General features: G+C 41.7%; 1 non-coding gene and 1 pseudogene across 1 annotated transcript; both read left to right on the top strand.

Moving 5' to 3' along the window:
* The first annotated feature begins 24,479 nt into the window (after positions 1-24,479).
* Positions 24,480-28,364, top strand: LOC145349482 (small ribosomal subunit protein eS17-like; annotated as a pseudogene).
* Positions 28,365-50,035: 21,671 nt separating this feature from the next.
* On the top strand, positions 50,036-50,231 carry LOC145349612 (U2 spliceosomal RNA). The gene has a single exon (XR_013888122.1). It is a non-coding gene; the product is annotated as a U2 spliceosomal RNA (small nuclear RNA).
* The last annotated feature ends 21,858 nt before the right edge of the window (positions 50,232-72,089 follow it).

The raw sequence follows: 72,089 nt of genomic DNA, 5'->3' as shown, positions 1-72,089 counted from the left end.
TTGGGTTGCAGCATGATCTGAAATTTAAGCAAAGATGTCTGAGAGCAATAAGAGTGTGCCAAGGGGGAAGGAGGAAAAAGGCAGTCAACATAAGATCCCACTCACTAAGAGTCTACAGAGATTTTTTAACCATCATAATCTCAGCAAGGAAATATTTATAAGGGGCTTACGTTTTACCAAGGAGGTGATTGCCGACCTATGCAGCCTGCTGCAATCTAATGCACAGATGCACTGCACTATGAGCATGACTGTCCAACTCATCATTATCTAAACCCCTTCACCAACAGATTCTTCTGGATGAAACGGGAGATATCAACAATTTTTCATAGATAACCATCTATTGCTGCATGAGGGAGGTCACAGAGGCCCTGTATAGAGGGAGACTTCATAATGTCCTGACCAAAGGAAGGAGGAGACAGCATGTGGCTTTGCAAGGCTGATAGAATTCTCAACATACAATCAGCTGCACAAATATGGCTCTGACAATATCAAATGGGAAAGGGTTTGCACTGGCAAAGGCTACTGCTCCATTAACATCCAGTTAGGGTGTGTGACCAGGATCTCACCCTATCCTGGCAGCACTCACCCTTTATTCACCCTGTGTCACTCAGCTGTATCCACCAATTCTGAGCTGCCACAAAGAACCAAAGGCTGCTGCTGCATGACAAGTGCTGCCCACTCTATACCTGGTTTATGGCTAACTTTTGTCACCCAACTGGGCAAAAGCAGTACATCTAAAATGAAAAAACAAAATGTAGGCAGAACAACGAATTGTGCCCACCCTGAAACGAATGTTCTGTTGTCTGGACCACAACTAGTACTCACTAGAGCATTGTCCAATTTGTGATCATCCACTGCGTCTTTCACAATATAACCATCATAAGAATACAACCTTTCAAAATCGTGGCATTTGGAGATCTTCTCAGAAATAAATGGGAGAGGAAAAGGAAGATGAAAAGGAGGAAGAACAGGATGAAAGGAGGAATCCAGAATCCTTTAGCTCAAGAAGAGTAGACACTTAAGACTTCAGATCCTCTGAGATGTAATTCCCACATCCCAGTTGTTCCACAGTTCCTGACAATCAACTTGCTATGTACCATCCTATGTTTTGACCTGATGCAATGGGATTTCATGAGACTTGTAGTCAACATTTAAGGCAATGTCAAGGAATCTTCAAGGCTACTCACTTCCAACTGTGCGCTACGTCTGGTGAGTCTACTGGTGAGACAAGACATGCAGCGGAGTTGAGTACATTGGCGTAGAGTATATTAGGGTGACTATGACGGTCAGGTTGCCCCTTGACTCGTCTCTCAACTGTGCCAACATGTTAATGAGGAGAATTCACCAGGCCAGGTGGCCCTTTGTCACGTCTGGTGTCTCCATCAATGCCGAGTGGTCTGCCCAATTTTATGGTTACTTTAATTTTTTAGAGTAGTTCAATATAACTAAGAGACATTTCAGAGCGCAGTTTATGACTGTGGATTTGGAAGTCATATGAAGGCCAGACCAGGCAGGGAGGGCAGATTTATTTACTAAAGGACATGAATGAGCCAGATAGGTTTTTAACAACAATTGGGTTGTTTCACAATCTTCATTACAGAAAGTAGCTTTTTGTTTCAGGTTTATTTAATTAATTGAATTTAAATTGCCCCAGCTGCAGCGGAGGAGCTTGAACTCTCGTGTCTGGAGCCTCTTGATTACTGGGCCACTTGATTACTGGCACTGTGACAATCACTATTGTTACCATTCCCACTGGATATACCTTCCAATAGCGGATGGAAAACACTTGAAATGATACATTCAAGAATTACATGGCAAAAGCATCAATCTGAGCCTTCAGTCTGAGCTTCCATTGTAGCAGTCATGGGCATGAACTCAGAATATCTCATCATCCAGAATGCTCTTGGCAATGTTAGATACTGCCTCAGTCACAGCCAGCCCCATGTTGTGGTGCAACATCCTTGCCCAGTGGCCTCAGCCAGAGCAGGTGTGCTGGTTCCCTGCTGGTTCTATTTCGCTCCCAGCTGTTATGTGCTACCGTGCCTTGCAAGAGAGGGAAGAATGTCAGTGGCATATTGCAATGCAGTTAGCTGATGCACCTATCATAGTTGAATAGCTGGAGGCATTTGGAAGCAGCAAGGGATGGATCTGAGGCTGGCAGCATTGATAAGCGTGTGAGGGTGAGGTGGAGGAGTATCAGGTTGTCGGGCATGTGTTCTGATTTCTGGAGATTGCTGATGGGTGAGTTTTCAGGGTGTGGCCATTGAGCCGTGTGAGAAGTTGTTGGTGCAGCGGGTGGTGGTTATCATGTGATGATGCAGTCACTGACTTTCACCACCCGTGTGAAGTAATTGAACTTTTTATAGTACTGTTGCTCGATCCTCAGGGACAGACTCTGAGAATTGACCTCCCTGGCCATCTGCTCCCATTCTTTTCACAAGATTTGCTTGAGGGCCTCTTGCCCCCCCTGAGGAAACCTGGCATCTCGAACGCTTTCGACCTCCATCACTAAGCTTTTCAATTCTCAGTAATAAAATCTGGGAGCCTTCTCTCCAGGCTGCTGTTCCACTTATTTTGCTTTTCTTTCTAGCCAAGTCCTTCACAGTCTGTAGCAGCTGTTGGAGAATGAATGTAGATCCACTTTTAGGGCAGGCAGGCTACCTTAAAAAGGCCCAGGTAGGCTGTGCACCATGCTAGCTTCAGACACACTGACAGGTCCCATGGTGAGTATGCAACCATGATGTGGGAATGCCGGCGTTGGACTGGCGTAAACACAGTAAAAAGTCTGACAACACCAGGTTTTAGTCCAACCGATTTATTTGATAATACTCACAAGCTTTCGAGGGGACTGCCTCTTCATCAGGTGAATGGAGAGTTCTGGCCTCAGACAGAGCATATAAAGCACAGACAGTTTAGAGATTACTGATTAGAATGCGAACCTTACACCTAACCTGCTGTTCAAGACCTGAAGTGGCTGACAATGTGAGTGGAAGGAGCACTGATCACAGGTTACAGAGATGTGTATTGTCTCCAGACAGTACAGTAAGTGAGGATCCCTGTTGGGATCTTGGGTTCATGTCGCACTATCTGTAATCCCCGTGACTTGCCTGGGTTTGCAAAACCTCACTTACTGTACTGTCTGGAGACAATACACATCTCTGTAACCTGTGATCAGTGCTCCTTCCACTCACATTGTCAGCCACTTCAGGTCTTGAACAGCAGGTTAGGTGTAAGGATACGCATTCTAATCAGTAATCTCTCAACTGTCTGTGCTTTATGTGCTCTGTCTGAGGCCAGAACTCTCCATTCACCTGACGAAGAGGCAGTCCCCTCGAAAGCTTGTGAGTATTATCAAATAAATCGGTTGGACTAAAACCTGGTGTTGTCAGACTTTTTACTGTGAGTATACAACCAGCCAGCAGTGTGTTCCATGTGGACTACATGTCGAAATCATTTAGAAGAGCAGGCTACTTGAAGTTTGCTTGCTGCCTTTCTGAATGGGACAAAGTGTGTGGTAATCACGCATAGCAACAGCCAAGCCCTAAAGCAGGCCTGATAAATATTTTCCCTGGTGTAACACTTAACTGGATCAAATAACAAACAACTAATTCAAATATTTAAACCTTACCTGATCATTACTCAATTTAATTTTCCAAAGTTTATCTTGAACTAGTATCTGTTTAAGGTAGCAATGCAATAATTTCAATATCACTTGTGCCTCAAGTCAGTCGAAGTGGAGCGGAATGCCTGAGCTTATGGCTAAAAGTGGGGCATCCAAGCTGCTGCTGACAAAAGTCACCATTAAGCCACTCAAGAGGTGGAGGAAAACACACAAGCAAAGTTATGCATACCGGGTACTGACCTCCCATCAGGATATCCTCCAAGCCATGAGCGTCATGACCTCCTTCGTGGTTGACATTTTCAAGTGCATCGCTCCCGAGACCTCGCACCTCATTCAGCACAATAAGCAGCACACCATCTTGGCCGGAAGATCCAGAGCCTCGTGCTGCAGGGGGAATTGGCCAAATGTATTGGGGGCAGTTTTCCTGTCCCTTTTGCCACGGGAATCATAGCAAGGGGGGCGGACTATGCAAAGGTCCTTTGACCTCCGGCAGAATTTTCTGGTTTTGGGGGGAGTGTGGCCGGAAAATCCCACCCGTTACCCCTCAGACAACGAAAGCAGTCACCAAGTACACCAACTACATTTAGGTCAACCATATTGAAAGATTAAAAAAGAGAGAAAAAAGAACAATATCTCAAATGCATCCATAAAATTAAACTGTTGATATTTGAAATCTCTTGGACATTAGTCTCAGTTCTGCCTCTGTACCACGTTTAGAAATTTAATTAAAGATGTTGGTGCTGAGGTATTCTAGTAACTATTGTTGATCAGAATCCAAAGATGTGCAGGTTAAGTGGATTAGCCATAGTAAATACATGGGGTTACAGGGATAGGACCTGTAAGCCTGTGTGGGATGGTCTTTTGGAAAATCGGTGCAGATTTAATGGCCAAATGGCCTCCTTCTGCATTCTAGGGATTCTACAACAGGAAAATTGGGTGACAAGCATACATTATGAATGGTGCTGAAGTAGCCAAGGTGATCCTGAAAGATGTCTTAGTGGACTTGATTCTTAATATATCCAAGCAATACTGAGGGGGAAATCACTGAAGTTGACCATTGTAATCCAATGCAGTAAAAAGTCAGAGAAAAGATCAATGATACAATGACCTGAAAAGTTAGGGAGAAGTTTCACCCTTAAAGATGAGTGGATTTGGATCAGGTGGGAAGTAAAAATGTAAAAGGTTTCAAACCTGATCCCAGTCTGCCAGTTTTATTAGAGGCAGGAAGTAAATCAGGATTTTAATTTAAATAGTCTGAGGAGAATGTGTGCCTCGAGTTTTCTTTTCTGATCCAATTTTTGTCTCTCTGGCCTTGAAAAAAATCAGAGTAGGCTAGTGATTTTCCAGCACTGCTTATGAGTTAGAAGTAGCAGGGATACCACCCCGCCCCCATCCCGAACCCTCCCCCATTAAAATCGGATGCTTTCCAAATGTCCTGCTTGGTCCTCCTGAACTCCACCCACATGTCCTCTATCTCTCCTCCAGAATCTTTCTCCCTCCTACCAAGATATTTCTGGCCCTCCAAATTCTTCTCCACTCCTCCACATCCGTGTCCTGGCTGCAGCCTGGGGTAGAAGGCCTGTCCACCTCTCGATATGATTGATTGCAGTTTTCAAAAATGGCATTCGGTTCCTGCTATTAAAATTTGACAGCATCTGAATGGTCAATCATTCCTGTCTGCTTGCCTTTGCATGTTGGGAATAAGTCAGAGAATGTTGCAGAACATGTACAAATAACAAGGATTATGTGCAAGTGGAAAGAACATCAAAAATTGACATCGGTTCTGATGAAAGAATTTTTTTTGGGAGAATTGGGTCTAAATGTTGAAGTCACATGAAAACTGGAGTAATTCACACTGTTTCTTTCTCAGTGGGTGTTCAGAGAAGAATCTCCTACACTTTGTGCAATGCAGATGCCACCTCCGTGAATATCATAAGATTTCAGGGGGTAGGGCCTATCCTCGCTGGAGAGGCTGAAATCAGCACACTAAGCAGGTCACTGCACATGCGCTGATCTATCAGTGCCAAAATCAGTGCATGCTCAGTGGCTCCGTCTCCCGATTGCAAGCCAGCTTGATCATTGTAATGTACGTGTTACATGCCACAATTATTATGCATGTTGTTCAGACCATTAGAAGCAACAAAGCAAAAATTCTTCTAAGTTTTTAAATCATTGGACACTTGTAGCAAACAGACAGTTTGAATTATCCCCGCAGATTGCCCATCTCAAAAACGAAAGCCAGGTCACTTGCCTCAGTGGCAGCGGACTTTGGAGAGGGCAGATGAGGAATGACAGTGTGAGGAATACCAATTGTGCCTCGCGGATGCCATCGAGAGCTCCAGGGAGCTGGGAGGAGCACACTTGCTTTTTGTGGCTCCACAAGAATTAAAATAAAAACAAAATTCACCCTTAACTTTTTTGTGGTGCAGCTTGCCAATCTGCACTTTCACCTGGAAAACCTGAGCTGCGAAGACCTAATGCCTACACTTTTTAGGGCAGTTTGGTTTCCTTGAGGAGTGAGTCCTAACAGCCCCTCATTAGAATATGCAAAGAGCCTAATACTCATTTTAGGTAGCCACCTTGAACCACTGAAAATCATCCCAAGGTCAATATGGTCCTGCAAAATACTTTTAGTCCTGACTACCATTCCTGCTGTTTTCCATCGAGAAATTGGCAATGATGGTATATTTCTATCCCGTTTTATAATATCTGCCAATAATTTGAAATATGTCAAACTTTTGTATAAATAAAAATGATGACCACTTATACTATAATATTGCTGTGGAATATTTTGCTTACATTGGTAATTTTCATAGAAATATATTTGGAATTTTTTTTTAGATTAAACATTTTAAAATCCTGACGATCCAAGGTTATATTTTCACTGATTCGAAAAATTGTTCAAGCGCTAATTTTACTTCACTATTTTTAACTTGTTAATCGGATGCAACTTTGAAGTGTGCACTTGTATTGAATTCAATATAATTAGTGGAAGAAACACTGCATGATCTAGAGGTTTCAATCACACCCTAGTTGAATACTGATGAAGTTCACCCTTCTAGCTGATGTATGCCTTCCATTAACACTGAGGGATCAAATTAATCTTTAGACTTTGGGAAATTCAATGATGCAATGGAGTTATACTTCTGTAGATATTTAATGGAAATGGTGATGGAAATGTTAGTCTTGATGGAAAGTACATCAACCACCTGCATGAGGTATTTATGAGTTACAAATGAACTGGTGTTGTAAATATCATCTAGTTTAGTTAGGAAGAGCTGGAAGCATCAAGGTATTCTCAATTAACAATGGCAGTATCTATTTTCATATATGTAGATTTTTTCCAAGTAATTGGCACATCACTATAAGTGTCTTGGTTTTGTCCCCATACCTAAGATAATGAAAACATTCATTAGGGGCTCTTTCCTCCAAAGGTCAGCATATTAATATTCACTCAATTTGGTTCAATTGGTATAAAAACAAACCAGAGCAGTATTCATTTGTTCTATTTGATCCGCACCTGTATTTGAAAATGACTATTTTTCTTTGAGGCAAAAGTTGGCCCAAGAAGCTATATATAATCATATAATGGTGATGTGTTATCTTGCAGATTGTGCCATTATGTCAAATAATGCAAAGTAATAAGAGAGGAGAAGAGTTTGCTTTGAAGCAGTGTCCATCCATGGTTTTAATCCTAAATGGATGCCATCATCTCATGTGAGAACACCATCCACCAGGTATACCATATATATACTTGCAACTTGGCCAATGTTGTCTACCTGATACGCTGCAGGAAAGGATATCACGAGGCATGGTACACTGGGGAGACCATGCAGATGCTATGACAACGGATGAATGAACATCCCTCGACAATCACCAGGCAACAGTGTTCTCTTTTGTTGGGGAACACTTCAGTGGTCATCAGCATTCGGCCTCTGATCTCCGGGTAAGCATTCTCCAAGGCGGACTTTACAACATGCGACAGTGTAGAGTTGCTGTGCAGAGACTGATAGCCAAGTTCCGCACTAATGAGGATGGCCTCAACCGGGATCTTGGGTTCATGTCACACTATCTGTAACCCCTACAACTTGCCTATGTTTGCAAAATCTCACTAACTGTCCTGGCTGGAGACAATACACATCTCTTTAACCTTTACTTAACCCTTTCTCGACTCACAACGTCTGTCCCTTTAAGACTTGATTACCTGTAAAGACTCGCATTCCAACCATTATTTTGTAAATTGAGTTTGTGTCGTTATATGCCATGTTTATGAACAGAACTCCCACTTACCCGATGAACGAGCAGCACTCCGAAAGCTAGTGGCTTGTGCTACCAGATAAACCTGTTGGACTTTAACCTGGTGTTGTGAGACTTCCTTCTGTGTTTAATCCTAATATACAGGGTGGCACGGTGCCACAGTGATTAGCACTGCTGTCTCACAACACCTGGGTTTGATTCCCGCTTGGGTCACTGCCTGTGTGGAGTTTGCACATTTTCTATGTCTGCGTGGGTTCCCTCTGCTGCTTCAGTTTCTTCCCACAGTGCAAAGATGTGCAGGTTCAGTGGATAGGCCATACTAAATTGCCCCTTATCACAGGAGACTAGCTAGGGTAAATGCATGGGGTTATGGGGATAGGGCCTGGATAGGATAGTGGTCAGTACAGACTCAATGGGCTGAATGGCCTCTGCTGCACTGCAGGATTCTATACCAATAACCTCCAGATGTTACATTTTTTTGAAACTCAATATGGATCAAACTGTTAAAAATTTTTGCATGATGTTTCATTAATTAATGTTCCAAAATATTGTGACATTAGATTACAAATTAACTACTGAAAAATACTGTTGAATTGTTCTTGGTGGGTGGTAATGAACATAGAGTGCCAATGAATCCACCTACTTACCATTTGTTATGTTTTGCATCGCTGGCAGTAATAGAGGGATTAAACTTTTCAAATAACTATGTGTTTTTGTGGCATTCTGGCACTGTTCAGGACAGCTGCCACTAAAGACATTTTTTTTGTTGCAAATATCTTCCCACATTAACACATCCTGATAATGATTACTCATTGAGAATGAAGTCCATATTTATCAGCAAAAAAAAGAAGCAATTTAAAAAAAAAACCCTTAATACTATGGAAGTGAAGTCAGCATTCAGTTAGTCCTCTCTTTTCTGACGCATATAAAACCAGAAAATCCTGCTTCTGACTGCGGTTTTGATGGCAGCCATTTTTGCACCACTAATGGTGTAATCATATCAGGACAGTTTACTTCCATCATTATACGCAGGTAGGTATGAATCAAAAATCAAAGAATATCTCCAGATTCCTGAGGCAGCTATTTATTTCAACACTGAGCGAAGATAGTTTGAAATCCAACCCAAAAAATTGGCATAAATACATGGAAGAAACCTATCAAAGACAGCAAACTGTGACAATCCTGTGTATGCAGTGAGTTAACAATTTTGAATGAACTAGTTTTGTCACAAACAAAGGAAACATGGAAAGAAAGAAACATGGAAAGCCTTCTGTGGTTATGCAATCAACAGGATTATTGTCCATTTGTAAGTTTTGTAATAAAATATATTTGTAGAATTGATTTATAAAGCCATCTATATTCTCACAAACATGACCAAGTTCAAAACAAAAATATTTTTGTACTTGGAGAGGCAATTTTATTTGATGGCCAAGTGAATGCCAAAGATGTATAACATCAACAAGAATAATTGTGTCGAGTAACCAATACAAAGAGCCTTTTTGAGGCTCAACTATGGAATGAAAATGTTTGACATTCAGTAAAGAAAAACAGAAATAATGTTACATAAATTGGAATGCCCAGTATGAAATGTGTTATTTATTCCTTGCATGTCTGAACAAGGAGCTCAAGTTCATGTGAGGTAAACATGATACTTAAAGTTTGCCAGCATTACTTAAAGCCAGCCTACATCTTCTAAAGAGAAAGTGTTTTGTGGCTGGAACTGGTGCAGTCTGATCTGAAAGAGGAATGACTATAGCACAACAGGGGAAAGAGTGGATTCCAAGATTCTCAGATGGAACATTCTGCGCTGGAGTTACTGGTGCATTGAGTGCAGAGGAAGAACAATATTCTCTATCCACAGGGAATCAGAAGGTCCTCCCCAGATAAAAATTGTGAAGGCAGTGAGACCAGGTGGCCATTGCAGTTAATGCCAGTTATATAGGTTCAAGGATCTGATTGCAGAGTTGCAAGAAATTCAATGGCTTCACATGAATGGTTAAGATTGATGAACACAACTTCCAATGCCATATCCTACCACTAATCTTAAACACTGCTGAATTTCCTTTATTCATTCATGAGGCAAGAGTGGGCCAGCATTTTGGTCTTAATTATCCTCGAGAAGGTGATGGCGAGCTGCCTTCTTGAACTGTAGCAGTCCCTGTGATGTGAATACACCTGATGTGGAGATGCCAGCTAGGGTAAGCGCAGTAAGAAGACTCACAACATCAGGTTAAAGTCCAACAGGTTGATTTGGCAGCACAAGTGTTCAGAGCTTTTGGAGACTTGTGCTTGTGCTGCCAAATAAACCTGTTGGACTTTAACCTGGTGTTGTGACACTTCTTAATGTGGATACACCTACAAGGTTGTTAGAAGTATGGGCATATTGAGCTAGTGACAGTAAAGAAATGGCAATGTTGTTCCAAGTCAGGATGATGTGTGCTTGGAGGGGAGCTAGCATGAACTCCATGCAACTGCTGCCCATGTCCTAGGTGATAGAGATTGTGAGATCAGAAGACGCTGGGAAGGGAGACTTGACACATTGCTGCAGTGCATCTAATAGATGATACACACTTTTAGCACAGTGTGTCAATGGTGGAGGAAATGGATGTTTATGATGATGGATGGGGTGCCAATTAAGCTACATTTTCCAGCATGGTATCAAGCTTCTTGAATGTTGTTAGAGCTGCACAGATCCAAGCAAATGTATTCCCAGAATATTCTCAAGGGCAATTAAGAATGGGCAACAAATATTGCTTTAAAAAATTCCATCACTCTCCTGACTTGTGCTTTATCAATGATTGACAATCCTTAGGAGTCAGGAGGTGAAGTACTCACCTCAGAACTCCAGCTTCTTAAGTTCTTTTGGCTTCATTATGGATATTTCTCATCATTTGAGTTTTTAGTCAATGGCAATCCTTGGATATTGATGGTGGGTGGATTCAGTGATGGTTTATATCGTTGAGGATCACGGGGAAATGGATAGATTTCCGCACGTCAGAGATGGTCGGTCATTAGTTAGCAACTATGCAGTGCACACAGTATTTGTTCCTTATCAGCTAAAATACAGACATTTTCCTGGTCTTGCTGCATGAAGGCACAGACAACTTCAATTTATACAGAGCTGCAGAGAGAACGAAAAAATGCAGACACCAGCAAACATCCATAATTCTGACCTTTTGATGGAGGGAAGCTCATGGATGAAACAGTTGAAAATGATTGTATCTAGTATACCACCCTGAGGGACTGCTGTAGTAACATCCTGAATGAAGATGATTATTAGAGTGTTTTCTCACTGATTCTTATTGACTTAAATTTCTGAGGGTTCCTTGTGAAATTCCACTCAGTCAAAGTCTGCCCTTTGGTCAAGACATTATTTTTCAGCTTTCCTGCTGAATTCAGAGAAACATAGAAACTTAGGAGCAAGAGTGGCCATTTGGCCCTTCAAGCCTGCTCCATCATTCATTACGATCACGGCCGACCATCCAACTCAATAGCCTGATCCTACTTTTCCTCCATATCTCTTGATCCCTTCACCCTATAAGCTATATCTAACATCCTTCTTAAAAACATACAATGTTTTGGCCTCAACTGCTTTCTGTTGCTGTGAATTCCATAGGCTCACCACTTTGCTCATCTCAGTCCTAAAAGGTTTACCCCGTATCCATAGACTATGACTCCTGGTTCTGGACATTCCATCATTGGGAACATCCTCCCTGCATCTATCGTATCTAGTCCTGTTAGAATTTTGTAGCTTTTTAATGAAATCCCCACTCATTCTTCTAAACCCCAGCAAGTATAATTTTAACCAACGCAATCACTCCTCATATAACCCAGGAATTAGTCTGGTAAACCTTCTCTGCACTCCCTCTACAGCAACAGCATAATTCCTTACATAAGGAGACCAAAACTGCACATAACCCTTTGGGGTGTGGCCTCATCAAGGCCCTGTAAAATTGCAGCAAGACACCCTGGTTCCTCTACTCGAATCCTCTCACTATTAAGTCCAACATACCATTTGCCTTTTTTGCTGCCAGCTTCACTTCAACACTTTTGCTTGTGTTTGGAAACATAGTCTGGTGCCATGGGATCCCAAATTGAGTACCTGTGTAAGTGTTACTCGATAGCACTGTCGACGACACTGGGCAGAGTTCCTGCTGGCGGGTTCAATAGTAGACAAGGTTGGGGGAATTTGGTGTGAATTTTTCACGGGGTATGACTCCATTTTTAGAACTGTGGGCCTTGGAGAAACATGACACGGACTTGAAAAGTTAATTATGTTTCTCTCTCTACAGATACTGCCAGACCTGCTGAGTTATATCCGCATTTTCTGTTTTATTTCAGATTTCTAGCATCTGCAGTGTTTTGCTTTTATGTTAGTATAATATGGGACTGTTGTCAAGTGGGGAATTGATTCACTAGCATCTCAACCATATGAGTTGATCATTGAAACCTGGTTAGTCAGGAATCTTTTCTCTTCCCATCCGCTTTTTCCCTCCTCCTCTTCCACTCTGTTATTTCCTCCTTTCCTTCTCTTCCTCTTCCTTCTCTTCAGCTGCTTGCTGTATATTTAGTGGCAGCATGGTGAAGCTTTTTTTCATTCATTTGGGAAACGTGAGCATTGGTAGCATTTATTGCCCACCCCTAATTGCCTCCTGAAATGAATGGTTTGCACAGCCATTTGAAAGGCAGTTAAGAGTCAACCACATTGCTGTGGGTCTGGAGTCACATACAGAGAAAACCAGATAAAGTTGGCAGATTTCCTTCCCAAAAGGACATTAGTGAGCTAGATGAGTTTTTCTGATAATAATGACATGGTTATCATTGAATTCCAGATTTTTCGTTAATTCAAATTTCACATGTGGGATTTGAACCCAAGTCCCCAGTTACCCCAGGTCTCCAGATTACTAGTCCAGTAACAATATCACTGCACCACCACCTCCCTCTGCCTGTATCAAATCACATTGAATTTTCACATGGGCACTTGTAAATATGCAAAGGTCCTGTGCAGCAGAGTGGTCATGCATTGTTTAAACATCCCAATGGTTTTCTTGATCACATTTCATTTGACAGCACGTTTTTAATCATCACGAACATGCTGCCAATGTGTGCATGAGATACACACCAGAATTGTGAGCCTTGTTATCAGTAGGTAGCCTTTGTCACCCAGTTGCTACCCTCTAGTTTGTGACAGTTGATATGTTTTAACAATTTGAAATGTTTTGGTCAAAATGCAGTATGCACACAAAGGCTGGCACAGGTCAGGCCATCAGCTCTGTCAACGCCTGAAAAGAGAGAGTTACACAATCAGGGGTAGATCCTTCAAACGAACTCTAGTCTATCCAACAGGTAATTCTGAAACTCAAGCCTATCTTTCCTTAGGCCAAAAGCCAATGAACCTGCTGTTCATTGCATGTGCTAATGAGGGCTTAGGTGATTTGAAAGTGCTTTAAGGGAGTTTACAAGCTCTAACTTAGAATACAAAAAGCTATTTTTTTCCCGTCCTTAACTTTCTTCTTGAAAACTAGAATCATTGAAGTAACACTACAGTGCAGAAAGAGGCCCTTCGGCCCATCGAGTCTGCACTGACCACAATCCCACCCAGGCCCTCCCCCCACATCCCTTCATATTTTACCCACTAATCCCTCTAACCTACACATCCCTGGACACTAAGGGGCAATTTTATCATGGCCAATCAACCTAACCCACACATCTTTGAACTGTGTGAAGAAACTGGAGCACTCAGAGGAAACCCATGCATACACGAGGAAAACGTGCAAACTCCACACAGACAGTGATCCGAGCCGGGAATCGAACCCAGGTCTCTGGAGCTGTGAAGCAGCAGTGCTAACCACTGTGCTACCGTGCCGCCCTATTATAACTATTATAACAATTTGAAACATTGCAGTGGTCAAAGCAAACACATAATTCATTTATCACAAAATCTGTCTATCGATACATTGGTTTTATAGTTTCATACAGTGAAAATCAAGTAACAATACATTGGCAGAAGTATGTTCCTTGTCTATTTCTCATTGTTAACTAAGTCAGATAAGCTGATGAAATACAGAAAAAGCTGCCCAAAGGATGATGTCATCAATGTTCATTGTGATCAGCACCATTCAGAACTCTTCAAATAATGTAACAGTTTGTATCAACATGTGGCAAGAACCGAACAACATTCAGGTTTGGGCTGATAAACGGCAAGTAACGTTTGCCTCACAAGTGCCAGGCAATGACCATCTTCAGCAAGAGGGAATATAACAATTTCCCCTTGACAATCTATTACCTTTTCATTGGTGTACTCCCCTGTTAACAATATCCTAGGGCAACTATTGATCAGAAACTGAACTGGGCCAGTTACATGACTACCGTGGCTGCAAGATCAAGTCCGAGGCTAGATATTCTGTGGTGAGTAACTCACCACCTGACTCTGCAAAAGCATCTGCAAGACACAAGGCAGGAATTTGATGGAATACTTGCCTGGACGTGTGCAGTTCCAACAACATTCAACAAGCTCAAAAACATCCAGGACAAAGTAGCCCATTTGATTGGCACCTCATCCATTATCTTAAACATTCACTTTCTCCACAACCACAGTTGTACAGTATCAGCAGTGTGATGCTGCTGATACTGAAGATTCACTGCAGCAGCTCACAAGGGTTCCTTCAGCACCATCTCTCAAACCCACAAGCCTGATTATCTAGAAGGGCAAGGACAGCAGATGCTTGGGAACACCACCACTGGCAAGTTCCCTTCCAAATCACACACCATCCTAACTTGGTACAATGTCATTTTTCCTTCAGTGTCACTGGATTTAAATCCTGGAATTTCTTTCCTACCAGCACAGTGGGTGTACCTGCACTAGATGGACTGCAATAGGTCAAGGAGGTGGCAATGAGTGATGAGAACTAAATGCTGACCTTGCCAGCTATGCTCACATACCATTAAAGAATAAAAAAAAGTAATCTAGAAAGTAGCTGGGGAAAAAGCTTTTCCTTTTCCAATTATCTAATTTAACAGTTGCCATTTTTCTATAAGAAGACTTTAAAACTCCTACGCATTGTTATTTGCTATTTAGAACATCTGCTGTAATCAGATGCCTAATGTTGCTGTAATTTTATATTCCACTGCCGACCCCACCTGGACTTCCACACAAACATTTCCTAATCATCAAGTTCTCTGGGAGAGCAATCAGGCCCAAATGCTCCAGCGAGATGCTCAGAATATTTAGAACTGGCTCAAACCTTGATGCATGTTTGCTTCCTGCCTGGCAGAGGTAAAGGCATTTTTGTGGATCTCTTCTCCTGTTGCCATTTCTGCACTCGCCCCTCAGGCCTTCCACATATGCTGAGTGTTTATGCCATAATCCAGAAAGGATTATATAACGACAGTTCAGCATCAAAACTAAGTACCATTCAATGGAAAGCAGCTTTAAGGTTCTGCATCTCGCAGGTAAGAGGTGGAATTATTGGCCCTGTTCATATCCCATTGCTTCTCTATTTGGAAAAGTGCCTTTAATTTGGAGAACTTCATGAAAATAGAGTTTGGGATATTCAATGCAGGCAGCAAACATTAAGTAGGAATGTGATGCAATGTTTTTGTGCCACTCTACCCACACTCAGGCTAACTGAACTTTCATATTACATCGTGAAACCACTTTGGAAATCCAGAATATGGAGCAAAATTCAATCTTTAAGCCATCCTCAAAAGGGTGAGTCCCCACTTCCAACATTTGGAAATGTTCTGAGGTCATTTCAAACTAATTTCAACTCCGGGATATTTCAATTGGTTCTGATCTTAATAAGTTCCATGCATACACTGTGTAATTCAATGAGATTTAATCTAAAACTAAGCAATCCCAAGCTTTGAGATGTTATTAAAAATTTCAGAAAAATTCAGAGTGCCTGACCTTCAGCTTTAGCATTGTAAAGACTTCAAATTCAAGCCATTGGATTTTATGAGCATCTTGCCTGGCATATTGTGCAGCAGTGAACTAAGTTTCAGTTATCTTCAAAATTTATTGTTCCTCTCTGCTGAGTAAGAACTTTCAGTTATGTATGTCTAAAATTTTATTTATTTAACTGATCTAACATCAATTAACAGGCTTGGTGTTTAAGAAGGGGTAGAAATCTTCAAACATTTGTGGTAAAATATAACATAACATTGAAACCTAGATGTTTCTTTTCGCTTAAAGTAAAACTTTCTGTTCAACTTCTGATGAGACTTTATAATTATCACTTGAATACTTTTCTTGATTGGGATATTGAATGCCCTGCATTTTCAAATAAAGTACATTGCACATGATCTATCCAACTCTTTTTTAGTTCATTTGCCTGAAGGCACCACGGTTATGTCGCTTAAAAAAGCAAAACATTCCCCTTAAATTTTGTCCACATACTCCCAAAATAGCCATGAATTTGAACAGTACCAGACTTTTGGAACAATTGACCAGTTGCATATCCAACATGGAAGTAATTACCTCAGAGTGATGACAGCACAGTGAAGTAGATTATAATCCTGGCCCTTTTTGGGACTATTCCATGTGTACTCAGATGATTACTTGGTTAAGAAATACAGGCTCTACATGCACTTAAATGGGTGAAAATAACCGATCTAACTCTTCCCGAAATAAAAGAACCACCAGAGAATATTACCAGCCTCCAGATTGTCTTTTTAACGTGTTTTAACCAGATTATAAAACCTGCATGTTATGAGGGTCCAGTCATTTCTCTGAGCTGAGTTGTTGAGTTTGGATACAGAAGGATAAGTTTGTTAAAGAACCAAACTTGCGATTCATTTTGATGGTGAATCAATTGGATTATTGACAGTTCTAGAAAAAGGAAGTTCATTCTTATTTTTAATAGGGAATCAAAGTCTTATTAATGTTACAGAAAAATATTTAAGATATTCATTAATATTTAAAGTAGTATTCCCCTTATATCCTCAACGAGAATGCCCCTTAGTTAAACCATGTTTAGCAAGATATCTCCTTCCCAATTAAGGGAAGAACTACCATTATTACCCTACAGCAATTATACCTTTAACATGAGAGACGTTGGGAGTCAATCTAATAAAACTAAAAATCCTAGTTTGAATATTTATACCATAAAAGAACTGAATCAGCAGGAAACATGTTGAGCTCTCATGCTGGATAACATCCTTTATTTTCATCAACATCCTTAAAAGGAACAGGATACAAGGAGCTATGGATAGTGGTCATTTTCCTGTAACGCTCAGTTTCCAGGAATCAGTTCACCAATTATTTAGGATCATCCTTAAGGTTATCCATTGTTAGATTGTGATATCTTACAACCTACCAATGCCTGACTGAGGTGATGTAAAGGCTAGTTTCAGTTTTTTCAGAATAGTCTTGTGTTAGAGAATACATCATATCCAGTACCACAGGATGCTGTTGTCCTTGAACACACAATTATGCCCATGTGTGTTTATAAAATTTAAACCCATGTTTAGCAGATGAACTTTATTTTTAACTTTTAATCCTTATCACATGGAAGAATCATTCTTTTAAATCATGTTACTCCTTCTTTATAGCTGAATTCCCTTATAACTTTATATATGGATGCCCATTCTGTCCATGCCAGCTCTCAATTCATCCCACTTCCCTACCTTTTCCCTGCAGCTGTGTAAATGTTTTCTCTTTAGATAATTATACAATTCTCTTTGAAAGCCATGATTGAATCTGCCTCCATCACACTCCCAGGTAATGCTTTGCAGGTTCTAACCACTTACTGCATGACAAGTTTTCCTTGTGTCATGGCGGCTAATTACTTTACATCGGTGTCTTCTGTTTCTGGATTCTTCAACCAACGGGAACAATGGAAACCTTAGGGTTTTGAACACCTCCAGCAAATCTCCTTTCATCCTTCTCTCCTTTCAGGAGAACAACCCAACTTCTCCAATCCATTCCGATAACCAATCTCCAATCAATCCAGCCTCCAAAACAGCACTTCGGGCGTTTTTACACCAGATGGACTGCAGCAGTTCAGGAAAATGGCTCACTACCACCTTTTGAAGGGAACTTTAGGGATGAACAACAAATGGTAGCTTTGCTATTCTTTTCTGTTGACATCCCATGAAAGAATAGAAAAAGCTGAAGCCTTCTATCAATTTTACTGGGCCAGATCCATTCCTAATCCATTGGAATTGTCCCCCCAAATTAATTATTTGAATTCTGAATAGCTCCCAATCATTTTCTATAACTAATCTAAAACTCAATATTATGATCAGTGTCATGTAAATGTTCCTCTATTGCCATTGATTCACTTGTCCCATTTCATTCCTGGGAACAAGAGCCAGCAGTGCCCCCTTAGATATCAGATTGGAAACTTACCGATGTAGAAAATTCTCTTGAATACACATAAAACTCTTTCTGCTCTTTGCTCATCATTTTATTATTATTCCAATCCATATTAGGATAATTAAAGTCCCCCATTATAACTACTCTGATGATTGTAAATGTGTTCCTTTGCAATGTTAACAATAGCTGATAGCCTATTCAAGACACCCACTAGTGTCATGCTGCCTCTATTGTGTTTATCCTACCTTTGACCCCTCTAGAATATCACTGCGCTTTCTGAATCCTCTTCCTGCCTTCCTGCACAGCTGAGTCAGCGGTACCATGGACTTGACTCTGGCTGCACTCCTCAGACGAAGCATCACCCTCTCCGTATTCAGAACGGAATACCGGTTAGAACTGAGATGTACTCAAGAGGCTCCTTTCCAATCCTCCTTAACTGCCTGGTGGTCAACCATCTCTCTTTTCCTGCACACCTTTACCCAGAAACATGCTATTGCTATTCTATTGCTCTCCGCATCATGGATACCTTGCAGTGATTCTAGCTATCATGCAATCTCCGAAACCTGGAGTTCAAGTTACTCCAGTTGATGATATTTCTTAATTGTGAAGTTTCCATATGTTACACAACTAGAAGATTAAGGATCTTTGCAATGCCTCTATATGTTAGATTAACTAAATTTAACATACACAGACTAAAGATTTATGTGCCTTCCACACTTTTAGGTTTTTTTACCCTGCCCCTAATGTTCATAACCACCTTGTGCCTTTTTGTCTTCTCACACCTTTGAATGAACAAACCCAAAGTGAGAAGCATCCCCCCCAGACCAATAATCCAACTATTCAAAAGTTATCCTTGCCATTTTTCCATCTTCCACACTCATGAACTTAAGATTGTTCAAATGTCTGTTGCCAAAATCAGAACTTGCACTCAGCCCTGCTCATTCATCACTCCTATGCTTGCAAGCTTACATTGTCTCCTTCTTGCATGTCTTTATTTAAAAAAGAAAATCATCCCTTCATCTTGTGCTTTCTACCTCTGTAAACCCCACCAGACCAGCATACACAGAACTCAATTTTGCTGCAATGCTGTGCCCTTGTCCTTCATTCACTTCCTTCAACTCACCATTGATGACTTTTTAAAAAATTGATTTGTGGGACATGCTTATCACTGGCTGGCCAGCACTTATTGCCCATCCCTATTTGTCATATTTAGAGGGCAGCTGAGAATCAACCACATTGCTGTGGCTCTGGAGTCATATGTAGGCCAGACCAGGAAAGGACAACAGATTTGCTTCCCTAAAGGACATTAGTGAACTAGATGGATTTTTCCAACAATCAATAATGGTTTCATGGTCATCAGTAGAATCTTACTTCCAGATATTTGTTTTATTGAATTTAAATTCCACCATCTACCATGGCAGATTCAAACCCGGGTCCCCAGAACATTAGCTGAGTTTCTGGATTAATAGTTTAGCAACAATATCTCTAGATCATCGCTTCCCTTGTTATCCCCTCAGCCATCTGAGGCCTGAGCTCTGGAATTTCTTCCCTAAACCCATTCTGACAGTGCTCACACTTAAAAGTTTATTAAAATTAAAAGTTTATTAAATTAGAGTTCTTAATTGGCTGTAAAGAAATTTAGGGCATCTTGAGTTATGGAAAGACACTATACATATGTTATTTCTTTTTTATTTGCAATATCTTTGCAGGGTGGTGGTAGTGGTGGTGGTTGTGGAGTGGGGGTGGGGGTGGCGGTAGCAGTGAATTGGAGTGGAGTGGGGGTGGTGGGGGTGGAATGGGAGTGGGGGTGGGGTTGGAATGGGAGTAGGGGAGGAAGGTGGTGGTGGCAGCAGCAGTTGCACAGGAAAAGCTTGTTATAATGGTAACACTCTGGCAGATACTTATAATTGCTTCACTTGTCCAAAGGTCACTCTCCACCACTGTCCTAACCCAGCTAGTTAAGTAGTCATTGCTCTCATTCATTATTAGTGTGCTTTTACTATGCACTAACCGGATGAGGCAATTAGACCCCTCAAGTAATCAACTGGACGTAAAGGACTTTTGGCATATCCTGAGGATAAGGCCTGGAACCAAGCTCGTGCCTGAGTCTTCTGGATAAAGAGCAGTTGATTGTCCAGAGGAGTCGTTCTTACAGAGAGTGCTGTCTCAGGAAACTTTGGAACCACAACCCTTTTCATTCATTTAAATTAATTCCAGAAGTTGTGGACTTGTAAGTTGCCGATCAGTGCTCCCTTTGACCACTATCTGAATTGAAACTCTAAATCAGGGTAACAGACCTATGAAGGCACAGGGAAAATGATTAAAGAAAAGTGCAGGAAAAACATTTGTAGGCTTCAGAAAAAAGTCTGATGATAATCTGTGATGATCATTAGCCAAAAGTGAGTCTGCTCCCACACTGAACAGATGAGAACCATTAAATCTTATTTGATGTTAAATTCACTACAGAGGTTAAGAATCAGATTGGTTGTTAATATTTTGTTCTCTGTATAATTAAATCAATCCACATAGTATTCTAGGATGTAGTGTAAAATAGCAATTATTAATAGTTAACTCATTATTATGCCAGGTACGTCTGAAATTGTATTATAGACATCCTTTGAGGAAGTAAACAGGCTCATAATAATCTTTTATGGTTAATAAAAACAGTTATTTGCATTACACTTTCTTATTAATACACCTGAACATTTTGCACAAATACCTTTGACAGTACTGGTATCCATACTGAGATAATGAGGAACGAACTACAAGATCTAGCCAGTGGGTAAATGATTAACCATTGCAGGTTCCTTTATAGCCCTCTCCCAACACCTTTTCTAAATCAGAGGCAGAAGATTATTATATCTTATTTAATTGTTTCCTTGATGAAACATCCTTTCCATCATGATAATATGTCCCAACACTGGTAACATCAAATGTACTACTGTAAATTATTAACTAGCTGTAACGGATCCTGTAGCTTCATTTACCCACTACCAGTTTTTTAATGTTCTCTTTAGGGGAAGTGAATGTCTCTGGCAAAGCTCATCTCTTATTGGCCTTGAAAAATTAATGGTGAGCTCCTTCCTTGAATCATAGAACCATAGAATCGTAGAACTTCTACAGTGCAGAAGGAGGCTATTTGATCTATTGCATCTGCATCGACTTTCTGACAAAGCATCTTACCCATGGCCATTTCCACTCTATTTGCTTAACCCCAAGCATTTTGCCCGCTAATTCCACTAACTTACATATTGGACAATTTAGTATGGCCAATCCACCTAACCCACATATCTTTGGACTGTGGGAGGAAACCTGGGCACCTGGAGGAAACCCACGCGCACATAAGGAGAATATGCAAGCTCCACACAGACAGCCATCCAAAGATGGAATCAAACCCTGGTCCCTGGCACTATGAGGCAACAGTGCTAACCACAGTGCCACCGTGTCACCTGATGATCCATACAGTTTATCTGTTGTAGGTACTTGCACAGTTCTGCTAGGAAGACAGCTATAGGATTTTGACACAATGACAGTAAAGGAACGATAATATATTTCCAAGTCAGAGTGGTGCGTGGCTTGGAAGGGAACCTGCAAGCACTGGAGTTCCCATGCATCTGCTGCCCTTGTCCTTCTAGGTGTTAGGAAAAAGGCATCCAATGCATGGGAACACCACCACAAATTCCTCTCCAAGCCACGCACCATCCTGACTTGGAACTAAGCTTGGATTTGCATCAACTATTATCTCATAGCATTGATATTTACAAGATTAACTCAATGGAGGATATGGACTACTTAAGAAAGATTGAACAAACTTGGAGTATTTTCATTGGAGGATGAAGGGTGAACCTAATAGAGGTCTACAAGATTATGACAAATTTGGATAGAGTGAATAGAGTTTTTTTTCCCCAGGATCAAAGGGTCAATTACTCAGAGTTATGGGTTGAAAGTTAGAGGGGGAAAGTTTAAAGGAGCTGTAAGGGACAAGTTTTTAACATAGAGAATGGAATGTGCTGCCGGAGGAGATGGTAGAAGCAGATTCAATAACAACATTCAAAAGGCATCTGGTTAGATACATGAATAACCTATTTTAACCTCTGCTAATGCTATCTCCACTCACATTGTGTGCATCTTTAAGACTTGAGTAGCAGGTTAGCTGCAAAGACTTGCATTCTAATCAGTATTCTGTAAACTGTGTGTGTCTTTATATGCTCTTCCCTGATCAGAACCTTCCACATACCTGACGAAGGAACAGCGTTTCCGAAATCTTGTGGGATTACTATCAGATAAACTGGTTGGATTTAAACCTGGTGTTGTAAGACTTCTTACTGTAGATACATGAATAGGCAGGGAATTGAGGGATATGGACCACTTGAGGTAAGAAAATATTAGATTAGAGGGACATCTGTGTCGGCACGGACTTGGGACCAAAGACCCTGTTCCTGTGCTATACTATTTTTGTTTTTTGTATCTCCATGGAGTGGCAAACCAAGTCGGATTGCTACCCTGCTCCTAATTATTTAACTCAAAATCCAGTCGCTCCTTTCTCATCCGACTTCCTGACTGAGGCCAGGCAAGAATTGTATAGGGCAGAGTATTCCTGAAGTCTTCAGTCAAAGGATGGATAGTCGGAATGAAGCCTTGGTCCCTTTTATACAGCACTAGCTATTTTAAAGATGATCAGTTTTAAAGGTCCAGCTATTTTCAGAAGTCATGGAGAAGTTAGACTTCTAATTAAGTGATTAAGATTGGGGCGGTTGGATGAAGAGTTGGTTGATTGGGGGAGGGGGGAGGAGGATCCGATAAGGAGAGGTTTGGGGGATGGCTGAGGCCACAGATGGGAAATGGGGGATGGTGGAGGGGGGTCAGTATTGTATTTACCCAGGAGTTAGAAGTGGTTTAATTCTGAGCAACTATTCTGGGATGACAGTCACAACCATCTGAAGTTGTGATTTACACCGTTCTTTCAGTTGGTTCAGATTGCAGGACAAATGGCCAACAGAAGTTTGAACTTCCTGGAAATTTCCAGGTAATCCTTACTTGGTAACTGCAAGGGGATGGGGTGGGGGGGGGGCTGCTTCCCAGTGCATCTCTTGGGTACCTGCCCCAGAGTTATGACACCTTAGAGCCTGAAAGTTACAGGGCATTGTCTTGAAGCATTATGCAGTGTTGTCAGTGGATACATTATGATTCCTCAATCCTCCTCTTTACTCCAGTGCTGACCTGTGACATTGGCAACACTGTTACTTTGGTCAGATAGCCATCCTTCATGTCTGACTCTAGCCAGTGTCAGCAAATTCCTTGACCGTGGGGCCATCATAACCGTGGCCTGTGGACTTCCACTCCAAGTCACCCGTACACGTGATTGAGTCGTCACATATCAACAAATGAAGCCAGGGCTCAGGCAAATCTTTCCTAACCCAAATCCAGGCAGGAGTGAGGCCAAGTTTAGCTTTAATGTCGTCTTGGCTTAGATCCAGCAACTCACATCAAGAATGGATCTTGGGACATAGGCAAATTATTACAACAAACAAAGGCTTCATCTGTTGCAGCATCAATTGCACAGCTATGACAGAATATCAGCTTAAATGTAAAAAGCAAATAAGGATTCTTACTTCACTGTTCCTAAAAATTACCAACATTGATTATGCAAACATCGTTCGCTAATCACAGTTTGTTGTGTAGTTTTGATATTCTCTAGCACAAACTGTTCTCTTTAATCTTTTCAGTTACTCCGCACATAGCTAAGTGTAAAGTATGACACAGCACGATGCTATTGAATAACTTGAATCCAAATTTCAGCAAACATTTCAGTTTTCAAGGTTTGCGGCAGCCAAATATACTGCAGGGTTAGAACGAATGACAGGCATTTTCTGCTGCATTCCCAATGTGTTTATACCTGCTGCCATTTTTATCATGCCCCTTCTTTTCAGTTGGGATAGGTGCATATCAGTGGATGGTGGAGACTTTGTTAAAATGTAAAGGTCACGGTCTGTTAATATTATCCAGATCCTGATGCCATTTTAACTCAAAATCACTGAAGCCTCACTTAATTCAGGACTTGCCGCTGAAACCTGCTGAGTTTGTTGTGTAAGCTTTACTGAAGCTGTTAAAAAAGGAACTTTCAGCTGCATCTTAGCGGATCAGAGGATCTTATTTTTGTGTGGTTTACCGGGAGACTTTCCAGCTTCCAGATGGCTTCTTTCACATTTTTTTTTTGGCCTCGTCACTTTCAGAAATCTTTAGCTGCTTATTATGTGTGTAATTATTGCCACTTTATTCTGGATGAAGGAACACTTGAAGGAGGAGGAGGTGCAGCAGCATCAGCAACCATCAGCAGGGCCTCAGAGAAAACAGAAGGTGAGCGGGGCTGCTGTCGGAGGCCATACTCAGCATAAATGATGTACAGGCTGAGGCTCTATTTCCTGGACATAGCTGAGAAGCAATGCAGAAAGAAGCAATATTTCTGCAGGTAGGGCCTGCCTTAGAACATAACTTGCCTGTAATAGATGGACTGCTTCCTGTACTACTGGTGCAGCTTTGCCAGTAGCTCCCAAAGAATCCTTCCCTTCTTCACCACTGATTCTTTTCAGTTCATTACACTGAGTACGAACCGCATCTCATGTCTACGGTCTTTTGTCCAATCCCAGTTCACTAAGGTAGAACAGTTAATCACCTTCCCCAATGACGTTCCCACTCAATAGGGTGGAGAACAGATTGGTTTCCTGTTAGGAAGATGTTGGTTATAGATCGGTATATCTCAAATAAGTCTCTGTAGTCTTTTTTAGATTAACTATAAGTTTTTATTAACTATAAGTTTATTAACTATTAACACATATACTGTAAAGGGCACAAGCTCGGAGCTGTCTCCATGTTTAGACCTATACATGTCTCTGTTCAACACTACACATATTCTTAGGTCTTGTCATGTGCCTTCTTATATCACTCAGTTCCACATTAACTCTATATGTGTCAAATCCTTATACTACACCTTCTACCTGCACATTGCAACATTGACTGCGCATTTGTTGTCAGGGCACTGAAGCACGAGCCAACATCACATAACATACCACTCCATTGATGTCCAGCTAATGGCTGATCACAGAAATACCACCATGCAGGTTTGTGCCAAATTACCCAAGGAGCTGGCCTCATGTTTTCATCCTGAGACAGTCTACCATTCCCCCGTTATTCAACACCGCGAGGAAAGTTATAGATGGCTGAGAAACAAGTATTAGCCCTCGCATGCAAACCTTGCTAACAAAAGTCCTACCCAGTCCCACCGTGACCAAACATTACACATATAATAGAAGACAAGAACCATCAAAATCATTAGTGACCATCAGCAGTAATTCTTTGACTCAATAGGTTTGGGGCTCCTTAAGCATGCCTTAGATATCTCCTGAACCATTATGTTTAGTGATGCACATTGATGTTGCAGAGAGTCATGCATCTTGAGGAGACAGAACAGCAGCAGCAACATTTCACAGAGGACAAAGAAGTTAAGGGTAAAGGGTAAGAAGGTAGGGTACTTTACTGTATGCAATTTGAGGAAGCAGCATATAGATTAGCAATTCCACTGGCATGTTTATTCCTCCGCCTTGAGAACTTAAACAGATTTAGTTTGCTTATCAATCCTTTTAAATCCTTCGTAATTCTTTGAATATTGAAACCATTCAGACGGCTTCAACATCAATGATAGACAATTCAGCTTCACGAGCTTCTGTTAAGCCAGACTATAGTTGGAAGAGATAAAGATGATTAACTTAAGACTAAGTATAACGGCTGAATTTTCTGACTGTTCATGCCTCGCCGCTGCTGCAAGTGAGGATAAAGAATTTGATGCTCAGCCAACTGTCCGTTCACTGCAGCGGGAGCAGAGAGTCCTGCTGGTGCGAACAGCCAGAAAATTCTGGCCAATAATTGCCTCCTATTAATTTCTCATTCAGTTAATCATCCCGTGATGTTTAGCTTCAAAGAAGGTTCCTTTCTATCATTCCTATCAGTCCACAGTTACAGAGGCATATACAGCAATACCAAGACAATATTCGTGTTTGTGTTGATATGCGGTAAGTAACATCCTTGTCACTCAAGTGTCAGGTAATGGCCTTCTCCAGCAGGAGAGAATCTAACCATCGCCCCATGACATTTAATGGCATTGCCATCATTAAATCCTGCACCTGGGGATCACTATTGACTGGAAACTGAGTTGGACCAAACCATTGTTTCTGTAAGAGCAGGTCAGAGACTAGGACTTCTGTAGTGAGTAACTCAACTTCTAACTCCTCAAAACCTGTCCACCATTGACAAGACTCAAGTCAGTAGTGTAATGGAAGGCCCTCCACTTGCTTGCATGAATACTGCTCCAACAACTTGCAAGGACCCCAGTGCCATCCAAGATAAAGTAACCTGCTTTATTGGCACCACATCAACCACATTTCAACACTGTCTCTCTCCACCACCAACACACAGTGGCAGCAGTGTGTAAATTCTACAAGATGCAGCAACTTACCAAGGCTCCTTCTAGAGCACCTCCAAAACTGTGACTTCGATCACTTAGAAGGACAAAGGCAGAGGATGCATGGGGACACGACCAACTGCAAGTTTCCTACCAAACCACTCACCATCTTGACTTGGGAATATGATCACCATTCCTTCACTGTCACTAACTCAAAATTCTGGAACACCCTCCATAACAGCATTCTGGGTGTATCTACACCACGTGAACTGCTGTGATTCAAAAAAGCAGCTAACAATTACTTTCTCAAGGGATGGGAAATAAAAGATCTTGACTTGCTTCAATCTTTAACTACATTCTTTCTGCAAAAATCAAAGCAGAGGATGCAACTTTGATCATGAAATTGATGCCCCCTTTATTTAGACCATGGGATTTGCCTCATATAGGGCAGGCTGTCTGAACCACAATTCAATTTGGAAAGCAGCACTTCAATCATTTTAGGGTTTAGGATGGTGAGTGTCATGCCAGGGGCTAGTGCCAGTAGGGAGCATGTTCCATCGGAGGGGTGGGGGGCTGCATTTTATGTGAGGGGTTCTGTAGGAAAGGGGGTTACATGAGGTGTTGAAGAGTGGTTCCATGGTTATGTGAAAGAAGGTGTTGTGAGGGTGGGAGGGGGAAGATGTTCGGTGGGGTGGTGTTCATGGAAGGTTTCTATTTTTAGTTTTCTGCAACAGGATGCCTATTATAAAAGGGTGCCCCAATCTTTTAGAACCTAAGTTGCTAGTGGTGCGGGTTACGATTGAGCTCACCCGACTCGTGTGAGGTCATGGGCCTTGCCACTTTAATTGCTTTGTACTGAGTCCCGAATAAAACAGCAGAGGAAGTTGTTACTTAGACCAACGGTTTCCATGCCATTTTTCTGCTGCTACACTCCGCAAAGAAATGAGAAAACATTTAATATTAGATTCAATGTGTTCTGAGTTATTTAGCACTAGTCAGATTATTATTAACTTCTCACAAGCTCAGATTTCAGAAAGATAAATTTGTTTATAGAATTTCTACAATGCAGAAAGAGGCATTTGGCCCATTGAGTCTGCAACAATCCCGCTCAGTCCCAACCCCCATAAGCCCATGCACTTACCCTAGCTAGTTCCCTAACACTAAAAGGCAATTTAACAAGGCCAATCAACCTAACCCACATATTTTTGGACTGCGGGAGGAAACTGGAGCACCCGCAAACACGGGGAGAATGTGAGATGTTCTGGAAGCTTCTGAATATGCGTGATGTTGTAATTTGGGTCGGAATCCAAGATAGGTCGCATCAGGACAAAGACAGTCAAGAAAGCTGCCCGAGTGATCATTGAAAAATATTACACCTGCCTTGGCAATGACTGCCACACCAACAAGAGGGTCTGTGAGGAGATTGCCATCATCCCCAGCAAGCAACTGCACAACAAAATTGCAGGGTATGCGACACACTTAATGAAGCATATTCAGCGTGGGCCCGTCAGAGGCATCTCCATCAAACTGTAGGAAGAAGACCGGGAGAGGAGGGATAACTATGTCCCAGGGGTTTCTGCTCTGAATCAGGAGATGGTTGAGGTGGACCCACATACCAAGGGGATGCTGAAGCTACTGGACTTTGGCAGCTTATCCATCTGCAAGTCACACAGCCTTCTGTAGGAATGGCCTTCCAGACCCCAAGAATCTAAAGTTATTTGTACTGCGATGTTCTCTCATTATAAAAGACAAAATTCAAAAAAAAATACTGGGAGGGGAGTCACAGTTCACTACAATGCACAATTACTTCAGAGCAATGGAGAAGCAATCATATTCTCTAAGTATAGATAACTATTGATAAATGGAGGATTCAATTTCAAAATTGACAGTAATGAACAATGGGGTCTTTTCACCCATGAAATGGTCCAGAATAGTGTCTTTGTATGTTTGTATATATTAAACAATGGCATATTAAAAAGAAGCAAAATGAACTGGATGTGACTATGTAATTTATTAACATTATAAATGCTTTCCATTGTACATTAATTATTAACATTATTTGTCAAAATATCAGTGCAGTAACATGCAAAGAATTATTGACAAAGAGACATACCCTGAACACGATAGTTTTAAAAATCTATATTTTTTGGATAGTTAACATGTCAACTGCTAAGAGCTTCAGCATAACTCTTCGAAATGAAAAACCAAATTAAAAGATATCATCATATTTGCAGATATTAACTCATTCAGTGGTCATTTTCATTGTATGGATTGCCTAACTATTGCAAAACATAATTACAGATATTCAAAAACTGATATATTCCTTACAAGATGCTGCTAATTAAAAAAGAAGAGCTGTTATTGTCTTAATTTTTGGCAATACTGTTAAAAAAAATTTAAACATTTGGTTAATTTAAGGAAGAAATGAGCAATCTTGTTTTCACATAATAAAAAAGGCAAACGGGATGTTGGCATTTATTGCCAAAGGACTGGAGCATAAAAGTAAAGAAGTATTGTTGCAATTGTACAGGATATTGGTGAGACCACATCTGAGTATTGTGTCCAGCATTGGTTTCCTTATTTGAGGAAGGATGTGCTGGCATTGGAGACAGTTCGGAGGAGGTTGATTCTGGAGATGAAGGGGTTAACTTATGAGAAGCGATTAAACAGCTTGGGCTGTACTCACTAGAGTTTAGAAGGATAAGAGAGGATCTGATCATACAGTCATTGAGGTTTACAAAATGGAAACAGGCCCTTGGGCCCAACTTGTCCATGCCACCCCTTTTTAACCCTTAAGCTAGTCCCAGTTGCCCATGTTTGGCCCATATCATTCTATACCCATCTTACCCATGTAACGGTCTAAATGCTTTTTAAAAGACAAATTTGTACCTGTGTTTACTACTATTCTGGCAGCTTGTTCCAGGCACTCACCACCCTGTGTGTGAAGAAGTTGCCCTTCTGGACCCTTTTGTTTCTCTCCCTTCTCACCTTAAACCTATGCCCTCTAGTTTAGACTCCCCTACCTTTGGGAAACGTTATTGACTAGCTGCTCTCTGCCCCCCATTATTTTATAGACCTCTATAAGATCACCTCTAAGCCTCCTATGCTTCATAGAACAAAGTTCCAATCTATCCAGCCTCTCCTTACAACTCAATCCATCAAGTCCTGGTAGCATACGAGTAAATCTTTTCTGCACTCTTTCTAGTTTAATAATATCCCTTCTATAATAGGGTGACCAGAGCTGTACACACTATTCCAAGTGTGGCCTCACCAATATCTTGTACAACTTCAACAAGATGTCCCAACTCCTGCATTCAACGTTCTGATCAATGGAAGCAAGCATGCTGAATGCATTCTTCACCACTCTGTCCACCTGTGATTCTACATTCAAGGAGTCATGAACCTGTACCCCTAGATCTCTTTGTTCTATAACTCTCCCCAATGCCCTACCATTAACTGAGTAAACCCTGCCCTGGTTTGATCTACCACATCACTTGCATTTATCTAAATTAAACTCCATCTGCTATTCATCAATGCACTGGCCCAATTGATCAAGATCCCATTGCAATCCGAGATAACCTTTTTTACTGTCCACTATGCCGCCAATCTTGGTGTCATCTGCAAACTTACTAACAATGTCTACTAAATTCTCATCCAAATCATTAATATAAATGACAAATGCAGTGGACCCAGCACCAATCCCTGAGGCACACCGTTGGTCACAGGCCTCCAGCTTGAAAAATAACCTCTACAACTACCTTTTGTCTTCTGTCATCAAGCCAATTTTGTATCCATTTGGCTACCCAGCCCTGGATCCCGTGAGATTTAACCTTATGCAACGACCTTGTCAGAAGTCTTGCTGAAGTCCACGTAGACAACATTAACTGCACTGCCCTCATCTACCTTCTTGGTTACTCCTTCAAAAAACTCAATCAAATTTGAGAGACATGATTTTCCACTCACAAAGTCATGTTGACTGTCCCTAATCAGTCATTGCGTCTCTAAATGCCTGTAGTTCCTGTCTCTCAAAATACCTACCAACAACTTACCCATTACAGAGGTGAGGTCCACCAGCCTGTGGTTCCCAGGCTTTTCACTGCAGCCCTTCTTAAACAAAGGCACAACATTTGCCACCCTCCAATCTTCAGGAACCTCACCTGTGACTATCAATAATTCAAACATCTCTTCTAGGGGACCCTCAATTTCCTCCCTAGCCTCCCACAGTGTCCTGGGATACACTTCGTCGGGTCCCGGGGATTTATCTACTTTGATGCATTTTAATACTTCCAGCACCTCCTTCTCTGATATACATACACTCCTCAAGACACCATTATTTATTTCCCCAAGTTCCCTAACATCCATTCTTATCTCAACAGTGAATACTGATGAGAACTATTCATTTAGGATCTCACCCAACTCTTGTGGATCCTCACATAGATGACCTTGTTGATCCTTAAGAGGCCCTACTCTCTCTTTAGTTGCTCTTTTGCCCTTTATCTATTTGTAGAAGCCCTTTGGATACTCCTTGTAGTCGAAGTATATAAAATTTTAAAAGGGACTGATAAAGTAAATGTAGTCCAAATGTTTCATCTTATGGGGCAATCAAGAGGTTACAAGTATAGATTGTGAAGTGGTACATTTAAAACTGAGATGAGAGGAACCCCTTCTCGCAGAGGGTGGTGAATTTATGGAACTCGCTGCCCCATAACATGGTGGAGTTGAATCATTGAATGGTTTCTGGAGGGAGATAGTCACATTTCTAATAAAAAAAAGAGAAAGACGGATACAGAGAACAGATGGGGGGGTGGATCAGCCATAATCTGACTGAATAGCACAGCAGGCTCGAAGGGCTGAATTTGCCTATTTCTGCTCCTAATTCCTATGATCCAATGATCCTATTGGAGCAATTTTGCACACACATTTACCTTTGCTTCTTTGAGTCTGTGTATATGTGAATTTGTACAAACGTCTATATCTGCGTGTTGGAAAAGCACAAAATTCTTCAGCTTCATTCACAAGATATAAAGGCCAAGAAATTTGACTCCCTAGTGCTTGGTTTTGTGGTGCTATATATGAGTGCTGTGTTGCCTCAAAAATGACATTCATGGGGTGCAATGCTGGGCTGAACAAGTATGTGCAGCAAACATCTATCAGGAAAACGCATAGATTTGCTATCATTTGGAGTGAATTGGATGAGTAGATGAGTGGTGGTGGTGCGGGGACGAATAGAGAGCAGGCTGTGGTTTTGTAATCCAAAAAAGCCGATTGTATTTCATTCTTTCTTGAAAGAGGGAAACGTTGCAACAGCTGTGATGACCACCACAACAAGCCAGAAGTGGCTACTGGGCAACAAATGCCATCCTTTGATGACATGACTCACAACTCTGGCGCATAAGCCATGGGGGGAGAAAGCATGTGTGCAATGAAAGCCACATTAGCCGACAGATAGGGCAGACCATGGGGATGCTGAAGCAAAGCTTCTATTTTTTGACCTGTTCTGAGCAGATTCTGTGGTAAGAATCATTATATTCTATTGTATGTTGTATAACCTTACTATTGTGAGGCCACAGCCCTTGCCATGAGTGTTACAGCAACCAGATAATAAGGAGGAGGCAGAGGAGAAAAAGCTGGATTTGGGGGAGGAAAGAGGAGGCAACGAACATAATGGGTGAGATTCTGTGGCCTCCCACATTTTGAAAGGGTTTCAAAATCTATAATTAGACCAGACTATGAAGAGGCACAGACTAAATAGTGTGAACATTGGGCTGAAAGTGATATCTGATTTTCAGAATGATGTTATGTTGAAACCTCAACCTATACAAGGAGATTCTCTTGTTCTCTTGTGGTGATATAACACACATATTGTTCAGCGGCTTGGAAGTGAGTATTAGTGCTTTCAGAGACAGATATTCTGAAACAAAACACACTGTTGACCACGAACATTATGGAAGCACATTATAGAAGCACAAGATGTATATTTGGCCCCAACAGTAGTCTCACCTGAAGATAGAAATACCAGCAACATGATAGACAGTAAGGAAAGCAGAACCTACCCAAATTTATCAGAAGCGCAAAACAAATCATTGGGATTTATCATCAATGAACAGTTGTAAAACCAAGGTTCGTTCTGGTAACAGGTTGTTTAATTTGGAAGTGGTGGCAGAAAGCAGAAAGGAGGAGGAAGGGCTGTGTTTCCCACCAGCAGGCAGTTGCGTGTTGTTTGCTAGCAGCGGGATACTCTGGTCCCGCTGTTGTTAACGGCAATTCCCATTGACATCACCCCACAGAGGCATGAAATCCATGGGGGTGAAGGGGGGAGGCGGTGGCGGCTGCTGGTGAGACCAGAGATTCCCGCCAGCTTGAACAGCCGGAGAATTCCGGCCAACCTCTTTGTGGCTGGCTCTCTCTGATGTGTGACTACAATATCTGTAAATGCAAATTAAACTCGGCATTCACCAAGAGCTCCATGTCTTTCCATTCCCGCTGTTACTGACTACCACAATGTTTGCTTGGCCATAATGTGCAATTAAATACATCTACAAAATATAATTTCAGTCATCACACCTGTCAAGGTAGCGTATTCCTTTTCTTCCTTGCTCTCTTTGGGCAGTAGTGCACACTTCATAATCTTAAAGCAATGCTTCCACACAAGGACTTGACCACTCTGTTTGAAGGACATTATAACTTAGTATCTGGCAACTCTGCTTCCCCAATACCAGGAACTGGTCTGCAGTAACTGAAAACTCCTTCTTCTACTGCATGTTACCCACAACACTGACAATTATAACTTGCGGTTACGTAGTGTCTTTATGATAGGAAAATGTCCCTAACAGCTTTTCAAGAATGTAATTAGAGAAATATTAACACTGCACAAAAGGAGGAAGCATTAGGATGAGTAATCAAACTTTAGGCCAAAGAGGTAAGTTTCGAGTGCATCTTTAAGTAGGAGAGATAGAGAGGCAAAAGGATTTTAGGAGAGAATTCCAGAGCTTGGAGCATACAGGGCTGAAAAGCATGGCCTTTGAAGATAGGTGTTAAGGGTTGCACAAGACAGCTGCAGAGGTGGTTTGCATATTCCAAGCAAGGTTAATTTATGTAAAATGAGGAGTCCCTAGACAAAACTGCATTGGCTACATTTCAGCATATTGATTAGTTAATTTTTCTATAATTTTTGTAAGGTGTAATATGTGACTTAATCAGTTGTAACCATATCTATAATTAGATATTAATTACTTAATTGAGGAAACCCACTGCTTTTGGCAACATGAAAGTAATCTCATGCTCAATTTGACTTCTCAGATTTAAAAAAAAATCATTCTGGGGATGTGGTGATGTTGGAAAGCTGAATTTATTGCTCGCACATGGTTACAAAGAAGCCTTCTCCTTGAACAGTTATAGTTCTTGTGGTGATGGTGTCCTAAAATGGCATTCAGTAGGGAAATCAGGGTCATGACTAACTACAGATAGCCTGTGACTTATAAGTTGCAAGAGAAGTAGCTGTTGTGAAAATAACAAAGATGAGTTCCAAAAGGTCCAGCAGGGTATTTTTTTCACACAGAGGGTGGTGTCTGGAATAAGCTGCCAGATGCAGTAGTAGAGGCAGGTATAATCTTGTCTTTTAAAAAGCATTTAGACAGTTGCATGGGTAAGATGGGTATAGAGGGATATGGGCCAAATACAGGAAATTAGGCTAGCTTAGTGGTAAAAACTGGACGCCATGGACAAGACGGGCCAAAGGGCCTGTTTCCATGCTGTGAGCCTCCAAGACTCTCTGAATTAGTGCAGCTCAGTTTGTAGATTGTGTAAGCTGAACATGTTATCTTGGGTAAATTTTGAGTCTAGTTGCAGAGGCACTAGTTCAATGAACTATCCTGTCCTACTATCAATCTTCTTAATGTTGTTCCTGTTGTACCCATGTAGATGAGCACCTGGCAAGGTGATGTATTCCTTCGCTTCCTTGCTCTTTCTGGGCTTTAGGGCACATTTCACAATCTTAAAGCAACATTTCTCATAAGAGTTGACCACTCTGTTTGAAGGACACTATAACTCAATAACTGGCAACTCAGCTTCCCCAGGAACAAGTCTGCAGAAATTGAAAACTCCTCCTTCTATTGCATGTTACCTAGAGGGCATAAGTTTAGTTAAGAGGGGAAAGAATTAATGGGAACTTGAGGAGCATTTTTTTTTACACAGAAGGTGCTACATATGTGGAATGAGCTGCCAGAGGAAGTGGTTGAGGCTGGGACATTGACAACATTTAAAAAGCATTTGGACAGTTACATTGATAGGAAAGGTTTAAAGAGATATGGGCCAAATGCAGGCAAATAGGCTTATCTCAGATGGTTATTTTGGTTGGCATAGGCCTGTTTGAGTTGAAGCTCCTGTCTCTTTGATTGCAGTTATATAGTGCTTGTAAGATAGGAAATTGTCCCTATATTCCACAAGAAAGTAATTAGAGAAATATTAATGCAGTACCAAAGAAGTAAATGTTAGGACAAGTTATCAAACGTTTGGCCTCTGTTTCCTACTGAGCTCAGTAATGCTAGTTCCTTGTTGCCAAACTTTGTTGATGGTAGCTATTCTTTTTGCCTTTGGCATTCCGCTCTTCCATCAAATGCACGACTTGAACTATGTGGATTGTGGAGAGATGTCAAGTGGGGAGCCGACCATTGCAGAGTAGCTAGTCTTGTAGCCACTGTGTTGTTATAAGTTGAACCACAGTGAATTCCTAAAAGTTGATGATGTGGAATTGAAAATGATGGTAACACTGAAAATAAAACGGAGGTGATTGGCTATCTGGGCTTGTAAATTGTCTTCACCTGGTATTTAAATGTCATGAGCAGTCTCTGTCACATGTCATGCCAACTCTGGATTCTGGCAGAGAATGGCATGGGAGACATCATCATCAGGAGAGTTGTGAATGGAGTTGAATACGGCTGATATGTCAATAAGTAGCCAACTCCTAACCTTACATTGAAGGGAAAATCATGAATGAAGCTGCTAAGATGGTTTGGGCTGAGAGCGGCACTGAGAAATTCCAGTACCATTATGTTGGATCTGTTATGGCTGGTTTCTGTCAACTACAACCATCTTCCTTTGTGTCAGATATGACCACAATTAATAGAGGGCTTTACCTTTGTCCCCTGCTAAGTTCAGTATTGTTAGGATTCCTTGATGCCAAACTCTGTCAATGGTAGCTACTCTTTTTGCCTTTGGCATTCAGCTCTCAATTCCAGCTCTAGATGAGAGCACAGCTGCCAGTGGTGGAATGATGGAAATTAGGAATGTACCAAAGGCCAGAATTAGTGGGAAGCAGAGATCACAAAGGCTTTTGGACTGGGAGAAGGCAACACAGATTTGGAGGGATGAGACCATGGGGAGTGGGGGTAGGGATGGATTTGAAAAGAAGGGTTAGGAATTTCAAACTGTGGTGCTTTTGGATGATCAATAAGCACCGGGATGATGGGCGAAAGCAATTTGAGAAAGCAAATATAGGGCAGTGGCTTTTTGATGTCATCAGGCTTTTACTGTTCGTGGTGCTGAGAAGTGTCAGCCACTTAGTGTTGTAGTGATTGAACCAAATTGATTGGACCAATGGTGGGGAGCTGAAGAATATTAGCAGTATATCAAATAATAAATCAAAAAGTATAACATTAACTCATGTGGCATCAATAGCTCTGGTAAAAAAATAACCTAAAGAGATTTTGATCTTTATACCAGCTTGCTTTCCCAAATAGAACAATGAAATAATGAGACTAAAGTTAAAGGAAAAGGAATAGTTAATCCTTCAGTTGTATGGGATAGTGGTGGAGCCAAGCCGGGGTGGGGCGGGGGGGGGGGGGGGGGGGGGGGGGGAGGACAAAGCATCTTACAGTTTTAAAGATAAACATTCTTCACTTGGCAAAGAACTGGAGAACTATGCCTGTGGAACTGTTCCCCAGCATAATTTTCCACCTTCACAAGAGTGGCAGAAAAAAAAGGATAAATAACAGAGGAAATTAAATTACATCAATGGATTATTCCCCAATCTCAGTGCAAAAGGAGCTCATTTTTCCCACAATTTCTTTTTCAACTTTCACCCAGCTTCAGAAGAAATTTGAGAGAGAGAAGAGAAATGAGCTCAAAGGACAAATCCACTCCCTTCTTTTTTGATCTTTGATGGGTATTTAATTTGGCTTTGAATCCAAATATCAAATAAATAAATAAGAGTAGGAGTAGGCCATTTGACCTTCGAGCCTGGTCTAACATTGAGCATGATCAGGGCTGATAACATAGTTCAACTATTTGCACCACTGTCATATCCTTTAATACCAATAAAAAATCTATCAAGTTCTGCTTTGAAAATATTCCACAACTGAGCATCCACAAAAAACTTAGGAATCAGAATCTTTGTAATTCTCTATTTTCACGTGTGAAACAATTTCTCTTCATCACTGTCCTAAATGTCTAACCGCTTCTCATGTAGGATAAAATTCTGGCTTTTATATTAACATTGCTAAAATTTTTACTTCAATTCTCAATTAGAATTACACCGTGATTGCTTATGAAGAGAATATAAATAAGATATTTAAGGAAATGAATGAAACTTCTATCATAATTTATATTTTTAGTCGCTATATAATCATTATAGCTCATAAAACAATGTTTTCACTGGCAATCTACCCAAGGTCAACTCTAAATGTTGCTTTTTTTCCTTTCCAAAAAGGATTTGCTTACCAACTAGATAGAAATACTAAGGGAAATAAAGATTTCTGCATCCATCTGAGAAGGAAAATGTGTACCATGGATAAATTAATCTCTTGTCCCTGAGCATACTAACCTTGTACAACATTATGGCCAATTTGAACGTATTGCCAATTCATGCTTCTTTTCAACATTTTACCATTGTATTTTGCCTTCAGCCCCATTACCAGTTTCCCAACAATTTATTTCTTGACCTTTGTTAATAGTAATAAAGGCATGAAATCCAGGTCTATGTAGCTACTAGTGGCACTGTTATGGAAGATGGAAGCTATTTCACAGCAATATCCCTCCAGTCGCTTTTGATGTGGCCTACCTGGTACACCATGCTGGGAAAGGTCTTTGTATTGGTATCTCCTGACGCGCTAGCAGCCCCCCAGCAGGTCACCTACACCGATCAGCTGATTTTTAAAAAATATTTCATGGACCATGAGCATTGCTGGCTGGACCTGGAGTTATTGTCCATCCCTAATTTTCCTTAAACTGAGTGGCTAACAAGGCTACCTCAGTGGTCATTTAAGAGTCAACCACATTGCTTAAACTGAGTGGCTAACTAGGCTACTTCAGTGGTCACTTAACAGTCAACCACATTGCTGTGGGTCCAGAGTCACATGTAGGCCAGACCAGGCTTCATGGTTATTATTAGACTCTTAATTCCAAATTTTTTAAAAATTGAATTCCAATTCCACCAGCTGCTGTGGTGGGATTTGAACCCAGGTCCCCAGAAGATGACCTTCAGTTTCTGGATTACTAGTCCAGCGTGAGAACAGCATGGTGGCGCAGTGGTTACACTGCTGCATCACAGCTTCAGGGACCTGGGTTCAATTCCCGGCTTGGGTGACTGTGCGGAGTTTGCACGTTCTCCCCATGTCTGTGTGGGTTTCCTCCGGATACTCCGGTTTCCTCCCACTGTCTGAAAGACGTGTTGGTTAGATGCATTGGCCTTGCTAAATTCTCCCTCAACGTACCCAAACAGGTGCTGGAGTGTGGCGACTAGGGAATTTTCACACTAACTTCATTGCTGTGTAATATGAGCCTACTTGTGACACTAATAAATAAACTTAAAAATTAGTGACAACATTATTGCACCATCACCTTCCCATGTTCTACAATGTTCCATTTGTGAACTTGGTTTATTCAGGTCCAACCGAGTTATTTGTTTTCTGCTCACCAAAGAACATGGCTGGGATTATCCCAAAAAATTTCTAAGTTCCCAATGTGCGGGAAAATGGGAATAACTCCTGCCGGTTTTTTTAAAGTGCGATTTCCAATACTCTGTGCATCTGTCGGAATGGACATCGGTGCATCCGCAGTGGGCCCCCCATTGCCGACCTCCAGATTGCTAGCCTTCCAAGCTCCCCTCCCATCCCCCAATCGCTGGCCTCCCACACTTCCCTGGGTAATCCCTGACCCCCCCCAATCCACCAAAAGTCCCAAACTGCCCTCACCCGCCCAGCCAGCCCCAATCACCTTCTCCCCCCCTCTCCCAGACATCCCAAGTGCAGAGTGGTAGTGGCACTCCCAGCTCGACTGATAACCCTCCCCTAAAGGCCCTGCCTTCTGGCCCCACCCACGTGACACTGCCCAATGCCTAGTGGGCAATGTTAAGGTGCCCTTTGGACATTGCCAGTTTACTTCTTGGGCAGTACTAAGGAGTCAGGCAGGCTTTGCCAAGCTGGCACTGCCCAGGGGACACCCCCTTGCCCCAATCTCCTGGTGGGGCCTCTCTTCCCTCCAATAGGGTCAGGCCACCTATTCCTTGTTAGTGGGGAGCAGGAATAAACACTGCTGGAATGAACCACTCCCAACAATGGGGGAAGGCTAAAGAAATGCTTGCAGGCCCAGAGACTCCAGTCCCAGGCCCATTAATCAGATGCAAGTACTGTTTTCCACCTCAAAATCAGCTCCGTGTTGAATGTCTCCTGGCTGGCTGCACTACTCAAGCAGCATAGCAGGCTGGTAGAATCTCCCTCCGCAGTCCCCCCCCACTCCCACCCCGCCCTCCTCTCCATGTATTTAGCAGCAAGGTGGGATCAGCTTGGGCATTATTTAAATTGCTGCACATCTAACACATTGGGAAAAATTTTCCCATCCTGCCCGTTGCGGGAATCATAGTGGGTCAGGGGCAGACCATGGGAAGGTCTGTTGACCTCAGGAGGGATTTTCCAGTTTTAGAGCGAACTTGCCCAGAAAATTCTGCTCATAATTGGGAATAACTTTTGGTTTGCAAATTTTGTGGAAGCGCTGTGGATTTTTATTAGCGGTGTTGTGGTAAGCACTTAGAAGTTTTACAGAAAGGGCTGTGGATTTGGTGACCTGTCCACACAGAATGCTGCAGGTCTGGAGACTTCAATTGTAGTACTTTTCAATCTTCAGCAATGGAACATAGGAAATAGGAATCGGAGTAGGTTATTTAGCCCCTTGAGCCTTCTCCATCAATCACTCTAGAGTCTGACTGATCTTCTACCCCAATGCCATTTCTCCACACTATCCCCGTATCCCTTGTTAGCTTAACTATCTAATATGACAGGGAGAAGGAGCATCATGGTGGCCCAACTAAAGCCTCATCTGAGATATCCAATGGCACACTCACCACTACTACCCCTTGGACAGGTGAATTTAACCTTTTTCCAGATTTAGCTCAGCCCACTTGTGTCCAGTGACTTACTTTGTGCACATTCCAACTCTATATTGCCCCCCAAGGTATGTGTAGCACCAGTATCTGAATTAGTGGGGAAAGTGTTAAATCTCATGAGATTCTCTTCATTGGCGGTGTACTGTTTTCTCTCTTCTTGTGGCTGCTATGGCTGGGTATGTGGCAGTTAAATCAGAAATAGGATGTTTGGTGTGAAGTGGGGGATGGATTGCACGTGTTGGGGGGTGTGGGGTGGGGGTGGTGGAAGTAAAGAGGCTTATGGTCAACCATCTGAAGCGCACTCATCCTGGCAGGTAGCAGAATGAGGATGAGCTGTTGAAAGGGATATGACTCTGTGACATCCTGTCATCCACAGTGTTCTCAGCAATACTAGATGCCAAGGCTTCTCACAGCCAGATCCATTATTCAGGGAACCATCTCTTCCATAAGGCTCAGCAGATACAGGCGTCCTTGTCCTCCATAGGTAATGGACCACCACGTCCTAAAAAAAGGGAGGGGAAATTTTAAGTGATACTCTTGCACTGTGTTGGCATAATGTGCCTGCCACAGCTGAATAGCAGGTGGCATGTGGAAGCAATAGCAGCAAGGGGTGTGAGGCTGACATTATTGGGTGGAAAGTCAGCAGTTCTTTCTAGCTGCCAAACAGAACTCCACTAAGATAATCTTTCTATGAGTCTGGGCTTTCAGCCAGGCATACTTAATGAAGTCTCAATTACTGATACTTTAAAGTCAGTCTGATTGACACTTTCATAAGGTTGTAGGGACAGCAGTTGTTTTGCAAAGAAGACTTGTGAATGACTGTTGCTTTTTTCCCCCGAGTAGCTCTTTTGCAATTGTTAATATATGGCTTATTGGTTCTGTATGTAGTGTTGGGTGAATGGGCATACATTGGTAAGAGTTGGTATAAGGACCATAAGGGTTGGATGAATTGGCACGGAAGGAGTATAAATTGGAATGAATTGGCATGGGGAATAAAAGTGGCCATGGGGATGGGTGTGGGGAATGATTTGGCATGAGTTGGGTGGAGCTGCATGGGGAATGAGTGAGGGTTGGAAGATGTGAGGGATGAGGGCCTAACATTCATAACACAACCAAGACAAAATCCCAGAGAACTAAAATGGACTTCTTAACCGTCTCACATCATCTGCCCCCAGGGCTGCCTATACTCTTCCGGAGAAGGTTGGTTTGACTATCCTACACCCACATCCAACCGACCCGGAGCAAAGATCATGCCATTTTGAGGCCTTCCTACCAAGACAGGTTGGGCAAGCTGGAGATTTCCCGAGTCAAATTATCTGCCTTAGAAGCAAAAATATCTGTCAATCTTCACCTCTGAGGCTTCCAGTGCAGGACCTATGCAGCTGGCAGCCTTCTTTATATCCAAGCACTTGGTTTTCCATGTTTAGGATAGTAGCACTGGTATTCAATAATATCTCCTGAGATTCAGTGCAGCTTTCCTTAAAGAGGGACAGACTGCCTTTAAAAGTAACTGCCTGCACAATGTTCTCACTGAAAATGTTGCTTGGCTTCTTGCTGAGTGCTCATGCAATGTGAATGCTGTTCAGATCAATACAATCATTTTCTTTTACTTTTCACTGGGATGTGGGTGACAAGGCCAGTATTTGTTGCCCATCCCTAGTTGTCCTTGAACTGAGAGCAACTCAGATTCCTTCACATTACTGTGGATCTGGAGTCACACGTAGGCCAGACCAGCTAAGGGTAACAGATTTCCTTCCCTAAAGGACATCAGTGAACTAGATTGGTTTCTTAAGACAATTGATGATAGCCTCAGTAGTGATGACCCTGGAAGTAATATTCCAGGTTTTTATTAGCTGAATTCAAATTCTACCAGCCGTTACGGTGGGATTTGAACCCATCTCCCCAAAGCTAATTCTTGGTTCTCTAGAATACTGGTCAGTGACATTAGCACAGCACCAACCCATTCCCTCCTTTAAGAAGGAAGTCCTGTGGAATTTGCATGTTGCCTGCTTCTGTGATAACAGGCACAGTCAGGTCTTGAGTCAAAAAATTAAAGACCAATTTCTATTCCATTATTTTTATTATCCAACTTTATTTCATAGTTCAGATCATGAATTAAAAAAGAGACTACTGTTAAAAAATGTACTTAAGATCTAAAAGCTACCACTATAAAGATCACATTTTCTTTAAAATAGTCAGATCTCCCTCTCACGACAATTGACATATATTCAGTAAAAAATGTTATGCATTATTTAATATTTATTTCTCAGGATTAATTTCTCTGCATGTGAGGGTTGTCATCTCTGAAGAATGGGCCAGTGTCACTATCAATCAATCCAGCACAGCATGGACCAGATGCACATTAAGGCTCACTCAACTCTTCACAATAATCTGACTTTGCCCAAAGTCAGAAGTACAGTCTTCAACATTTTCTACTTTCCACCTCAACTGCCTTGGCCAAATCCTTGCCAACTTTTCATGGCAATTTGTGTCAGACACTTCCGAGCTGTTGCTTTGCACTCATTAGGCAATAAATTAAAACAGGACCAAAGTAGAAATAAACTTCCACGTCCATACTTTCCACTGGAAGGACCATAAATTGGCAACAGAATACAAGTGCCATGGGCAGGGGTAGATGGCTAGAATTATTGGGCATGATTAGCGTAAATGGCCTGGAACGTGGGTGAGGGGTGGGAGGTATGAGGGATAAGAGATTAAAATATTACAATACAACAACTGGGACAAAATCCCAGAGAACTGAAACAAGCCTCTTAACCAGACAACCTCGGCACTTGGCTGCCCCCCATACTGCCTACATCCTGCTTCCAAGGGCGATATGCTTGGCTCCATTCAGCATCCACCCCATCCAGAACAAACATCACAACATTTGAGGTCCTTTCTACAAAGGCAAGTGAGAAAGTTTTCAGACTCAGACTATCTGCACTGATTTCTAGGATCTGTCTCTTTACTAATATTGGATATCCATCTCTATCGATCTTGGTCTATCTCCTTACAGGCCATTAATCTATGGCCCCGCAATGGTGTGTCCATTCCTAGTGGATGTGGTGGGAAATTTAAGTTTGGTTGTAATATCCCACCAAGTGGGAGGGGCTGTAGAACAGAATCACAGAATAGTTACAGCTTAACCGAAGGCCATTCAGCCCATTGTGTCCCTGATGGTAGTCTGCAAAATAAATTCACCTATTGCCACATCTTGCATGTTTCTCCTCTTCAGATGATACAATTCTCTTTTGAAAGTCACAATTGAAATTGCCTCCACCTTACTCTCAGGCAGTTCATTCAGGTTCTTACCACTCACAGCTTAAAAAAGGTTGTTCCTCATGTCTCCATTTGCTCATTTTCTTTTTGTATCACCTTTAATTAGTGTTCTCTGGTTCTCGATTCTCCTACCAATGGGAAGAGTTTCCCCTTATTTTCTCTGTTCAGACACTTTATGATTTTGAATATCTTTATCAAATTTCCCTACTCCAACAAAAATTTCAGCTTCTACAATCTATCTACGTCACTGAAGCTCCTCTTCACAGAATCATTCATGATTTTTTTCTCATGCCTTGACATTCTTCCTGAAATGTGGTGGCCAGAACTAAATGCAATACTCCATTTGAGGCTGAATCACTGGCTAATAGAGATTTAACGTAATGCTCATTATAACACCTAATGCATAATCATATATTTGTCATCTGCATTTCTATATCACTCTGCCAGAATACTTACATTTTCTATTTAGTCATTGTGTTATAAAGCACAGCAGAAGGTCCTTTGGCCCATCATGTCAGCACTGGTCAAAGACAAACCACCAAACTATTCCAATCTCTTTTCCTAGTACTTGGACCATAGCCTTGTATGCCTTGGCATCACAAGTGCACATTTAAAATACTTCTTAAGTGTTGTGACCATCTCTGCCTCCATCATCCTTTCAGGCAGAGAGTTCCAGACTCCCATCACCCTCTAGGTGAAAGTGTTCATCCTCATATCCCCTCAGGACTTCCTGCCCCTTACCTTAAATCTATGCCCCCTAATTATTGACCTTTCCATCAAGAGGAAATGTCTTCCTGTCTACTGTATCTATGCCCCTCATAATTTTATACATTTCAATCACATCTCCGCCTCGCAGTCTCCTCTGCTTCAAGGAAAATATCCCCCATCTATCCAAGTTCTATTTATATCTAAAGCTCTCTAGTGCAGGCAACAGCCTGGTAAATTTCCTTTGCACCCTTTCCAATGCTATCATATCCCTCCTTCAATGTGGATTCTAGAACTTAGAACTTAATGTGGCATAAAGCAGGGGAAGAGGGTGCTGTGGGATGTTCAGTCAGAGTCAGTGCAGACTCACTAGGCCAAATGGCTTCTTCAGCGCTGTAGGGATTCTATGATTCTAAGAGAGATCTTTGTGTTGCAAACATTGAATAATATTCTTCATTCCTGCAAAGAATCTTATCATTCTCTACAGTGCACTTCTATTTCTCATTCAACGGTTAGTTCTGTACACAACAAATAATAATCCAATCCAGAAACAAAACTGTCTCTAAATCAATTTATTTACAGTTATGATTTGGGTCCAGCAAAAGTGCAAAAACAATTTTAATTTCTTCTTTTAACAACTGTTAGCCCATTATTTCTATTCCCATAGCCTGGTTGTGCAGAGGCTTCAGTGAACAACTTCAGTCAGAGATTAACCACAAACCAGAACCTGTGCTGGACAACATGTGCTAATAACTGTGTTAAATCTCAGTCCTCTGGAGGTATGTGCAGTGCTGGATCATCATGAGGGGCGGATTGTTCTCAATGTATTATGAGCTTAGAGACATTTTGTTTATTCAGTGATTATATTGCAACAAGAGAATGTTCTGATAATGTTCATATTATGTTAGCTACATAATAGAGCTTCTGCTTTCCAACATACTCAGAGGTTTCAACCAATGTTGTAGGTGTACGGTAGTGAAAGTTGCCATCAGCACTTTAATTATGATCATAATCCATTGCAACTGACAGCCATGGCTCAGTGCTAACACTCTTAAACCCACAGACATCTGGCACAAGGATAAATCCCAATCCAAAGATTTGAATTCATAATCTACTCTGACAGTCCAGTACTGCATGCTTAAAAGGAACTGTCATTTGTACGAGACCCTCTTGTGGGACCAGTGCCATCACTGTACAGTTGTACATTGATGAATTAAAACAGGCATGCTGTCTTCATGAAAATAATTTGGGATACCATTTTTCAATTATGATGGAAAAAGAAGCTTTGTGTAATTTTGGTCAGGTTTGTGCCACAAACTAATGAAGTAATGATTTTTGAGGCAACCCAAAATCAATTGAAAGCAATGCTTTTTTTGGGGGAGTGTGGAGGTGGTGCCCTGTGAATTTACTTTACCAATGGCTCCTTGACCAGTTAGCCTGAGTCTACTCAATGAACTTTTGACTGATCTTTTGCGATGGGTCCCATCACAACGGGACTGAAAAATTCCAGTCCAGATTGTCAACCCTGCTTAGACTGATTCAGAGAGGTTGCATCGTGTGGCCTCCTGCCTCCAACCATCTCATTCTGCCAGTGGTGCCCAACACTTCCCTTTGCATCACTCTGCCTACCCATGCCAAACTGAAGGTAACAGGTGCCTAATTATCAGATGGAATGATCCCTGACAGGCAGAAAAACAGCCTGTTTCTCCCATCTGTGATAGTTTTACAACCAATAAATGAACGAATTCAAAGAAAATGAAAAATTCACATATATTTCTCATGTCCCTGAGATTTATTTTCCGCTGTGTCCTGTAGATTTTCTTTTATGAAGACTGCAGGGCAATCCAAATGGTTGGCAATCCTAGATAAAACAGGCATCACAAACTCACTTACATAGATGAAAGGGTCTAACTCCTGTTTTAGGTGGTCATGAAGGACTCCAGAAGGCATTTTTTGGGTGGAGAATTCTCCCTGAAATTTGGCTTTGATTACAAAAACTAGGTGACATTTCTACCACAACACTTTAGAATTGTCCCAGAATCAACGCTCCTGATGTTAATCCATACTGAATGGGCGGGACAGTATTGGGGTAAGGTTGACATACCAAGGTTGAGCAACTCTGTTCTTATCCCATCCCTGTAAATTTTAAAATATAGATTTCAGTCTATGGACAAGGATCGTGTGAGAAGTAGATGAGGGCCAAATTGACACGTCCAAATCGAGGCACGATGGTATCATTGGCTTCTGGAGTTAAATTCTTGAGGAAGTGAAAAGTAGACCCAAGCTTGGGATTGCCTGCAATAGAACCGTGATGGGAACTGCTGATTCCCCAAAGGTAGTTGACATTTTCAGCATTGCTTGTGGGAAAGGAGGAGCAAATATTCTCCATGAGGACCCTCAAAAACTTCAGTCTCCCCAAAACCAATCTCCAACACTCTTATCCCATCCTCAATCTCTACTCTCTTTCCCCCAGCTCGAATCTCCAGCATCTTTCTCCAACTCTGTTTTCCAGACACAGAGTCTTCACATTGGTCGAAAACAAGTTTGTAAATGCTTTCACACCAGTTTACTAAAAAATACATTAGAGTACAAACTAGGGGCAAAGCTATATTCAATCTAATATTGTTCTGTGAGAAATTTAGTCAACTTTCAGTTAATGGTCCTCTAAGAAACAGTGATAATGATATAATCAAGTTCTTTGGCCAGAAATTTATACTCCTCCACTGACAGGTTTTTGAATGAGGAAAAGGATGCATGAAATTGAAGGGAAGGGATTTTCTTTGGGTTCCCACTCATCCAATCCTTATGTTTTGGTCCAATCACAACATAGAATCAGGCCGGAACTTTCTGACCCTTCACACCGGCATCTTTTGGTGCCAAAGAAGCACCCCCACCGCAGGTTCCCAGTGGCGAGGGGTGTATTCAACAGGAAACCCTGTTGACAGCAGTGGGGCCAGAAAAATCCCACTGCTGGCTAGTTGCAGGCTGCCTCCATTGCCTCGAAACACACAGTGAGTTGTGTGGAAAATCCCATCTGCAACGTTGGAGTGTGTTGAAGTTACAGCATAAAGACCGCCCAGAAATCTTTGAAGACAGAGCCCAGGATAGCACTCATACAAAGAGGTGGTAAGCAGGTGGATTCCTCATGGTGAGATTGTAGTGCATCAGTTCAGTAAATGGGACAGTCAAGAGGATCAGCACTGCGTTAGCTTCGTCAGGATAGGTGAGTGACCAGAGTATGGGCTGGATCAATATCAAGTGAGGGAGTCTCAAACAAAAATCCTAAATATTAGGCCAGAGAAGGTTGCAATTATGAGCAGATGGAGCCTCAGAACAGTACACTACAACACTCATCTGAGCTACTATAGGAGAAAAAAGGTGCAAAGGATATTGTCAAAATATCTACAAAGCTCCCCAGTTTGAATGGGGATGCATCTGACTTAGTGTCCAAATTCACAACGATAAACAACATACAGAGCAATGGTTTCTTGATTCAGCTCTGTTGAAAACAGACGAGCAAGCCATAAAAAAAATTGCCAGCAATTGTGAATGAAGGTCTACATACGTTGAACACATCAGGATTAATAGCAGAGTAGCAAAGGACCCCCAAAGGATATGGAATACATTAGAAAACCAATTTAACATTAAGTTAAACTTTTATATTTATCGACTAGATTTCATGTCATTTTGACAGACTACAGAATCCATAGACCATTTCACCAACAGATGCATTGAAATAGGTACATACTGTAATTTCTCAAAGGTAGAATTAGCAGACAGAATTGTTGAGTTACTGATCACATCCATTCATGTGAGAATTCCAGAACCATTTACTAAATAATCCCAAAACAGAGGCAGCACAGTGGCATAGTAATTAACACTGCATTCTCACAGTGCCAGGAATCTGGGTTCAATTCCAACCTGGGGTGATTGTCGGTGTGGAGTTTGCATGTTTGCCTGGTGACTGCCCAGGTTTCCTCCCATACTCCAAAGATGTCATGGTTAGTTTGATTAGCCATGCTAAATTGTCCCTTAGTGTCAGGGGAACTAGCTGGAGTAAATAATGGGGTTGTGGGGATAAGGCCTGGGTAGGATTGTTGTCGGGGCAGACTTGATGGACCAAATGGCCTCCTTCTACACTGTAGGAATTTTATGATATAGGATCAAAGAACTACTCAAGGGTGCAAATATGAGGTGATACTCACAGTCAACAAAGCTTACATTGTACTAAGTACAACTCCAAGATATGGCATCAAGAACTTTCCAGCAATTTTGCAAAGCATGTGGCTGAATGGGCCATTGGCAGCTGCAATGCATTCGAGCAAATGTTGATGTAGCTACAAATAGCCAAGCACTGGTGCAAACAGACTGTAGACACCAGATAACTTCAAACAATAAGAATATGAATAACCATCTCGTACCCTGGCAGAAGCATCTACATGAGATGACTCACAAACCAGAAAATGATAATATGCAGATAAAGATGAGATAAAGAGCAGTGAACATATTTCAAACTGTCAATCTCATGGAAAACATAGATACCATCACACTATCCAAGGTGTTTGCCAAGATTCAAATTATCTGTTCTCCGAAAGTTGGTAACTATTCATTATTGTCCAAGATAGGTATGGGCATATATCAACATATTACTCCTGTAAATTGTAAAAAAGATGTATTCACAGACATGGAAGGCTATGGCAAAACCTGCTACAGCGCAATTTTTGGCATACAACAGTTGACCAATTCCATGAGCAGAATACATAGCCCTGGAGTGCAAATACAATCAGTCCTCCTGCGTGTCAGAGATGCTCTACGTTGGGGACGCTCAAAGATTGCAGGTCTATCAGCAAGCTCTGACTGCAGGTGAGTCACAATTCATATCATTTTATACATTTCTGATTAATTCTAACAGGAGCGGAGGAGGATGAGAGGCGACTTCATAGAAGTTTATAAGATGATGAGAGGGATTGATAGAGTGGACGTGCAGAAACTATTTCCTTGGGTCGATGTAGCTATTACTAGAAGGCATAACTATAAAGTTCATGGTGGGCAATATAGAAGGGATGTCCGAGGTAGATTCTTTACTCAGAGAGTGGTTGGGGTGTGGAATAGACTGCCTGCTGAGATAGTGGAGTCGGACACTTTAGGAACTTTCAAGCAGTTATTGGATAGGCACATGGAGCACTCCAGAATTATAGGAGGGGATAGCTTGATCTTGGGATTGGACATAGCTCGGCGCAACATTGAGGGCCAAAGGGCCTGTACTGTGCTCTAATGTTTCTATGTTTCTATGTCTGGAAAGACCCGATGTAGCGACAATGCTTTCCCTGGCTGGGGAATCTAGAACCAGGGGACACAGTCTCAAGATACAAGGTAGCCTTCTTGTGACTGAGAAGAATTTCTCCACTCAAAGGCAATAAACCTGGGGAATTCTCTACCACAGAAGGCTGTGGAGGCCAAGTCACTGGTTGTATCAAATAAAGAGTTAGACACATTTCTAGATTTTAATGGCATGAAGGAGCATGGGGAGAAATTAGGAATATGGCATTGAGATATTGGATCAGCCATGATCAAACTGATTGGTGAAGGAGGCTTGAAGGATCTGCTCCTAGTTTCTATATATTTGTGTTTATATCACAAGGCAGACCAACAAAAACCATTCTTATCACTTCAGTTCATGACCTAACCTCAAAATGTCCTGAATTTAATGACGTTTTAATGAATTGGCAATTTCAAAAGTGCGACATTACTTCTGCAGGAGAATGCAAATTTGTTGACAGGTCAGGTACATTTTGTGCAATGGAAATGACAGACACTACAAGAAGAAATGGTGACAGCTTCCCCACTACATAATTCGTGGAAAGCCATTACTGAAGGATAGTTTGATTCAATTTAGCATGTTAACGATGAGGGACCATTTTGACCTTATTGGGATGAGTTAAGCAACTCCTGGGGAGTCATTTTTAAAGACAAGTCATGATACCTGAATCTTTATGACTTGATATTCTTCAGCAACTTCACTCAGCAACTTCTCAGCCTTTTGGCTAAGATCAAGTGTAGTATGGACATGCTGCACCTGGCTGAAGTCATTAGGTCACATTTCAGTTTCATTTGAAGCAATTTTTAAAAGCGGCATCTCGGCCTGTTGGCTAAGATGTCAGTCAATGAGATCAAGCCTTGGAGGTGGAGCTACACCTACTCCAATCAGCTTGGATCATGTAGATCAAGCCCAACTCAGGAAGTGAGAGCCCTGTCTTGTCAGTTTGGATCGGGAATGTCTCAACTTGCTGGGACTCTGAATTGGACTTGATTTGATTGAATTGGAATGAAAAACCAAAAAAAAACTTCACTCAGAAAGGGGCTCATAGGTTTGAGAGTCTTCTCATTGGGAGAGACAAATCTTATCTCTTGGCCAGATATGAACAATGACATAAAAGTATTCATCAAGAAGTGCAAGGCACATGAAGAGCATATGCCAAGTCAGTACAAAAAACTGATTCCATATGAAGTTCTTAGTTATCCTCAGTCCAAAATTACATCTGACCCACTCATGTCCATTGCACTGACTTCATCATCAACTACTTTACCAAATACCCTTTATCCAACAACTATATAAAGCATCAAGCACAAATGTTACATACTCTCAGTGTTATTTTCAGTTTATTTGGTGTGCCTAGAGAGATCATTATGGATACTGATCAGCAACTTATTGGTAAGCCATTTCAGGATGAGAGAGAAGTAGAATATTGATCACATTAATTCTTCTCATTATCCTAGATTGAATGGCCTAACTGAATTAATGATTTGCATGGTAAAATCCCTAATTCTCAAATGTAGACAAACCAATCAAAATCTACACATTAAAATGTTACATCTCAGATCAACACCTTTAAGTCCCACCATTCCATCACCAGCAGAACTCAGATTTAACAGTCCAGTACACACCAATTTCCCGATCCTTATCTATTCTACTCTCCCAGAAACTAGAGGGCAACATTTAAAGCTGAATGAGAAAATGACTAAAGATCAAGATAAAAATGCAGCAACAGAATTGCCGCATTCATATTTGGGACAGCATGTTCACACCCAGGATCCCACAAAAAGTGCATGGCAACCAGCCAAGGTGACAAGGATTGATTCAGAACCAAAATCCAATGAAGTTATTACACACAAAGGCACAACAATGAGACATAACTGAGGACAAATCAGATCCCTTCCAACTCCTCAACCTCTGTGCAGTCCTATTGCATCAAGGACTAGATCCCAAATGTAACCAGGAACACACATCCAAGGAGACAACCCTACAGGTCACCATAAGCAATTAAATAAATCTTCAGAACAACATTACCATTACAGGATCTTCACAGACTAGCGGATTACCGTATGCTTTTGAGATTCAGATTAATATGTTCTGTGCACATACGTAATGGTAACTGAACATGGACATGTATTGTAAATAGTTATACTTCTTTGAAAGGGGAGACATATTTCAAAAGAAGGGTAGATGTAGCATGCCTTTAAGATATTGCAGCATGACATCACTAGAAAAAAAGTGTCATGCAATCCAGTTTTAGTTTTGCTTTTGCGCTCAACATAGGTGTGCATGCATGCACACTTTTGAAACTCTGATAAACTTTGATATAAAACTTAAAGGTATCTGCTTCACATGTGCCTTGCCTCAGTAAATGAACCAACAACATGCATGCCCAATTCTTAAGAGTATAATTATTGGTGCCTTTACATCATGGAGCTGGGTATCATCAGCATACGTGTATAAACTAACTATGTGCTTTTAGATGATGGTGCTGTTGCAGACGAACAGCATGTTGATGAGAAATTGAAGGGATCAAGGATAGATTCTTGGGGACACCTGAGGCAACAGTGCAGGAACTGGAAGAGAAGCTATTGAAAGTGATGTCCTTGCTACAATTAGCTAGTTAAGAATTGAAGAATGCAAGAGCAGTCCCACCTAGCTGGACGACAGTGGAGAAGGAGGAGGATGTGGAAGCTGACCAGCTGGACATCGCTGGGGAGGAGGAAGGAGGAGGAGGAGAAAGACGAAGATGATGTTGAGCAATATCACCCAGGCACTTGGGGGGCTGACAGCAGCAAGAGTCAGGCATGCGAGTGTGGCCCGGATCACAAGCACTTTAGTCATGACAGGCCTATGCTGGGGCATATGGATTCCATCCCCCCTGCCCCAGGGAGTCTGACAATCTCCTGCAACATTGTAACACCAGAGTGATGGGCCTGGGTATGCGCTTCTGTGGCAGGCAGGAGAGTGATGATAATTTGCTATGTGTCATTATGGTGATGTCCTCGTACAAACTAGTATGATTTCTACCTGAGCTCCGCACGCATGCTGGCATCTGGTCCCACATCTGGGATGTGGGTAAGGAAGCAGGGTCCTGGGGCAGGTGGGGAAGGAATCTCTCATGGTTTCTAGGTGTGCCATGCTGTAAGTCACTACCAATGCACACAACCCACTTTAGCCAGTGAATTATTTAGAGTGCCTTAGTTTTCTCAGTGCTTTGAGGGGCCTTCCCCATTGACATTAATGTGCAGAGTTCCTCCAGTGACCGTTGGGATAAGTACATCCCCATTAAAGGCTAATCAGAGACAAATTGGTCACAAACGTGAGGTGAAATAACATTAATTGTTGCCAAGAAAAGTGCCTTCATAATAAGTGCTAATATAACAAGTGAAAGTGAGGCTTTAAAGTACTTGAATATTCCAACTTGTGTTGCCCTTCAGCCATATCATCTTTGTGCCACTGCAACTTAATTTTATGTGGCCCACCACTATGTCTTAGTATCTCACCAGGATGTATATTGGAGGTGGAGGGGGCCAGCTGTCTACAGCATCTCGTGGCCTGTGATGTCCTTGGAGCTCATCCTCTGGAGGGCCTGGACCTCGAGGACACTAGCCAGCTTCCAGATGTCAGGAACATATTCATGACATCCTCTTCATTCTGTTGCTTCTGAGATGCTCTGGTTAGGAAGCGGGGAGTCAGAAGGTGTAGCCACAGTCACAGTCTCCTGGCTAGAAGGCCCGGCATGGGCTCGAGTCCTTCTTCCTCCCTTGGGGTTCCTGTGGGCCCCTGGGTCACTCCATGGGATGGCAGCGCTTCTGCAGTGAGCTCCAGAAGCTTCGGTGTCACCTGGCCTTGCCAGTCCTGGAGGACCACCTGCATTTTTGCCACAGTGGTCGAGCCCTCTGCAATGGCCATTTGAGTTGGGGGCCACCTGTCAATGGTAGCAGCAAGTGCCCTCTGAGACTGGGCCTTGCTCTACAGCCCCTCAGCCGTGACCTTCTGCAACTGGCCGATGTCGTCAAAGGCTACAAATTAAAACCTGCCCACTGCCTCTAGTGGCTCGAAATGGCCTTGCCCACATTTTCAAAGACAGAGTGCATAAGATTCACCATGAAAAAAACTCATGCCAGCTGGATGTTTAGAAAAAAAAATCTTGTAAAATTCCACCCATTGTCTAGCTGATAATCCCTCAGCCTCATGCTATTCCATATCCCAAATCCTTACTATTTGACTGCAGCAGTTGTTAACATCTGAAGTGTTACTTGATGCATTGGAAAACAATGGAAAATATGCTTGGGAAGTAACAAGTGAAAAGTTATTTCCATCTATTTGTGCTTCTGTAATAAGGGGCATAGTTTATTAACAATAGAAATGTTTTGGTCAGAAATCTATGTGACTACTGAAACTGATATCATATATAAGAAAAAAGACGGGCAAGAAAATTGAATTAGTATTGGTTGCTTCAGATGAATGTGTCATGCAATGGGCCAAATGGTCTCCTGAAGTTTAATTACTATGATTCTAGGAAAATGAAGGAACAGTGATAAAGACAAGAGGCAAGATTAGTAAAGATCTCATTCAAAGAAATTAATTGTTGCTAACATATACGAACAAAAATGAAATCAGCCAAACATATAATATAGAAAACATTGAGGATTAACAGTTAATTGAAGTTACAAAATGAAATTGCCCAATAATTATGGAAGTGGATTTCAGCCATAACGACTAATTTATTTATAAAGTGCAACAGTGTATCTGATGCAAACTTCTTATTTTGGATAAATTACACCTTGAATCTCAGTGGAAGAAAGGATAGAGGATTTTCAAACATGTAAGCTAATGTATGATTCTGAACCGATACAACACAATGTTATTAGTGTTCTTTATACAGCAGCTCTGAGGTCCAGATCTGACTGATAAAGTCACTCAAAGAGCTGAGATTAGAGGAAAGCACAGCAGAAACTGATGATAATAGTTTTCTTTAATTGCTAGCCAATGAAATTAATCACCTGCTATGTCTGGAATGTTGCTACTTGTAAGGCAATAAAAAAGGCCTCCCCACTGTACCAGGTTGTAAACCATTGTCTTCCAATAGGTGATTCAGGCAGAGAACATTAACTGACAGTTATAAAATTGTAGTCCTTGTGTTATCTGCATTTTTCCACAAAAGCTACAGTGATTTACAAAGTCACCCTTGCCAATTTGCCTGACAGTCCCCAAGACAGGCATGGTGCATTCTCGCACTCATTTCAGGCCATTAGTTGGAACCATCCTCTCTCCTCAGTGATTCCTTTGGGAAGCAGCACGCTTTACAGTGAAATAAGAAAGGTAACCATCCAGATCATTGACTACTCACTCGAATTACTTGGTAATGATTTGTTGCGCGCTAACAGGGTGCAGCTGACCTCATATTTCCTCCATTATAGCTGAAGTGCCATGCAGTCAGGAGCTCAGTGTGTTACCGATGGTTATACTCTGTCTGGTACTTTTAAGATTTTATTTCAGGTTCACTCAAAGGCTAGTCTGACAATGTTTACACTTTCATAAAACAATACTGAAGGAGTGCTGATCTGAGTAAATTTGAACCATTCTCCCAGGTTGGTAATTTCTTTACACAGTACATTAGAATAATAAATTAAATGACCAAATCTTTGTCAGGTGTTGTGATGTGTGTTTGTGCTTCTCTGCATTCCACAACTGACATATCTACTTTTGCAGTTTACAAATCTCATAACCCCACCTGAGACCCTTGCAGCTGACACCTCTGAGTATAGATTCAGTTGACCTACATAGAATATTGACCTTGACTGCATTGAGCATGATTGATCATTTAATTCTCCTTAGAATTCTACTTTCATTGTGCAAAAGTAAAGTGTATACCAAGGCAAACCTGCAATCTGGAAACCCAGACATGATTCTGAAGGCCATTCCTTATATCATCTTGGATTGCAAGGAATCAATTCTACATCTATGCGGGCAGCACGGTAGCACAGTGGTTAGCACTGCTGCTTCACAGCTCCAGGAACCTGGGTTCGATTCCCAGCTTGGGTCACTGTCTGTGTGGAGTTTGCACATTCTCCTCGTGTCATCATGGGTTTCCTCCAGGTGTTTCTTCCCACAGTCCAATGATGTGCAGGTTAGGTTGATTGGCCATGCTAAATTGACCTTAGATGCACAGGTTAGAGGATTAGTGGGTAAAATATGAACGGGTATGGGAGTAGGGCCTGGGTGGGATTGTGGTCGGTGCAGACTCGATGGGCCGAATGGCCTCTTTGTAACTGTAGGATTTCTATGATCCCACCACTATACAGTGAAACATTTCAAATTCATAAGATGACAATTATTGTACTTTGGACAGTAGATACTGACTCTCAGGATCCCTATAGTGCAGCAGGAGGCTATTCAGCCCATTCAGTCTGCACTGACAACAATCCCACCCAGGACTATCCCCAGAACCCCATGTATTTACCTTGCTAGGCCCCCTGACTGTGGGCCAATTTAGCATGGCCAATCTACTTAAACTGCACATCTTTGGAATGTGGGAAGAAATCCGCACAGACAGAGAAAATGTGCAAACTCCAAACAGACAGTGCTCCGAAACCGGAATTGAACCCAGGTCCCTGGCACTGTGAGGCAGCAGTGTTAACAACTGTCCTCAGTCCTCAGGGCTACCTTTAAGGAACAGATGTATCAATATTTGCATAGCATGAACTAGTAATGAATTGTATTACATATTGGAAGAACGCATTCCAAAGTTATAACAAGAAAATACATCACAGTTTTTGCATGGTAATCTAAATTGGTATAACCTTGGACCAGACACCTAAGTTTTTGTTAAGATCCAGTTAAGGTCCTATAATGTTTTCTTTAAAATAAGCAAGGTTTGAGTTTCAAGACACATGCTCAGTGAATAAAGCTACGCTGTTCCGTGTATTGAACAAACTTTACGATACGACAATTTATAATGGGCTGGATTCTCTGAGCTCATCTATGACTGGGATTCTCCTGTCCCGCTACTGTGAATGGAGATTTGGCAAGGTGCTAAATTCTCCATTTTTGCTGGCAGCAGCGGCGAGGCATGAACAGCCTGAGAATTCCATCCAATATCTATTCAGGGTTAATATAAGGTACACATGAATTAGAGGGCAAACTGTTGTCAAACATTACACTGAACGCTAAATGACAAATACAACCAAGACAGAGTTCAGATTTCTCAACAACCCATCCTGACGTCAGTAAACACTCAGTCAGTCAACCGTTCTTGTGAGACACTATCTCACAGGAGGGATTCCTGTCTTCACCTTAGAAGATGTCACCTTGGAATCTCTCCAAAAGGCTGCTCCAACTCAGACCGCCTCAAAAAATGGCCCACTTTGCAGGGTTTCAATCTGATCTCCCAAGATTCTGTTCTTATAGATTCCCAAGTCTACACTCATGCACAGAAGCACAATTTCAGCTCTTCAGTGTGCTGAGCATAATATTACTGCTGCAAAGGGTAACTCTTGCCCCAGCAGTTTACAGCATGGAGTCGCCAACCTTCTGCTGCCTCCTTGAATCTCAAGGCTGCTCATAAGAGCTCTTTGATTGATAGGTCCTCTTCGATTGGCTTTTCCTGAGCCACTCAGGAGAAGAGCTAACAGCAGCCTTTTCCCTGCTTAGAGCTATTATCTCTGCTCTTCTTTTCTTTCAATTTAACTGGGACCTCCCTCTATCCCATCTGGGACACTTGTCTTCAAAGGTGCCCTGCTGCTGGTCGCATAATCCAAGTTTTTGCTTCAGTTTCCCTCTCGTGCAGGTCCTCCATGTCCATCTAAACAACATAAAATACTGAATTGTACATTTGCAGCCCATTCCCTGTCTGTGCAAGCACAAACTTTCCGGACCTCTGCCTTGACTTTATGGTAAGTCTGGTTTTCAAAACAGTATCATATAATTTTCAGTGGCTGCTGGAGAAATACTGACCTTTCTCGATGCTCACTGTGACAAGTTAGAAAGTTGAGAGTCATGTGATATGACATCACCTAGACTGATATTCCAGTTTAGTAACGGAAGAAATGCCACATTGTTGAAGGTGCCATTATCAATGGAGATGTTAAACTTAGGGCCTATCTCAGTGGATCCAATGGTACCATTCAAAGAAGAACAGAAGAAATTTGCGCCATGTTCTGGCTGTTATGTATCTCACTATTGTTTGTTGAACCTTGTTGTATACAGTGGTAATTGCTGTTATTTCAACCTTACATCAGTGACTACACTTCAAAAGTACAAACTGAATTTCTGCAAAGCACTTAATATTCTGAAGTTGAGGAGGGCTTGTAGTAGTATTTTATTTAAAATGGAAAATGTGAAATGTGCCTTATTTATTATGATTATGTCACACACAAGTATCAATAGGAGCCACTATTTGCTATTACATTCATGTACGAAAAAAAATCTCAAGGCATTTTTTAAATAGGTGCAACTACAACAGATGCTGAGTAGGAAGTGAGACACTGAGGGAAATGACAAAAAGCCTGTTCAAAGAAAATCTTTCAAGTTTTTTTAAGGATGCCAAGGAGGGTAGCTTTAGGGAAGAATTTCCAAAGGTAGGACCAAAGTGATGTAATATTTGATGATCAGTTGTAACGAAAAGAAGAATTTGCATTTATATGAGACTTCATGAACTCAGGATGTCCCAAAGTACTTTACAGCCAATTAAACACTTTTGAATGTTTGTCAAGGGAAGGTCATGCCTGATGAATCTTTTGAATAAGTAACTAAAGCAGTGGACATGGGAATGGCTATGAATGTTTCTTCTATGGACTTTCAGTATACGTTTAATATAAAGTTCTTCAAAAGAGTCAGCTAAAGTTGAAGCTTATGAAATTGAAGGCAAATTACTGACCTGGATAAGAATTACTAGATAAAAATAATATTGTCTCACAAGGATCTGTGTTGAAGCCTCAATTTTTCTGCTTATTCATTTATGACTTTGATGATAGGATAGGATAGGAAATCTCAGCTGGAACTTTACCACTTTGCCTGCCACGGAATCGGTGAGGGCAAGGGTCTGACAGGGTCGGAAACCTCCGTTGACCTCGGGAAGGAATTTCTGGTCTCGCCTGAGCAAGGCTGTAAAATCCCAGCCCACATATCAGAATTCATTGATATTGGTAGGCAGTATTGCAGGTAGCGTAGATGGAAACATAAAATTAGAGAAATTGAAAGATTGAGTGTGTGTGCAAATCTGTGACAAAGAACAAAGAACAACACAGCACGGGAAACAGGCTCTGCGGCCCAACGAGCCCGCACCGCCATTTTATCATTATGAGTGCCCTCCTCTACCTATGACCTTTGTCTACGCCTATCAGGGAAGATTGAGGGAAGACTAATTTAGGGACAATTTGTTACACCAATCAGCACGTTTTTGGGGTGTGGGAGGAAACCGGAGAAAACCCATGCAATCACGGGGACAATGTGCAAACTCCCGCAGACACTGGCCCAAATCCATGTATCTGCACAGCAAACAGTGATAGTCACTGAGCTGTCATGTTTGACAAAAGGAGGGGAATGTGAAATCATCAGCTTTAGACTGAAGTGGACTTACTAAATGATGAGAAGCTGAAAACAGTGGTTATCCAGAAAGATTTGGGTATCTAGGTACAAAGATGATTAAAGTGCATTAACAAGTTTAGAAAAATCATCAAAAAAACTAATGTAATTCAGGCTTTTATATATGGAGGGCCACAAATACAAGAGGATAAAATTCATGCTTCAGTTTCACTAAGTTAGACCACAATAGAAGTACTGTGAGCAAGTCTAGGTGCCACACTTCTAGAGGATATTGGTTTTGGAGAGAGTGCACTGTAGATTTATAAAAATGATATACAGGCTTCAAGGGTCAAGTCATGATGAGGTTAAACAAATTAGAGTTGTATTACTTAGAATTTAGAAGGTTAAGGGGTGGTTTGGTTGACATTGACAAAGAAATTTTATGGTAGCAATAGGTAGATTGGGATAAACTATTTCTGCTGATGGGGGAAGCTGGACCAGGGCAGGGGACATAGCCTAATAAGAAGACATAGATCTTGCAATAGTGAAGCCAGGAGATGTTTCTTCAAGCAAAGTAGAAATTTGGAACTCTTTTGCAAATGGCAACTGATTGTAGATCAATGAATTTAAAACTGAAATGAATTGATTTTGATTTACCAAAAGTATTAAAAAGATACGGGATAAAGAAATATGGGACTGGATTTCACAGACAGGCATATTGCTCACTTTCTCCCCATCATTGACTGCTGGCTGACCCTTGCAATATGACTAAAATAAGCCTGTCCCACAGACAGAACACGCTGCCAGCAGGCTAAACACAGAAAGAATGGGACTTCACTACTCAGTGGGAGGAAGTGCCGTGCTTGACAACAATCAGATTGATCGGTAGCTCCAGTAGTCCCAGCAGTGCCAGAACTGTGTAGTGGGCGCTACTAGAACTGCAAGCAGGCCTACAAAGAAAAAATAGATGCTGGAGCTATGGTTCAGCTGGGCCACTGGAAGGAAGGCTACCTGAATTATGTGCTTACATGTCTGAATCTGTGAACCAAAGCCCTTGTGACTTAAAGGCACGAGACCCATCACTGAACCACACCTGATGCAGGAGGATGAATGAACAGATTTGCATCAGTTATACAATGGTCAAGAAGTTCAGTGTAATTTGTTCCATTGTGCTATATGCTAGCAAAGAAAAGAGCAAGTTTGTGCAGCATGATTGACAAGAAGGTGGTCCACTTTTAATAAACAGATTGACAATTGATTGAGTGGTCCAGTGCTGGTGTAGTTGTTTGGTTCACTGTCCTAGACCAGTTAAACTGACAGCATAAAGTTGTCCCCTCAGTGTTAATTGAGGTGTTACTTGAAGTAACTTGTAGCAGTCTCTGCCATGTCCCTGGTCAGGGTTGGAAATTATTTTGGCATCAGAGAGGTGGAGTTGGAAGCTGGTGGTGAAGGTCCTCTCACTCTGGCCACCATTTATGCTTTGAACCATGCCAGCCAGTCAATTCACAACAAGTAGTTTGCATTTGGAAGTGGAATCTGAGGCATTCCGATGCCTCCCACTTAACTACAGAGAAAGTGGTGACTGTAAATTAAAAGGGACCCCACTATGAGACCTGAACAAAGTTGTTTTCAGTTGGAAACCTGCAGCCTGTGAGGGGCCCACAGAAGCCTCCATCTGTCTATTCTCTATTCAGGCCCTCTTCAACCTCTCCTCAAAAAAAAACCCTAACCGCCTCAGACATGTAGCCTCCATGAATCCAACCAACCACAATGCAGTTTGTGGGTATGTCAGAAGCCTGGGCCTGGATGGCCTCATGGTTCAAGCATGGCTTCCTACAAATTCTCTTGTAGGCTGCTTGGGCAAGACGGGAGTTCCTCTTCCCCAGGGACAGTGAGAGGGGGAGGAGACTAGTCACCTGACCAAGCAAATCTGAATAGACGTCACAAGAGGAACTCAGCAGCCATGGTGTCAAAGGAACATGGCTGCAGTATCACAAGCATGTCAGTAACATTCTGTGCTCTGCCAGGGTAAAAGATAAACCTCAGGTGTCTGTTAAAGGGTCAACAAATGGGGAGATGTGACGTTGCAGATGATGGTGAGGGAGAGTCCATCATGTCAGCCGCAATGGATAGAGGCTGCAGCATCCACTGACAAAGGCATGGTTGCAGCATTGTCTGGCAGGGAATGTGATCCAGGCATGGCTGACTTACACAAGGTCACTCTTGTGAGGCCCAATACTACAGGAATGCCTTTAGTCACAGACACTGCAATAAAGCAATTAGGTGCTGAGCTTGTTCGAGTGAAGCATCTAACATCATTCTCCTGGGTCTCTGTAGGTAAAGAAGGCTCAGAATACAAGGGAGTGGGCACAGAGCAGTGACAGTGTTCCATTCATCCTTTTCCTGATCTCAATGTCGGGGGTGGAGGGGAAGCAAGGTGGCAGCTTAGCAGGTCAGCCAACCCATTGTGGACCATGAGACTGCAGTGCAATTGGCGAGTGTGAATCATCTTAGAAACAGGCTTGAGGCATCCATTGAGCAAGTGACAGGGGCAAGTGAGAGGGGTAAATTTAATTGTAGTTTAGTCTGTAGGATCCAGTCTGAAGGGTCAAGTGGGCTAGATCAGATTGTTCTGTCACACACGTCAGTCATTTGACCAGAGATCCGCCAGAGAACATTTACCCATTTCTGAGGAAAAGGAAGGGACCTCAGAGTCATATGTCTCCCATCCACACTGCCGCAGCTCAGACATCATCACCTCAGTTGGTGAGAAGCAGATTTGGTGTCGCAACTTGGTTCAAACACCACACAGGTCTCTGACTGATCAGCAGTTCTCAGTGACTAGAATTTCCATCTCTGGCATCCTTTATACAGTTGAAGGACCACTGGTGATCTGTTATGTGCCTGAGAAGCTCTTCACACTGGGAGGCTTCTTGCTGCCTCTCCAGCTGACAGACAAGATTCCTGATGCCTCTGCAAAATCCTCCCTGTTTTGGGTCAATGAATTTTCATTAGAACTGGAAGAAGTTAAAGACGTAATTAGTTTTACGGAGATGAAAGGGAGTAGGGTGAGAAAAAAATAACAGACAAGAGATGTACAAAAGCCAGTTGGTGGTTCACTCCTCTTTTTCATTTGCTTAAAAATTGTTACCTCTCTAATTTTTCCCAGTTCTGATAAAAGGGTCATCAACCTGAAACATTGGGCCAAATTTTTATTAACAAGGGGTCACGGAGAGTGGAGGGGGGCGGGAGTAGATGACATAGAGCAGTTATCGGGAAGACTTGTTAAACCTATCTTTCAAAAAAAAATTGAATCTAGACTATGGTTCATGACTCCTCTGAGGGGCTGAAAACAATGAGTTCTCGATAAACTGGTCGGACTTCATAAAAGTTGTTGGATTGGTCAGGTATGAGATGTATTGGAACCGGCCATATTGGGACTGCAGGGCACAGGCTCGCTACCTGCACTGTTATTACACCAGGAAAGTGGGTGCAGGGCCTAACATTGGGCTCTGCTTGCCTTTTTTGAAGTCTTCCAGCATTGGTCTGATCCTATAAGAATCTGGCCCATTAATATTTGTCTTTCTGGCCTGTGAATGGAATGTTGGCCTTTATAGTGAGGGGGATAGAATATAAAAGTAGGGAAGTCTTGCTGCAACTGTACAGGGTATTGGTGAGGCCACAGCTGGAGTACTGTGTGCAGTTTTGGTCGCCTCACTTGCGGAAGGATATATTGGCCTTGGAGGGAGTACAGAGGAGGTTCACTAGGCTGATACCGGAGATGAGGGGGTTGGACTATGAAGAGATTAAAAATATACTGGGTCTGTACTCGTTGGAGTTTAGAAGGATGAGGGGGGATCTTATAGAGACGCATAAGATAATGAAGGGGATGGATAGGGTAGAGGTAGAGAGATTCTTCCTGCTTAGAAAGGATAGCAGGACTCGACGGCACAGCCTCAAGATAAGGGGGGGTGCAGTTTAGATCAGAGTTGAGGAGGAACTTCTTCACTCAAAGGGTGGTGAATCTCTGGAATTCTCTGCCCGTTGAAGTGGTGGAGGCTACCTCGCTAAATATATTTAAGTCATGGGTAGATAGGCTTTTGGTAGGCAAGGGAATTAAGGGTTATGGGGAGAGAGCGGAAAGTGGAACTGATCCACTTCAGATCAGCCATGATCTTATTGAATGACGGGGCAGGCTTGAAGGGCTAGATGGCCTACTCCTGCTCCTATTTCTTATGTTCTTATATTCTTATTCGAACTGATACCTGTATTGTTCCTCCATTTTGTTTTTTTTTGGGATGGTGAGGCAGAATCAAGACTCCGGTAGAAAATAAAAATTCCCACTTTTCTATTCCAAAGTATCCTGACAATCCGGCAGTTTAAGCATTGTTGCCACCTTTGTGAATTTTCTGTTATTTCCTTCAATAAAATCCAAGCAACATGTGCTTTTCTTAGGAACAGAACTAGAAACAAGTATATTTCACCACCACCTCCCCCACCCCGCCCACCACCCCCCGGAATTAAATCAACATTTTTCTGGAAAAGTAAGTCATTTATCTACTCGTGTTTTTATATGTGTGAAACCAGGCCTCTGCATTGCACTAAACAAGTAACAGCTTCCAACTGTTTTAATCATTTACAAACCCTTACACAAAGTCTTAGTGCATTCATTTGCAATGTATATGAGCAAAAATGTTACATTAGTAAACATGTTTGTATGATTTAAGTCTCTCTTGCTTCAGTTGTACATGGATCCACTTTAATTTTAGTATGCTATTCAAAGCGCTTCCAGCGAGAGCAAGCTGTTGACAGATCTCTCGATGAAGTTCTGTTTTGACTGTGGCCGAACAAAAACTGAGGGAGTTAGAATCAATTAATAATGTCACAAAATGAAAACACCACAAAGAAAACAGCAATGATGGGAAAGCCAAGACTCCTATCAAGTCTGAGTTGTTAGAACATAATTAATATCAAATAAGGAGTGAGGCATGCCCACGCTTCCTAGCTGAAAGGCCGATGATTGATATCTTTTAATAGCACTAATGGGAGAGAGACTAAAACTTGCTGAAAGGGTGGTTCAAACAGGTCAAGATATTCATTTTCAATGTGGTGACCCTGCCAGCCTCAGCAAAAAGGTGGGGGGCCTAACCTCTGCTGAACTTGTTTGCTGGTATTGATCTCAGCCATTAGAGCTTCTTATATTAAAATGTCAATTTGTACAAAATACAATATTAATAACAATGAGATAAGGCAGTCAATCCAAGTGACCTTGCCTTTCAGTGGTGTGATTTCTTTTTCATTCATTTTGTAACCAAGTATATGGATATATCGAGGTGTATTGTCCCATGACTGAGTAAGACTTATCACAGTCACCCAGCTTCAAGGAGCTTAGATTTGAATCTACATAATTAATGTCAGCAAATTTATTTTCTATCCCTCCTCAGTGGAAGGAACTGATTTGTGTTGTGATTGACTGCCATGTATGCCGAGAAATGGCTGAAGGCACTGGATACTGCAAATGCTGCTGTCCCTGACAATTTTCAGTGCGATTGCCGGAAGACTTGTGCTCCAGAAATAGCCATGCCCCTAGCTAATCTGTTCCAATATATCTACAAAACTGGCATCTATCCAGCAAAATGGAAAATTGCCCAGATATGCCTTGCCTAGAAAAAGGAGGACAAATTAACCATTCCATCAATCTACTCTTGATCGAAAAGTAATGGAATGTATCATCAACAGTGCTACCAAGCAACACTAACACAGCAACCTGCTCACTGACATTCAATTTGGCCTCTGCAAGGCCCACTCAGTGCCAACCTCATTATAGCATTTCTCTAAACATGAGCAAAAGACCTGATGGAGGTGGGGTGAGAATGATTGCCACTGACATCAAGGCACCGTTTGACTGAGTGTGGCATCAAGGAGCCCAGCAAAACTGGGAATCAGGTGAAAACTATCCACTGGTTGGTGTCATATTGAGGATGATGATTATGGTTGTTGGAGGTAAATCATTTCAGTCACAGGACAACACTGCAGATCTTCCTTGTGGTAGAATTCTTGGCCCAACCTAGGACACTGTTTGCTGATGACTGCACAATTTTAGCACCATTCGCACTCTTCAGATACTGAAGCAGTCCAAGTCCAAACGTAGCCAGATATGAACAACATTCAGGCTTGGACTGATAATTTGCAAGTAACATTCATGCCACACAATTACCATCTCCAATAAGAGTGAATCTAACCATCTCCCCTTGACTTTCAATGACATTACAATCACTGAAACTCACCATCATCCTCCTAGCATTACAACTGACCAATAACTAGACTGAACTAGCAATATGAATACCAAGACAACAAGAATAGTCAAAGGTTGGAATTTGGTTGTGAATAGTTCATTTTCTGACTTTCAAATATCTGCTCACCACCTATAGCATACAAACCAGAATGTGATGAAATACTCTTCACTTGTCTGCAAGAGTATAGTGCTAACAATAACTAGAAAGTTCAACGTTGTCCAGAACAAAACAGTCTGCTTGACTGGCATCATGTCCACCACCTTCAACATTTACCCCCTCCACCACTGACTCACAGTGACAGTGGTGTGTACCATCTACAAGACTCACTGCAGCAATTCACCAAGGCTCCTTCAAAAGCATTTCTAAACCTACAATCTAGAAGGACAAAGGCAGTGGATGCATTGGTGCAAAGTGGATGCAGCACACCACTTGCCGATTCCCTTGAAACCACAACATTCTGGCTTGGAATAATTTCAATTTTCCTTTACTGTCACTGGGTCACAATTCGGGAACTCTCTCCCTAACGGTATTGTGGGTGTACGTACACCACATGGAAGCTGGCACACCATCACCTTCTCAAGCAGGCCTAGCTAGGGTTGTCAACACTCCCTGAAAGAATAAAACCAAAATAATATATGAACTGGATCCTATCCTTAATCTTATATGATTCATTGTGTTTGGTGTAATTCTTGGTAACCAACATTGGAGCACTCAGTACACTCAAACTATTTCAGTTTCTGGCTTTCTTTGTCATTTTATGATATATGACATTCCCAAACCCTGTTTCATCATTTTTAATATATATATATATTTACCCTGGATGTTGCCAGTGACAAAAGTTTCCAACAGTTTGCAGTATCGTCACGAATGTAGAAATTACTCCACAAACCGTTGCTATGCATCTCATTGTCTCTATGATAGAATGATCCCCTCTGATAGCATATCCTTCCCTAATCTCATTCTTTAGGCACTTTCAACACCCTTGCATCTGATTCCGGGATAGGGCAATGCCAATTTGGCATGGACCGTGGATGGTTTGTGAATAGTTGTAAATTTCCTGGCCCAGTAAAAATAAACATAACCTCAGCTAGAATCATAAAATCTACAACATAGAAGCAGACCATGCCTGTGCTGGCCCCTTGAAAGTGTTCTGCAGACCCCAAGCATTTCCTCATATCCCAGCAAATCTTCAAGTACGTGTTCAATTGCCTCGTGAAATTTCCTATAGGATCTGCTTGTATCAGCTTTGCAAATATATTGTGCTCCAGATCTTAACACCCTCTGTGTGAAAACATTTCACTCCTGTTTCTTTACCAATTATTTTAAATCTGCTGCTTCTGGTTACCAACTTACTTGTCAATGAAAACATTCTCTCCCTGATTGCAAGATCAAATCCCCATAAATTCTAACAGCATCATTCAGAGATGCACTCTTCATCCCTTGCCCAATGTTTCTCCCTCAACAAGCATCACATAAAACAGGCAATGTGGAAATGTAGCTTATTGTTGTTTATGGGCCCTGGAACTGTGCAAATTGACTCATTATCAAACAATAATGCTTACAAATTACTTACTGGCTGTGATGATGTCTGGGCTACATTGAGGTCACAGAAGACTTTCTATAAATACTAATTCTTTCTTTCTGATTCATCCTCTGAAAACATTTTACAATCTTCAAATACTCATTACCTTCCCTCTTAAACATCTGTTTGAATGACAGAAAGACCCAAATTAAATACAGTGCACTAATCATCGGCTTTTGATAGTTGCAACCTACCAAACAAAACTTTTAATAAGTTTTAATGTCATTGAAACTCCTTGATTAAATCAGATGCTTGTAATCATAATCACTCCCATGTATCCATCATTCTCTGCACACCCCTCAATTATATCGCTGTCATGTAATCATTCCTAGCTATCCATGATTCTACTCATAAAACTATTACACCATTATGATAATAATGTAGTCTGTTCAGGGCTGTTTTCTGGAATAACCTCCTTGTGGGACATAATTGTGCTATTACATTTTACATGCGGCAGATAAGAATTATTTAGACCGTGGGTAAAGCTTTCCAATAAGGTAGTCTAGTTTTGTGACCACAGATGTTCAGACATGCCTAAGTTTCATTAAATCTTTTGCATCCCAGCCTGATTAGTCTGATCAAAGTGTAGCAACACCAATTGCAGCCATAATGCCTGAAAGATTAGACAATGTTGGAAATAAAACGAGTGTCTTTTTATTTGTTATTCTATCTAATAACCTGCATTACTGACTGCTTCCAAGATGACTGGGAGAGGGAGTAAATAAAGTTTTATGCAGTAAATGGTTTATTTGCGCAATTAAGGAAAGAATGTGGTAGACTGGAATCTCTTCCTGTGCTGTCTCAGAATGCTTCAGCTTTGTGATCTGATGTTTGTTCAATGACTTGCAAAACTTTTATTTCATTCTGGTCTTTCATTATGTTCTTGCTTATTTGGACACTATCTTAAAGTTCTGCCCACTCCAAAACCTTTAAGAAGGTGGCTTAACACTAGAATCTCAGGTTGGGCACCATATTCTGGCCTTGTAAATGACTCACTTCCCAAAAATGATCCAAAAAAAAATACATTCTTGTTTGCAGGAGATACATTAACTGCATCATTCTGTTTAGACTATTTCCACATGTATAGGATAAATATATTGTCCCAGATTTTGCTGCAGCAGGGCATCTACAATTGATACAGCTTTCCTTTTGCACATTTTTTTTACATCAGACATGATTTTCAAATGGCCGAGGGGCCACTTTTCAAATTCTCACAGAATCATAGAACCCTACAGTGCAGAAAGAGGCCCTTTGATCCATCGAGTCTGCACCGAACACAATCCCACCCAGGCCCTACCCCCATATTATACCCACTAATCCCTCTAACCTATGCATCCCTGGACATGAAGAGGCGATTTCTTAGCATGGCCAATCAACCTAACCCGCACATCTTTGGACTCTGGGAGGAAACCAGAGCACCCAGAGGAAACCCACGCAGATACGAGGAGAATGTGCAAACTCCACACAGACAGTGACCCGAGCCGGGAATCGAACCCAAGACCCTGGAGCTGTGAAGCAGTAGTGCTAACCAGTGTGCTACCGTGCCACCCCAACATTAATTAGCTGGATGTGAAACTTCTACACCCACGTCAGGAGGAAATCCCATCTGAGAGAGTGTCAAGCCAATCTGAATGACTGACATCTCTCTAATCTGTGTATAGCACCACTTGGAGCAATGGCCACTACTATGCTCACATCCTGTTCCAACAAAAAAAGACTAGGATGCAGACAGAATACCCATACTGGAAATCTCTCAGTGGGGCTAGGGCTGGAGGTTTGGATTCAAAAGAACAAGGGCAAAGAAGATACCCAAATCTTTTGCATGGAGATACACATGCAGGTTAGATGGATTGGACATGCTAAATTGTCCCTTAGTGTTCCAAGAATTGTAAGCTAGCAGGATTAGTGGGGTAAGTAGGGAGATATACACGGGATGGTCAAATGAGCAGATAAGTAGCAGATGGAATTTAACCCTGAAATGTATGAGGTGACATACTTAGGAAGGAGTAATTTGACAAGAAAGTATTCAATGAAGGGCATGACACTAGGAAGTTCTGCGGAACAAAGGAACCTTGATGTGCTTGTCCATTGATTTCCAAAGGCAGAAAGGCATATTAGTGGAATGGTGAAAAAGCCATTTATCTTTATCAATCATGGCAGAGTCGCTGAACAGAGACTGATAGCCAAGTTCCGCACACATGAGGACGGTCTTAACAGGGATCTTGGGTTCATGTCGCACTATCTGTAACCCCCGTGACTTGCCTGGTTTTGCAAAACCTCACTTACTGTACTGTCTGGAGACAATACACATCTCTGTAACCTGTGATCAGTGCTCCTTCCACTCACATTGTCAGCCACTTCAGGTCTTGAACAGCAGGTTAGGTGTAAGGATTCGCATTCTAATCAGTAATCTCTAAACTGTCTGTGCTTTATATGCTCTGCCTGAGGCCAGAACTCTCCATTCACCTGACGAAGGGACTAACCCGAAAGCTTGTGAGTCTATTATCAAATAAATCGGTTGGACTAAAACCTGGTGTTGTCAGACTTTTTACATAGATTGCACAAGCAGGGACATCATGTTGGAGTTGTATGGAACTTTGGTGAGGCCACAGCTGGAGCACTGTGTGCAGTTTTATTCGCTGCATTATAAGAAGGATTTGATTGCACTGAAGATGGTGCTAAGGAGATTGACCAGATATTGCATAGGATGGATCATTTAATTTAAGAGAGGTTGGATAGGCTTGGATCATTTTCATTAGAGCAGAGAAGACAGAAGCAACATGATTGAGGTGTACAGGAAAGATGATGAGGGGCATGGGCAGAGTAGATGGGGAACAGTTGTTTCCCTTAAATGAAAGGTCAGTCACAAGGGGATACAAGTTCAACTACATATAATTTATCAAAATTCTTTACAACAATAGTAAGGGCATGAGTGCATAAGCTTTCATCTGTTTGGTGACTCTTGATCGATGGCATTCTGGGGGACACCAGCAGTGCAATCTTTGGAGCAGCATCAAATCATTGACAGCAATTTTTAAATTCCTCTACAGGACGATGTAAGTATACGTGCCCACGCTGCAGAAGTTGCTGCCAGTTTCAGAAGAGTAATGACTGGAAGCTCTTGACAGTTTGGACATCATTACTATCTTAAATATGGGCTTCTGTGTTGTGAAATTTTTACTAAAAGATTAATGAATGCTTGGCAATCACAGACATTTTTGAGCAATATCTTAATGTTGGTACAAGAAATATCAGATAATCGATAAAAATAATTAAAGTATTCCCATCTGGCAAGTGCATGCAGAATGCTACTTTTTCAAAAATCAAATGGGAGATTTGAGCCCAACCCTAACCCATCATCTGTAAAACAAAGCACAAATTCTCTTCATAAAAGCATCTATTTTTAAAGAGCAGCTAATGATACAGAAGCAATCAATCAAATCTCTAAACGATGTTGCCAAAAGCTGTTGAGTGGTTTGCTGCCCATCCATCATAAAATACACTCCTAAAAATAAAATTTATCATGTAATAAATCTGCAGTTTTGAACTAATTTACAACATTGATCAATAAACTCAACAACCCAGTTCTCCCAGCATTTAACAGCAACTCGGGTGTTACATGCCTTCCTATCTGGGGACCCTTGACTTCTCGTATTTGCAGGTGTCTGCACAGGGCACCCTAGTAATGATTGATATTGATTATGAATCTATTACAAGTGAATAAATAGAAAGAAATATCATGTATATTAGAGTTTCAACTTAGATTGGAATACTCTTTTTGTTTTCTCCCTTCATTCCATGCTTTCATTTATACTGATCTCCTTACCTTGACACAGTTTCCCTTGGAAGATTGGCTTGGAATTCACCTTACAAGCCATGATAATAGTAGTGCAATTGATATGTATAGTTTTTTGATGTTCAAGCAGAATATTTAAAATTCAGCTTTATGTTACAGGCAGTCATGGGGTGAGCTTTCCCATCCTGCCTGCCATGGGAATCGTAGTGGACAAAGGCAAACCATTCAAAGGTCCATTGACCTCGGGTGGAATTTTCTGGTTTTGAAGTGAGTGAGGCTGGAAAATCCCACTTAATATGTCTGGGAGGAGAGCAGGATAATTAGTCACGTCAGACACCACCGCAGTGGGTTGGATGTCAAACAATGATGAGACGGAGCACAGGAACGAGTTAGAGAATCTGGTGCGGCAACAATAATCTCTCCTTCAATGTCAACAAAATGAAGGAGATTGTATTCGACTTCAGGAAGCATAAAGGAGAACATGCCCCTGTCTTTGTCAACGGGGACGAAGTAGAAAGAGTCGAGAGCTTCAAGTTTTTAGGTGTCCAGATCACCAACAATCTGTCTTGGTCGCACCCCACCCCCCTTCCCCCCCACATGCTGACACTATAGTTAAGAGAGCCCAGCAACTCCTCTATTTTCTAGGAAGATGAAGGAAATTTGGCATGTCAGCTACGACTCTCACTAACATTTACAGATGCACCACAGAAAGCATTCTTTCTGGTTGTATCACAGCTTGGTATGGCTTCTGCTCTGCCCAAGACCGCAAGGAACTACAAAAGGTCGTGAATGTAGCCCAATCCATCACGGAAACCAGCCTCCCATCCACTGAGTCTATCTACACTTCCCGCTGCTTTGGCAAAGCAGCCAGCATAATTAAGGACCCCACGCAGCCCAGAGATTCTCTCTTCCACTAGGAAAAAGATACAAAAGTCTGAGGTACCAACCAACCAACTCAAGAACATCTTTCCTGCTGCTGTCAGACTTTTGAATGGACTTACCTTGCATTAAGCCAATCTTTCTTTACACCCCAGCTATGACTGTAACACTATTCTGCACTCTCATTTCCTTCTCTATGAACGGTATGGTTTGCCTGTAGAGCCCGCAAGAAACAATAATTTTCACTGTATGTTAATACATGTGACAATAGTAAATCAAACCAAAAACACAGTCTTGCACGTGTTTATTTTAAGTCAGGCTAATGGGCTTTTGATTACTTAAGTTCCCCTGGGATTTCTGAGTGGAGTGAGATTGACAGGGTCATGTGATAGTGTGGTTAATGGACAGAGCTGGGTCTATAGCAGAGACAAAAAAACTTTTGTAGAAAGTAGTTAGTCGCAGCTGAAGCCTGGTTAAAATTAAAATGATTTTGCAGCTTTCTCTCTGAAAGCAAATATGCCTAGGTTTGCTAGCTGTATTTATTTAAATATGGATTTAATTCATAAAAGAATAGGGCTTACTTGGAAGGGGAACAGTCAGACGATAGAAAGTAAAGTTGCTTACTTTCATTGTTAAATATTATTCAACTGTCAATGGTTGTGCTGCTTCATTTATTACAG

This window comes from Carcharhinus amblyrhynchos, chromosome 10 (genome assembly GCF_965287045.1).
Source record: "Carcharhinus amblyrhynchos chromosome 10, sCarAmb.v2.hapA, whole genome shotgun sequence".
NCBI lineage: Eukaryota > Metazoa > Chordata > Chondrichthyes > Carcharhiniformes > Carcharhinidae > Carcharhinus > Carcharhinus amblyrhynchos.
Note: the sequence above shows the minus strand (reverse complement) of the source record. Positions and strands in the feature narration are given on the sequence as shown.